At 42.1% G+C, this 72,089-nt stretch overlaps 1 protein-coding gene across 1 annotated transcript; it reads left to right on the top strand.

The window, feature by feature from the left end:
* Positions 1 to 24,042: 24,042 nt before the first annotated feature.
* On the top strand, positions 24,043 to 65,632 carry LOC134351218 (deleted in malignant brain tumors 1 protein-like). Its single transcript, XM_063057325.1, has 14 exons — positions 24,043 to 24,103; positions 31,638 to 31,670; positions 32,459 to 32,773; positions 34,293 to 34,604; positions 39,036 to 39,413; positions 40,626 to 40,940; positions 49,552 to 49,866; positions 52,318 to 52,635; positions 52,723 to 52,785; positions 52,878 to 53,195; positions 56,600 to 56,704; positions 57,130 to 57,237; positions 60,403 to 60,510; positions 65,502 to 65,632. The coding sequence occupies exons 1-14, from the start codon at positions 24,043 to 24,045 to the stop codon at positions 65,630 to 65,632; spliced, it is 2,880 nt and encodes a 959-aa protein (XP_062913395.1).
* Positions 65,633 to 72,089: the final 6,457 nt, after the last annotated feature.

Genomic DNA, 72,089 nt, shown 5'->3' with positions numbered 1-72,089 from the left:
GATTAGTTCAAAGTCTTACTTCATAGGAAAGCAGCCAGTGAGTGAGTGGACCAGTGAAGGAGTGGAGCTTTGAGACTTTGACTTGAGAGATTTTGGCAGTTTTGGCAGTTGGACTACGTAATCAAGTCAATAAAGATTTGAATAGCTCAGCAGAAAGCAGTTCATTCGACAATCAAGAGTTGAATAGCTGAGACTCAGCAAAAAGCAGCTGATTGGGCAATCGAGGTCAGGTGACCAAGCAGTTTGAACAGTTCAAACAAATAAATAGAGCGGTATCTCTGGCGGAGCGACCCATGGAAAGCGGCCAGTGAGTGAGTGGAACATTGAGGCTTTGTCTCTAGAGGCTTCGACGAGAAGAGGCGGAGAACGAGCTTGTTCGCAGTTAGTCATTACAATGCCTCCTCAGACGGTGATGTGTCTCCCATGTGAGATGTGGCAGTCTTGGGGGAACGCCCTTCTCCCGCAGAGTCACATCTGCCAGAAGTGCATGCGGCATGGCGATTTTGAAGACCGTGTAAGGAATATGGAGTAGCAGCTGGATGACCGTCGGCTCGTAAGGCAGAATGAGGCAGTCTTAGATGAGAGCTACAGGGAGGTAGGCACAGGTAGGCTGCAAGATGCAGTTCGTTAGCTGAAACTCAGAGGGGGGAGTGCGAAGGTGAGTAGACAGGTTGTGCAGAGCCTCCTGGTAGCCATTCCCCTGAATAAAAAGAGTATCGTCATTGATACTGTTGGCGAGGCCGACCGACCTGGTGTGAGCCACGGTGGCAGGGCCTCTGACACTGAGTCTGTCCCTGTGGTGCATAAGGCTAGGACGGAGAAGAGGAGAGCTGTCGTCGTTGGAGTCCGATAGTCAGTGGAGCAGACAGGAGATTTTGTGGATGTGAGAAGGGCACCCGCATGGTTTGTTGCCTCCTGGATGCCGGGGCTCGGGATGTCCCTGACCGGGTGCACGACATCCTGGTACGAGAGGGAAAGCGACCAGAAGTCGTGATACATGTTGGCACCAACGATATAAGCAGGAAGAGGGATGAGGTCCTGAAGTTTGAGTTTCGGGAACTAAGCCGAAGGCTGAAGAGCAGGGCCTCAAGGGTGGCGTTCTCAGGATTGCTCCCAGTGCGACGTGATAGTGATGCTAAGAATTGGAGGAGAAGGCAGTTGAATGCGTGGCTGACGAGTTGGTGCATGGACAGGATTTTAGATTATTGGATCATTGGCATCTCTTCTGGGGAAGGTGTGACCTGCACATATTGGATGGGTTGAACCTGAACTCGAGGGAGAACAATCTCCGTGCAGGTAAGTTAGCTAGCATGGTCGGGAGGGTTTAAACTAATTTGCAAAGGGGATTGGATCCGGAGCGATAGAGCAGTGAAAGAAGTGCATGGAGTAAAGCCATATCTAACATATAGAGAGGATTTGAGGAACGAGAAACCAGATAAAAGGTGTAAAGGTAGAAGGTAGAAGGGCTAATGTGCGTGTACTTCAATGCAAGAAGCATCAGGAACAAAGGTGATTAACTGAGAGCTAGGACACATGCGTGGAATTGTGATGTAGTGGCCATTACACAGACATGGCTTGCACAAGGGCAGAAATGGATTCGCGATATTCCTGGATTTCAGTGCATTAAAAGGGATAGAAATAGTGAAAGAATGGTAGGAGGGGTGGCATTACTGGTCAGGGATACTATTTCAGCAACAGAAAGGGTGTGTAATGTAGCAGGATCCTCTTTTGAGTCAGTATGGGTGGTCGTCAGGAACAGGAAGGGTGCAGTTACGCTATTGGGAGTATTGTATAGACCCCCCGGTAGCATCAGAGATACCAAGGAGCAGATTGGGAAGCAGATTTTGGAAAGGTGCAAAAATAAAAGTTGTTATCATGGGTGACTTTAACTTCCCCAATATTGATTGGCAACTGATTAGTTCGAAGGGATTGGACGGGGAAGAGTTTGTTAAGAATGTCCACGACGGATCCTATCACAGTATTTTGACAGGCCGACTGGGGGAATGCCAAACTAGATCTTGTGTTAGGTAACGATCCGAGTCAGGTCAAAGATCTCTCAGTTGTTGAGCATCTGGGGGTCGGTGACCACCATTCCCTGGCCTTTGGCATTATCATGGAAATGAATGGAATGAGAAAGGACAGGAACATTTTTAATTGGGTAAGGGCAAATTATGAGGCTATAAGGATGGAATTTGCGGGTGTGAATTGGGATGTACTATGGACATGTGGTCGATGTTTAGAGATCTCTTGCAGGATGTTAAGGATAAATTTGTCCCTTGTGAGGAAGATAAAGAATGGTAGGGTGAAGGAACCATGGGTGACATGTGAGGTGGAAAATCTAGTCAGGTGGAAGAACGCAGGATACATGAGGTTTAGGAAGCAAGGATCATATGGGTCTATTGAGGAATGTAGGGTAGCAAGAAATGAGCTTACGAACGGGCTGAGAAGAGCAAGAAGGGGGCATGAGAAGGTCTTGGCGAGTCGGGTAAAGGAAAAGCCCAAGGCATTCCTCAATTATGTGAAGAACAAAAGTTTCACAGGAGTGAAGGTAGGACCGATTAGAATTAAAAATGGGATGATGTGCCTGGAGGCTGTGGAAGTGGGCGAGGACCTCAGCGAATAAATCTCTTCGGTATTCGCCAATGAGAGGGAACTTGATGAAGGGTGAAGACAGTATGAATGAGGTTGATGTTCTGGAGCATGTTGATATTGAGGCAAAGGATGTGTTGGAGTTATTAAAGTACATTAGGACAGATTACTCCCTGGGGCCTGACGGAATATTCTCCAGGCTGCGCCACGAGGCGAGGGTAGAGATTGCTGAGCCTCCGGCTAGGATTTTTATGTCCTCGTTGACTACGGGAACGGTACCGGAGGATTGGCGGGAGGCGAAAGTTGTCCCCTTGTTCGAAAAGGATAGTCGGGTAATTATCCACAGTGATCCTTACGTCTATGGTGGGAAAGCTGTTCGAAAAGATTCTTAGAGATAGGATCTATGGGCATGAAGAGAATCGTGGTCTGATCAGGGACAGTCAAGGCATGGCTTTGTGAAGGGCAGATCGTGTCGAACAAGCCCGATAGAGTTCTTTGAGTAGGTGACCAGGCATATAGATGAGGGCAGTGCATTGGATGTGATCTATATCGATTTTAGTAAGGTATTTGAGAAGGTTCCCCACGGTTGGCTTATTCAGAAAGCCGGAAGGCATGGGATACAGTGATGTTTGGCCAGGTGTATTCAGAATTGGCTTTCCTGCAGAAGGCAGAGGATCATGGTGGAGGGATTACATTCGGATTGGAGGGTTGTGAATCGTAGTGTTCCAGAAGGATCGGTTCTGGGACCACTACTTTTCGTGATATTTTTAAAGACCTGCATGGCGGGGTGGAAGTGTGGGTTTGCAAGTTTGCAGACGATACAAAGTTTGGTGGTGTTGTAGATAGTGTAGAGGATTGTCGAAGTTTGCAGACAGACAATGATAGCATGCAGAAGTGGGCTGAGATATGGCAGATTGAGTTCAACCCAGAAAAGTGTGAGGTGGTACACTTTTGAAGGACAAACTCCAAGGCAAAGTAAATGGTAGGATGGGGTTACATGACCACAGATCCCTGAAAGTTGACTCACAGGTAGATTGGGTCGTTAAGAAAGCTTATGGGGTGTTAGCTTTCATAAGGCGAGGGATAGAGTTTAAGAGTCGTGAGGTAATAATGCAGCTCTATAAAACACTGGTTAGGGCACATTTGGAGTACTATGTCCTGCTCTGGTCGCCTCACCATAGGAAGGATCTGGAATCATTGGAAAGGGTACAAAGGACATTTACCACGATGCTACCTGATTTCGAGGGTAAGGATTATGATCAGAGATTAAGGAAGCTAGGGCTTTACTCTTTGGAGAGAAGGAGGACGTGTGGAGCTATGATAGAGGCATACAAGATATTAAGAGGAATAGGTAGAGTGGATAGCCAGCGCCTTTGCCCCAGGACTCCTCTGCTCAATACAAGGGGACATGGCTTTTAGGTAAGGGGTGGAGAGTTCAAGGGGGATATTACAGGACGTTTTTTTTTAACTCAGAGTGGTTGGTGCGTGGAATGCACTGCCTGAGGCAGATATACTAGTGAAACTTAAGAGACAACTGGGAAGGTGTATTGAGGGATTTAAGGTGAGGGTTATATGGGAAGCAGTATTTGAGGGTCGGCTCAACAATGTGGGCCGCAGGGCCTGTACTGTGCTGTACTAATCTATGTCCTATGTTCTATGTATTTTAATTTGAGAAAATGATGCCGTAAAATGTGAAAGTAGTCCTGAGGCCTAAATAGTTTTCCAGGGCACTAAATTTCAATGTGGAAGCAATGTTCTATCCTGACAGTAAGATAAACTGTGAAGTCGGTACGATCTGATAGTGCAAAAAGAAATGCTGGATATTAAGCAATAATCTTGAAGTTGCTAAAATATATATTCAAGGGAAGAATTGGTAATAAAAATAGAGAAATATACTGGGAAAACTTGAGCCTGTATAAACAAATACATGAGAACAAGAGCGAAATTGGAACATTCTAAGTTGCTGAAATAAGCAAGGACAATGATGAAATTGTAACTGTGGGGGGGGGGGGGAAGCAAATAGAGTTAAAATAAAAAAAAACATTATCAAGTAAAATAAATGTATCTCTCTGGAATGTCCAGGGAACTGCCATCAGTTGACAGTAATAAGAAATTTGAATGGATGCTTTCTAAATGTATGTATTTATATATTGAGATACAACCTAGTTTTTAGAGCCTCGCCGCACAGCAATCCCCAGACTTAACCCTCTACTAACCGCGGGTCAATTTTCAATCACCAATTGGCTACAGACCTTTTACGTAGCTGGACTGTGGAAGGACAACGGAGCAAACGAGTTGTCAAGGGCAGAACCTGCAAGCTCCTTACAGACAGTGGCAGAAAATGGACTTGTTTTGCTAGTACTGTAAACGTTGTGCTAACCGCGTCGCTTTTCTACAACACTGCACAACCAGCACCCATGGTAAATGTGTAAGTAAAACTATGGTGCTTCCCAAATAATAATTGGGAAGCTATCAGGCTGAACATACAATATTATGGTTTATTTTTAACATTGAGGGGTAGTGCAATCATCATCCCTGATAAACAACTGTTCACCGTCACGGTCCACAATTATGGCTTCAGAGAGGAAAGTCGAAGTGAAAACATGAAAATGAAATTTCAAAGTGAATTATTGTGGAGGTATATATTATAATGATTACAATCCTGAGATTAATTTTCTTGCGGATCTTCACAGTAAATACAACAAAAAGAACAACAACGACAACAACAACAACAACAAAAATATAATAACAATAATGATAATAACAATAATGAAATAAGCAAGACATGTCATGTGATTGTGCCTTATGTCGTCCTTAACGGTGAGATGGGCTTTACGTATGATGGACTGCGCTGTATCAATTAATTTTTGTGGTGTGGGAATGTAAATGTGTTAACTTGCAAAGGGTTTAATGGAAACTACATACCGGCTACATAGAGATAAACACATTGCCTGTGGAATATGATGCTGAAAACTGAAATTTCCCGCTTAAATAGAAAGAAAACATATATTGAAGATTATGAAATATCGAAGCAACAATTCGGTCTATTTTACTATATAAAATGCATGGAAGGTCCTGTTCTCGTCACATGCATGACCCAATATTTGAAGCAATGGTCCTTATCTTGCTAATCCTTTCAACAGAACCAGGTTGAAGATGGGATATAAATACATTTTTTAAATATATGCATTGGAAGCACATGATCTCGACCCAACCAGATAAAGAAACTGGCTGCATTGTACTATTCACAGTGTTACTTTTCGTTACTTTTATTGAACATAAACAAATATATGAAACAATTTCTTCCATTTAACAGCTTCCTCCATTTTGATGTTGAGAGAAAGTGACTATCTTCAATTATTACGGAAAGTGGGAAGTATGGAGAATGACTATTTGGTGGAATGAACAGGTGTTCTGGGCAGTTGGAAGCTCAACACGATGACCAGTAGGGGACATATTTTGATAAGTACTTCATTTTGGAAAATACTGGTGTGATTTGTGAACAACTGAAGTGTGGTGCAGTAAATGCATTTTCCAGATGTGTGTAGAGGTCTTTGTGGAAGGAGAAATACCGTTGTCTGGGGAACAAGTCGTTATTAGGTGCGTGCCCATTTTCCGCATGGAGTCAAATGAGCTTTACACATGGGAATGCCGCCGATGTCATCTGCTCTGGTCAGTTACACATGATGTGGAACGGTAAGTGTGGCGATGACTTACAGCGGATCGAAATACTTGAGGAAATGGACATTAAGAAAGAGGATGTGCTGGAGCTTTTGAAAAGCATTATGTTAAATAAGTCACCAGGACCGGGTGAGATATATCCCAGACTAAAGTGGAAAGCGACGGAAAAGATTGCTGAGTCTCTTGCGATGATTTTTGCGTTATTAATATACATGGGAGAAGTACGGGAGCACTGGAGGTTTGCAAATATTGTTCACTTGTTCAAGAAAGAGAGTAGCGATAACATAGGAAATTATAGACCAGTGAGTCCAACTTCAGTGTGGGCAAGTTGTCGGAGAAGATCCTCACAGGTAGGGTTTATGAGAATTTGGAGTGACATGACCTGGTTAGGGATAGTCTGTCACGGTCCTGATCGGCTATTCCCTGGTTCCATTTAAAATTCCCTAGTTTGTGTCACGATCGGGACCGTTGACTGTTCGTGTTCATTTAATGCCCTGTTTTCCCGTGTCTCTCGGGCTCCGTGATTAAAGGCAATTGATGCGCGGCTGAACCGGCAGTATTTAATCTCCGGCTAACAACCATTCAGTCCTAGAGCGTCACCGAAGCAAGTGCGAGCCAAGTCTACTCGCGGGAGTGAGTCCCTCATATCAACTCGCCTGAGTGAGCCAAAGTTAGCGCTCTCGAGCACGTCTGTCAAAGTTACCCCGCCGGAAGGAATCAAGAGAGAGCCGCTGTCTATAGTTCCTGGGCCGAGTCGAGAGCGCACCGTTACTTGGAGCCATTTCCTGTCAAGTTAAATAACTGTCTATCGTTGCGTGGTGTTGTCTCTTCGTGTCCTCGCCTCCGCCGGGTAGGTCCGGTCATTTGCCACTACCCTGAGTTGTGATCTGTCTCTGTGCCCGGTGTCCTAGAGAGGTCCCGGCCCGGTGTCCTGCAGGGGTCCCGGCCCACGTCCGGGTCCCAGGGTTCCAAGTCCATCTCCGGAGTCCAAGTCCAGCCACGCTTATTCCCGCTTCTGCTTTGGTCGGTCTTTGATATCTCTCTGAAGTATTCTTGTTTTCCGGCTTTCCTTGTAACTGTTAATAAACTCTATTTTGTTAACTCCTCAAAACGTGTTTGTGTTCTGCATTTGGGTCCACCCATGCTCCGTACTTCTGACATATCAAGGGCATGACGTGCCTTACGAGTCTGACTGAATTTTTTTGAGGATGTACCAACACACTTTGATGAAGGTAGAGCAGTGGATGTAGTGCATATGGATTTCTGTAAGGAATTTGATGAGGTTCCTTCAGAAAGTAAGAAGGCATGGGATCCAAGGAGACTTTGGTTTTTGGATTCAGAATTGGCTTTCACACAGAAGGCAAAGGGTTGGTGTAGAAGGTTCGTATTCTGCATAGAGGTCGGTGACCAGTGGCGTTCCGCAGGGATCTGTTCAGGGACCCCTCCTGTTTGTGATTTTTATAACTGACCTGGAGGAAGAAGTAGAAGGGTGGATTAGTAAGTTTGCTGATCACAAAAAGGTTGGAGATATTTTCAGGAGGATAGTCTGGAGGGTTGTCAGAGGTTACACCGGGACATTCATAGAATGCAGAACTGGGCTGAGAAGTGACAGATGGACTTCAACCGAGATAATTGTGAAGTAGTTCATTTTGTTCAGGACAATTTCAAGACAGAATATAATATAAATGGTAAGATTCTTGACAGTGTGGTGGATCTGAGAGATCTTGGGGTCCGTGTCGATAGGGCACTCAAAGCTTCTGCGCAGGTTGCAGTGTTTTTCAGAAGGCGAACGGTATGTTGGCATTTATCAACCGTGCTATTTAGTGTCAGACCCATGTGGTAATGTTACAGCTACATAAGACCTTGGTCAGACCCCACTAGGAGTACTGTTCAGTTTTGGCCACCTCACTTCAGGAAGGATATGGATACCATAGAGAGTGTAGAGGAGATGTACAAGAATGTTGCCTGGATTGGAGGGCGTATCTTACGAGAATAGGTTGAGTGTGCTTGGCTTTTCCTCCTTGGAGTGACGGAGGGTGAGGGGCGACCTGATGAATGTGTATAAGATGAGGAAGGGCATTGATCGTGTGAAAATCGAGAGTTTTTTTTTTCGCCCAGGGCTCACATGGCTAAAACGAGGGGGCATAGTTTTAAGGTGCTCGGCAATAGGTAGTGAGGTGTGAACCCACAGAGTGGTGGGTGCATCGAATGCACTGCCGACGCCGGTGGTAAAAGCAGACCTAATAGGGTGTTTCAGGAGCCTCTTCGATAGGGACATGGAGCAAAGAAAAGTAGAGGGCTATGCGCTACGGAAACCCTAGGCAGTCTCTAGGATAGGTTCCATATTCGGCACAACATTGTGGGCCGAAGGGCATGTAATGTGCTGTAAATTTTACGTTCTTTGAAATTAACTGTTCTTCGGTCATGGGGATATTCAGAACAGTGACATTGTAAACATTTGAACGATTCTGTTTAGTGGCATTCGTGTGTGATTGTGATTCAGAAGGAGAACAGCTGCCGTTCCTTCGTTTCCCAATGGTAGGCCATGTGCCTATGTTCGTTATATTATAGGTAGATACAAATTGAGTATAGAGTGAATAATTCTGACGATCGGAGAGTAATTGTACACAAGAATGTGGCATAATTACAATTGATGTAGCAGGATTATAGTTTTGGACGCGATGTGGAAACTTGCAAATATAGAGATTTAGTATTTGCACAGTGACGACACATATTGTTGATTTTATTGAAGGGGTGATGAGAGACGATATGAAATGAAGAGCCTTCTTTTAAATTGGGTGAACATGAACAGAGTACAGTATCTTTACCTTTACATTCATGTTAAAGACCGCTGATTTGGGATCAAAAGGGTTATTATTCAACTTTTAATTGGAAGTTTGTCAGCATTTACATCCTACCATTCTGTTCACAAAACCATGCATTTTAGCAACGGCTTCCTGTGTTCAGTATCTGGACCAGCAAATGGAACCATAAACATTTTATTTTGAGACAGAATAAAACATGCTACCAAATATAGATTAGGCATTTCAATATTTCAGATAGAAGAGAAATAAATCCCCCATAGCAGGTGTTTCCTGCTAGCTCAAGAGATAAGCCGTTTTGCAGAGCCGTTGCTGTGCTGCTGCAGAATGCTGCAGGAGTCTCTGTTTACAGCAAATGAAGTGAAAAAAAAGACCAATGCTCAATTATTACTGCCTCAATAATTCCTTGCAAATAGTTGGTAAGGAAAACAATACTCAGCTATCTTATATTGAAAACATTTTAATACTGTAAAGGAAGATTGTGGGACATTGCATTTCCTAAATTCCTTAGGGAAATGACCATAAGTGCACAAAATAAGCACTTTTGTCTTGCTTTGAAGCAGTTCCGTGAGTCAACTTTCTGGCAAAATCAATTAGTTTGGGAAGTTTTTGAAATGCAATAACCTCTGCTCAGAGCGGAGGTGAATAAACTCGAGTATAAAATCTGACAAAGAAACATACAGCTCATTCCAAATGGATAACTTTTACAAGATAGTCCAAATTGTTATATTAAATTAGCAGAAAAGATCAGATTCATATTGATGATGTGAAAATTGATACAAAAAGTGATCAGGCATGATCTTGAGATTTAATTTATTTTGTTGAAATTTGGTGCACTGAATTTTGTAACAAGTAATTTCTGTTCTGTTTGTCATCGCTCATCTGTCTTTCATTTTGAATCTGCACATTTCCATTCCTTCACTGGGAGCCTGTCAGGCGTTTTTATTAATTCAGCATTGAGTTCAGGAAATTTAGGTTGTATACACAGCTCAACTTTTAAAAATGATCAAAGATTATGTTATTGCTTTTGTAGGTTGTGATTTGTGCTCCACATTCCAGAACGCTTCTTCACTCTTCCCTCTACACCTCGCCTTTTCATTAGAGCACTCACTTGTAACCTTTCATAATCATGACACTTGTGACAGAGAATACAAATCTGCCTGAGTGGTGCCACAAGAACATCTTTCCAATGTCAGCAGAATTATTGATTTCAAGAGGAGGAAACAGGAGGTCCATGAGCAAGTCCACATCGGGGGATCTGAGGTTGAGAGGACTAGCAACTTTAAATTCCTCAGTGTCATAATTTCAGAGGATTATGTCCTGGGCCTAGCATATAAGAGCTATTATGATGAAGCACAGCAGCATCTATATTTCAGAAAAATCGGCATGATATCGAAAGCTTTGACTATCTTCTACATATGTTCAGAGAGGAGTATATTGACTGTTTTTATCACGGCCTGGTATGGAATATCCAGCATCACATACTCGATACGGCCCAGTCCGTATTGGAACCGATACTGCTAAAGCTCTCACCATCACTGAGCACCTTCTTCCATTATCATGGACATCCACCGTCCAGGCCATGCTCGCCTCCCGTTAGTGCCATTAGGAAATACGCTGCAGGAGCCTCAGGGCACATATCATCAGGTTCAGGAACATTTTGTTTTTTCCATTATCCATCATCCTCTTGGATCAGAGTGGATAACATCACTCAGCCTCACTCGTCCAATCATTGAACTGCTCGCACAGCCTAGGAACTCATTTTAACAATGACTGATCAAGGGTTCTTCATTTGATGTTATTAAAATATATTGCTTATTTTTGTCATCGACATTATTATTACCATTTACATTTGCACAGTTGGTTGTCTTTTGCACGCTGATTGTTTTTCTTCCGTCCTATTGGTTGCAGTATTTCATTGCTGGTATTGCGCTGTTTGGATTAGTGTTTGTGTCCCCGAAAACCTCCCACAAATCTTAGGGTTCTGTAAGTAAATATACTTTAAACTTTGAAGAGATTTGCAGGTCCATCGAATATAAAAGGGTACTGAAGAGGAACAGCCCTTGAGCCAAACATGTCTGTGCGGAACACCACATCAAGTACTACTCCTGGATTCTACTTGACCATAACCCATTTCTCCACCCCTTTCCTGTTCAGGAGCATAGACGAACGTCTCCTAAACGCAACTAACGTTTCTGCTTCCACTGGCAGTCCTGGTAACATTTGTAAGTACCCATTTCCGTTGTCACATGAACATGCCCTAAACACTGCCTTTAAACATTTTCTCCCCTCAGCTTAAAGCTATGCAGCACAGTATCTGACTTTCTAACATGGGAACGTCATTCGCGCTATCTGTCTCGCCTATGTCTCATATAAATGGATGAATTTTATCACGTCCCTCCTCGAAATAATCATAGGTTATCTAAATTGTCCTTACAAGTTAGGCGGTATAAACCCGGCAACATCCTATTAAGAGTCATCTGCACCATGTACAAAACTTCTACGTGTTTCAGAAATCGTTGATGACAATGGAAAGTCGTACCCACGTGCAGCCGAACGTATGTTTTACACAGCTACACCATGTAATCCTGACACTTATACTCGGTGGCCTCAGCAATGTTGTTATGGGTGCAATGTTTTATCCTTTCCATCCACTAAAATTACTTTTGCACTTCAGAAAGGGATGGACTTGAACCCCAAGATCCCTCTTCACAATAGTGCACCTAACCATTTATCATCGTCGGACTACTTTCCCATATGCTTGCCTCACCTGACACTCACCAAACTGGAACTCGATTTGCCATTTTCCGCCGGCAAGTGTTAATGATCCATATCCTGTTGCATCAGTGACGATATTGGTCCATTTTCACACCTCCACCATATTTATATCGTCCTCCAAGTAAAATATAAAAACAGATATATCTGAATCAACAGACAATTTGCAGACACCTGGATACATATATCCAGCCAGATAATCCCTTCCATCACTACAATATGCCATTTATGTGCAACCCGTTTCAGACTGTAAACTATTATGTAACTGTGCTTTCTATGCATGTTAGTCTTCCTGATAAATACAGCAAAATGGATATTTTCCAGTACATTTATATATTCCGTGTGTTCATCATCCAAGCATAACCACCGTCAGTCGACTTTTTCACAATCTACAATCCTCCAAGCAGTTTTTAAAGAGATGACTTCTTCCACAGAAAGACATGATGGTTGCGACTTATACCCTGTGTTTTTCCAAACTCTGACAAATCCTATCATTTAAACTCTACTTCAATAGTTTCAGAGGGTTAATGTGAGAGTGAACAGCTTATAAATTCCCGGATTTTCCCCTACCCCGTCTTAATCAAAGAAACAACATTGACCCTCTTAACTATTTATTTAGTACTTTCTCACATCGTCTAGTTCCACGCACTAATTACCTCTCTTATCCTTGAGCAGTCAATCCTTCCCTCTGTTCAGCCTCTTGTTCTGAATCAATGGTAAAATAGATTGTGATTTTTTTAACTTAACTTGCAAAGTTCATGTTCATACACTACACTGGCATTTCTATATTCCCTATATACCTAAAAGGGGTGTCCAATCTCATTTCCCTCAATTTTATCGATGCTTGGTTTTACTTTCTGCCGAGAGCTAATAAACATAATCCGTCCAGTATGAATTCAATGTTCATCCTTACCTATTTTTGCATCAGTGAATGCTCGTCTGATCTGAGTAGAGCTGTGACATACCTCGATTAGACACAGAACTCACCCATCATTTTACACCAATTTATATAATTTTTGGCTTTCTGAAATCCCGGTGAGCAGTCAGCCCCGTTCCAATCGCAACCACTTATCTCCCATTGAAACACCATCATAGTTTAATACTGTAATCGACACACTAATTCCATCGGCCTTTTCTCTAAGTCTCACTGAGTTGGAATAAACACCATTTTAGTCCCATCATGTCCCTTGAACTCTCCCTGATTGTTTTCTTTTTTCAGACATACTTCTCAGAACATTTACACCTCTATCACTTTCTCTATCTAACGTACAATTTAGATGCCCACCGTCTGTCAATCCGGTTTAACCCCTCCCCCGTATAAATCGTGAACCTTCCTACAAGAGCTTCGGTGTCTTTTCTGTAGTGCAGCATCGCATCTTTCTACATGGGTTGCAGTTGCCCCAGAGGAACACCTAATAACCAAAATCTCTGAAGCCTGCAGACTGCAGCAACTGCTGACACATGCAATGACCTGCTTCTCTTTCAATTATATACCTCAGCAGTATATGTCACAGACAGTAAGCTTCCAATGACAAACCCGGAGTTCATATTTTTTTAACTTCTACCTGAGTCACAAAATTCAGTTTGAAGATCTACAAATTCTTCCGTGCCAAATGATGCACAACCAATTGCTAGACGGCAACTCTGTCAAAATACCCCCTGCCCGGACTTCCGGGGTCGAGTATGGAGTGAATTGGTGCGTGTGAGTGTGGCTCCCAATTTTTATTGAAAATCTACCTGTTTATCTTTGCCGTATGCTCGAGATAACTGGATACTTACCATTGTGAAAAAAACGCGGGACATAGCTGGACATTGAAATGGCAAGTAGAATGTACCTTCGAAGTAAAACTGGGGAAAAAGATAGCGAAGCCTCGAGCAAGAAGGCGGATGTTACAGTAATGGCGCCGTTGCACGCTGCTGGAGCTGGTCCCGGACCTGCCCTACCCGATGACTTGGAGAGGCTTCGTTTAGTACTTATTACTGACATGACGCAAGCGGTGCATTCTGCCCTAAAAAGAGAACTTGGAGATGCTTTATCACCAGTGACTGCTACCATTGAACAAATTATGTCTGCTTACGAGACACACGACGAACGCATTCGTGGGGTTGAAGACGGCCTGAATGATTACAGTGACGGACTGGTGAGCGCCGAAGCCGCCATTGCAGCGTTGCAGAGCGAAAACGCAGTTCTGAAGGGAAAGCTAGATGACCTCGAAAATCGGTCGCGGAGATCCAATTTGAGAGTGGTCGGCATTCCTGAAAATTTGGAAGGTTCGGACTCTGTTAAATTTATGACCGAGTTTTTTGACGAAGTGCTGGGGGCAGATTTTTTCCCAAGTCCTCTCGTACTTTCGCGTGCTCACCGAGTCGGACATAAACCATCCGGTGTCTCTGGAGCCAAGCAAACGAGACCAAGAATGTTCCTGATTTGCTTTCACTCCTTTCAAGATAAGCAACGCATCATCAACAGACGGAAGCAGGAGCTGTATTTCCGCGGACACCGCGTGTTTTTTTTAATGAAGATTTTAGTGCGGAGCTGGGTAAAAAACGAGCAGCTTTCAAGGAGGTGAAATCCCTGCTTTACGGGCAAGGGGTCAGGTTTGGCCTCTTGTATCCTGCCCAGCTCCGGATCATTCCTGAAGGTAAAAAAAATTATTTCGATACACCAGAGGCGGCCAAAGAGTTTTACCATTCGCGCTGGGGAGAAGAAGAACGAGAAGAGCAATGACTTTTTTTTTTGGTTATTCGTGCAGCATTGAAGGGGCCTCATGCCGAAGCAAACTGTTAATTTTCATAATCCACTCCTCTGTTCATTTTTTCCAGTTTAATTTGTGGAACGCGATCGGGTCGAACTGCTATGCTGCCAAAACTGATTAACAAAAACTTTCAACCAGCAAAATGCAAATATTTGGGATTTATATCTCGGGTGTTTAAGTTGCCCAGTGTTTTTTTTTTAATGCTTAGCTTGACCTGTGTTATCTTTAGCCTATATGTTATATTAAAGGTAGTATAAGTGATGGGATAAATTTTAAGGAGGGGAGCCACCCTAGATTAGATTGAAAGTTGGGTTGTATGGGGAACGCCTTGGAAGTTTTTTTGTTCGGTACTGCCTGCGATCTTCCTCAATTGGGGAGGTAGATCTAGGCTTCGGGGGTTAATTGGGTTTTTTTGTTTGTGTAAAGGGGTGGGGGGAGTGTTTTGGGGGATTACCATGGCAGTTTATTCTTTTGTGTGTTACGGATTGATCAGACTTTCTTATCATTGTGCGTTATTGTGTGCAACTTATACCCTCGCACTGTTTTGGATTGTAGGCCCTGTGTGTCTTTTGATATGGTTAACATGAGTACAGCTGATGGAGGCCACCCTGTGAGGTTTATTTCTTGGAATGTAAAGGGGCTCAATGGTCCAGTTAAAAGAGCTAAAGTTTTCTCTCATCTGCAACAATTAAAAGCAGATATACTATTTCTACAAGAGACACATTCAAGAGTGGAGGACCATAATAGACTTCGAAAAGCATGGATTAGTCAGGTTTTTCATTCCAGATTTAATAGTAGGTCCAGGGTGGTGGCAATATTAATCACCAAAAGAATGCAGTTCACACCATCTGATGTAATCAGTGACCCTAATGGTCGCTTTATTATAGTCTCTGGCTCTCTCTTTCAGGTACCTGTTATTTTGGTAAATGTTTATGCTCCTAATTGGGACGATGTCCAATTTGCAAATAGGGTTTTGTCATTAATACCTAACCTGAATACACATAAGCTAATCTTTTCCGGAGATTTGAACTGTGCTATTGACCCACTGCTTCATAGGTTTTGCCCTAGGGGAACATTTTCTGGTATGGCAAAGGCCTTCTCGATGTTTATGCAACAAAATGGTTATATGGATCCTTGGAGATTTTTGAATCCATCAGTTAGGCAATTCTCTTTCTTCTCTCATGTTCACCACTCCTATTCCAGGCTAGACTATTTCTTTATAGATAATTCCTTGATACCTATGATTAGACAAATTGAATACACTGCTATAGTTATATTTGATCACTCACCCGTGAAACTGGACCTATGTTTTTCTTTAAACGTTAGAGAACGGCCTCTGTGGAGACTTAACCCCCTTTTGCTTTCTAATGAGAAATTTTGTAGTTATATATCGGCTAACATTGACACATTCTTCGAGACTAACAAAACTGAGTCGGTATCGTACTCTTTACTTTGGGAAACTTTAAAAGCTTACTTGAGGGGTCAAATAATATCTTATACTTCACATGCCAATAAAGAGCGTAGGAAGGAAATGCAAGTGTTATTGAAATCTATTTGGGAACTGGATAGAAAATACTCTGAGGCACCCACTGCGGAATTATATAAAAGCCGGGTTGATTTGCAGGCGAAGTTTAATCTTCTATCTACAAACCTATCAGAACAATTTATTCTTAAGACACGTGGCCTATATTATGAATATGGTGACAAGGCGAGCAGGCTTATGGCTCATCAGTTGAAACGTCAAGCTGCATCACGACTTATTTCTCAGGTAAGAGACATGCACCAGAACTTGACAAGCAATCCAAAAGAGATTAATAACATCTTTGCCACTTTTTATTGCTCTCTGTATGCCTCAGAGTTCCCCTCAGATAAAACAAATATGGAACGTTTTTTTGACAATTTGGATATACCAACTCTTGAACCAGAGGAAGTGGAGAACCTAGATCGGGCTCTTGGGCAGGAAGAGATTAATAATGATATTATGGCTATGCAGAGTGGTAACTCCCCAGGTCCTGATGGTTATCCAATAGAATTTTATAAGAAATTTAAGGATAAGCTCACACCGGTCCTTCTAGAAGTGTTTCAGGAATTTTTGGAGAATGGCTCCTTACCCCCTTCTCTTTCACAGGCAGCTATTTCACTACTTCTTAAAAAGGACAAGGACCCGACTCAATGTGGATCATATCGCTCCATTTTACTTTTGAATGTGGATGTGAAAATTTTGGCTAAAGTGCTTGCATGTCGTTTAGAACATCCCCTTCCCAAGATAATGTCAGATGATCAAACAGGTTTTATTAAAGATCGCTATTCTTTTTTTTAATATCCGTCGACTGGCTGATGTGGTTTATTCACTGAGTGATTCTCCAAGTCCAGAGGTTGTTATCGCCTTGGACACGGAGAAGGCATTTGGTAGAGTGGAATGGGTATACTTATTTAGTGTTTTGGAGAAATTTGGATTTGGCAGAATATTTATGGCTTGGGTTAAGCTATCATACCACTCGCCTTCAGCGTGTATACAGACAAATTATTTTCGATCTGGCTATTTCCCATTAACACGTGGCACTCGCCAAGGTTGCCCACTGTCCCCTCTTCTTTTTGCAATTGCAATTGAGCCTCTTTCTATTGCAATTAAGTCAACTACATTATTTCAAGGTGTTAGAAGAGGGGACATGGAACACCGTGTTTCCATATATGCTGATGAGCTCTTACTTTATCTTAGCAACCCTATAGGTAGTAGTCCTGCTATTGTGTCATTATTAGGTCAATTTGGAGCCTTCTCTGGCTATAAACTGAACTTTCAAAAGAGCAAATACTTTCCCATTAATAACTTGGCCCTACAGATCCGACAGGAATCCTTGCCCTTTCCTTTATCTAAAGATGGTTTTGTATACCTAGGAATACATATTACTCGCTCTTTTACATCTCAGTTTGAAGCTAACTACAGGCCTCAGGTTAGCCAAATGAAGGCTGATTTCGAGAGATGGCGCAGTTTACCCCTTACTATAGCTGGGAGAATTCAGTCAGTGAAAATGACTATGCTTCCTAGATTTCTCCATTTGTTTCAGTGTTTGCCAGTTTTCTTATCTAAGTTATTTTTTAAATCAGTTGATCAAGCTATAACCTCCTTTATTTGGGAAAATAAGGTCCCAAGGGTTAATAAGCGCATTCTTCAAAGAGGTCGTGACATAGGTGGAATGGGTCTTCCCAGCTTTATTCATTATTACTGGGCATCGAACATTCAAAAAGTATTATTTTGGCTTCACCGGCCAGATATAATCTGGTTCCTGTTTGAGTCACGGTCTTGCCACTCCTCGTCTCTCCCAGCTTTGGTGTATTCTTCCTTACCATTGAAATGCTCTCAATTCACATCTCACCCGGTCGGGCTCTCTACCCTCAAAATTTTTAATCAATTTCACTGCCACTATAAGTTCATATCAGCTTCTGTTTTGTGCCCCATTCATAAAAAAACATTTATTTACTCCCTCCACATTCGATTCAGCTTTTAGACAATGGGGTTTGAACGGTCTTATGCGCATTAAGAATTTGTATACTGATAACATATTTGATAGTTTTGATAACCTGCGCGGTAAGTATGGCCTTCCGCATAATCATTTTGTTAAATACCTGCAGATTCGCCACTTTGTCAAGGAAAAATTTCCCTCTTTTCCTGTTCTACCACCTGCTATGTTATGGGAAAATTTCACTCTTAGCTTTAACAATAAGGGGCTGATTTCTGAACTATACTCTCAGCTGATGTCTTTGGGAGTTCAAGATCTAAACAAAACTAAGAGTAGGTGGGAGGACGACCTCATATGGACGTTGTGGAAGAATATTGGGCAAAAGTATTGAATAGGGTTCATTTCTCATCATCATGTGCTAGACTGGGGCTCATACAATTCAAAGTTTTACACAGGGTACATTTAAGTAAAGCCAGACTGGCAGACATTTACCCTGGGACAGACGCTGGGTGTGACAGGTGTTCCTTCTCTCCGGCTGGTTTAATACATGCATTTTGGTCATGCCCTCGGCTTGATGACTATTGGGCACTGGTTTTTAAAATTATCAGTGAGGTTTTGGGGGTGACACTGAGACCTTGCCCGTTTATAGCTGTATTTGGTGTGGCAGATGATGATTTGGGTTTAAATGCAAGCCAGTCGGATATCATTGCATTTACATCGCTATTGGCCCGTAGGAGAATTTTGCTGGTTTGGAAATCTGCCACTCCCCCAACTGCTGCTGCTTGGTTAGAAGATGTAATGTTTTTTCCTGAAATTAGAAAAGATTAAATTCACTTTGAGGGGGTCTGTGAAAAAGTTCTATTCGTAATGGGGACCTTTCTTATCATATTTTGGGAGTCTTAAGGAATTACCTACTAGTTGAGGGCATTTGAATGTACTTAGGAAGTTGCCTCCCATTTAACACACTTATAATTTACCTCACAGGGTGGTTGATGAATTGTAAATATGAGTGTATTTTGGATCATCTGACACGTTGCAGATGTGTATGAGCTGTCATATTGAAGTAGTGTGGGGGTACGGTTGTGAAATGTCCGTACTTGTATTTGTGAATTGTTGTGTTGTAGATATATTAGCTGCCATGATATGTTCGGGGAGGTTTGTTTTGGGGGTACGATACTAAACCAAAATGGAGGAAAATGTAATCCATTTTATATTCTGTATTGTGTCATTCCTTCAATTAAAAAAAAAATACCCCCTGCCCGCTCATGGCCGTACTCGAGCCTGGGACCAGTGAGGAGACACATTATTCTGCATTCTGTTTTAGGACCACAGAGACAGCTTCCTGTACCTCTTTTTTAAGAGCTTCCTGTCGGCTCAGCACCCTACGATTGAACAGTGGGAGACTGTATTGCTCTTTCAGGCTGCTGCTATTATTTTTCCTGAGCGACCCCGCAACGCAACTCTTAAATGGTACTTTCATATCTGGGTAGCCCCGGGGATTCATTCAATGCTTCTCTTTCGGTTACGCATCTATATGGTGACTGTCTCCGGACAAAAGTCTCTAACTCCTGTATGACGATTAGTGAGCTCAGTACTACTCCAAGCCAATCATTCTTCCTCACAGGAACAGCAACTATACACACCTCTTGCAGACAGAGTCGTGGGGAGCATTAACTGTCCCCTGAATTTCTATAACTGGCAGGAGAACCGCATTCTATTGAATGGTATTACTGCTCAACCAATAATATAAGAAGGCTGGAAATTAACATTGAAACAAAGAACACCGATAACACATACAGGCCATTCGGCCCACAAAACCTTGCCGAACAGGTCTTAAAATAGAAATTATCCAGAGTTACCCATAGCCCTCTACTTTTCTAATTCCATGTACCTATCCAGGAGTCCGGTAATAGACCCTATCGTTTACGCCTCCACCATCGTCGCTGGCAGCCTATTCCACGCACTCAGCACTCTCTGCATAAAAAAAAATACTCCTGACGTCTTTTCTGTATCTACTTCCAAGCACCTTAAAACTATGCCCTCTCTTGTTGGCCGTTTCAACCCCAGGAATAAAATCCTCTGACTATCCACATGATCAATTCCTCTCATCAGCTTGTACATTCTATCAGGTCATCTCGCATCCTCCGATGCTCCAACGAGAAATGGGGGAGTTAACTCAACGTATTCTCATAAGGCAGGCTCCCCAATTCAGGCAATATCCTTGTAAATCTCCACTGAACCCTTTCTATGGTTTCTACATCCTTCCTGTAGTGAGGCGATAAAAATTGAGCACAGTACTGGTACCCCCCGTGGGATATGACCAGGGTCCTATATAGCTGCAACATTACCTCTCGGGTTTTAAACTGAATCTCACGATTAATGAAGGCCAATGCACCGTATGCCTTCTTAACCACGGAGTCAACCTGTGCAGCAGCGTTGCGTGCCCTATGGATTCGGACCCCAAGATTCCTCTGATCCTACGCACTGCCAAAAGTCGTACCATTCATGCTATATTCTTCTGTCATATTTGGCCTACCAGAATGAACAGCTTCGCACTTATGTGGGTTGAAATCCATCTGTCACTTCTCAGCCAATTTTTGCATCCTAGAACTGTTTCTTTGTAACTTCTGACAGACCTCCGCACTACCCACAACATTCGCAAACTTTTTTTTATCAGCACATTTACTAACCGATTCCTTCACTTCCTCATCTAGGTCATTTATATAAAAAAAAAGATACGAAGAGTAAGCGTTCCATAACAGATCCCTGAAACACACTACTGGTCTCTGACCTCCATGCAGAATATGACCCGTCTATAACCACGCTTTTCCTTCTGTGGGCAAGTCATTTCTGGATGCACAAAGCAATGTCCCCTTGGATCCCAGGCCTCCCTACTTTATCAATGAGACTGGCATGGAGTACCTTATCAAATGCCTTGCTAAAATCCATATACACGACATCTACGGCTCTACTATCATCAATGTGTTTAGTCACATCCCCACAAAATTCAATAAGGCTCGTAAGGCAAGACCTGCATTTGATAAAATCCATGCTGACTATTCCCAATCTTATTATGCCTCTCAAAATGTTTCATAAATACTGCCTCTCAGCATCTTCTCCATCAAATTACCAACCACTCAAGTAAGACTCACTGTCTATAATTTCCTGGGCTATCTCTACTCCCTTTCTTGAATAAGGGAACAAGATCCGCAATCCTTCAAACCTCCAGAACCTCTCGCGTCCATATTGGTGATGCAAAGATCATCGCCAGAGGCTCAGTAATCTCCTCACTCGCTTCCCACAGTTGCCTGGGTTAAATTCCTTCTCGTCCCAGTGACCTATCGAACCTGATGCTTTCCAAAAGCTCCAGGACATCTTCTTCCTTAATATGTTCATGCGGAAGGGTTTCAGTCCGCTTTCAGTGATCACTACAACCGCCAATATCCTTTTCCATAGTGAATACCGTGAATATCGCAACAAAGTATTCATTGAGCAGAAGAAAACACGTAACTTAACTTTCGTTTGCATTGTAGTTTTTGCCCTTTTTCTGCAGTTTAATAGATTCAGAGTGCACTGTTTAACCCAGCAGCCGCACAATCACCTCCAAGTCGTCACTATGAACATCGTTGCCGCGATCCTGCGGGTATTTCAAATTTTCACTTTAAACAAGTGCTTACTACGAGCAAGCTTCCCAGCGGTTCAGATTTCCCATCTCGGCTGCATGTTGTCTCTTAGTCGCCATTGTACATTGCATTGAAAGCTCGTTTATCTCCCTCCACCGCAAGCATTTGGAAAATGTTTTTATACGCATTATGTTCTCTGATCGGACACGAAAATGAGAAAAAACGATGCAATCTGTGATCGGTGTGTGTTTTGTGTGTGTGTGTGGCGAGGGGTGGTGGTAGTGTGGCGGGGATGATGGTAAGCTTTCACTGGGCTAAGTGTCAGGATGAGCGAGTGGGAATATCATTGAAATAAATATTCCTGAGAATTAGAGGATCATCAAAAGAAGAGGAGGAATACTGAGAACACACAATAATTTCATTTCAGGCAAAATAAAAGGAAATGATTACTAGGGATACATCAAGAGATAAAACTTTATTTTGTTTTAAGTTTTTAGTCTTTTTTGCTGGAAATAACCTTATAGATTTGTTGTGACAAAGAACGATATCGATCGATAAAACAGAAAAGAAAACGAAATTGATTTGTTCTTTTTGGTGAAGTCGGTGTCGGGACAAGTTCGCTAACCAGATGGCCAAAGTTTCCAACTGCATGATATTGGGAAAAAGGGAGATATGTAATATGCTTTCCGAGAATGCCCACCGAATCAGAAATAGAAACCATAAAAACCATAGAAAAACTACAGCACAGAAACAGGCCTTTTGGCCCTTCTTGGCTGTGCCGAACCATTTTCTGCCTAGTCCCACTGAACTGCACACGGACCATATCCCTCCATACACCTCCTATCTATGTGTATGTCCAATTTATTCTTAAATGTTAAAAAAAAACACGTCTACCACCTCGTCTGGCAGCTCTCTCCATACTCCCATCACTCTCTGTGTGAAGAAGTCCCCGCTAATGTACGATTTAAACTTCTCCCCCCCCCACCCTTAACCCACGTCCTCTGTTTTTTTCCCTCCCTTTGCCTCAGTGGAAAAAGCCTGCTTCCATTTACTCTATCTATGCCCATCATAATTTGGCATACCTCTACCAAATCTCCCCTCATTCTTCAACGCTCCAGGGAATAAAGTCCTAACCTATTCAACCTTTCTCTGTAACTGAGTTTCTCAAGTCCCGACAACATCCTTGTAAACCTTCTCTGCACTTTTTCAAACTTATTAATACCCTTCCTATAATTTAGTGACCAAAACTGAACACAATACTCCAGATATGGCCTCACCAATGCCTTATACAACCTCATCATATCATTCCAGGTCTTTTACTCAATACTTTAATTAGTAAAGGTCAATGTACCAAAAGTTCTCTTTACGACCCTATCTGCCTGTGACGCCACTTTAAGGGAATGTTATATCTGTATTCCCAGATCCCTCTGTTCTGCTGCACTCCTCAGTGCCTTATCATTTACCCTATATGTTCTACCTTGATTTCTCCTTCCAAAGTGCAATACCATTTTTCCAGCTGGTCCAAGTCCGTCTGCAGGCGTTTAAAACCTTCTTCACTGTCCACTACACCTCCAATCTTTGTATCATCAGCAAATTTGCTGATCCAGTTTACCAGATTATCACCAAGGTCATTGATATAGATGAAAAATAACAATGGACCCAGCACTGATCCCTGTGGCACACCACCAGTCACAGGCCTCCATTCTGAGAAACAATTTTCTACTACCACTCTTTGGCTTCTTCCATTGAACGAATGTCTAATCCAATTTACCACCTCTCCATGTATACGTAGCGACTGAATTTTCCTAACTAACTTCCTATGCGGGACCTTGTCAAAGGCCTTACTGAAGTACCTGTAGACAACATCCACTGCCTTCTCTTCATCCACTGTCCTGGTAACCTCCTCGAAAAATTCCAATAGATTGGTCAAACATGACCTACCACGAACAAATCTATGTTTACTCTTCCTAATAAGTCCCTGTCTATCCAAGAAGTCTTTGCAATGGTCGGAATAACATATTGCTGGGCGGTTAGCTTCTATGACTGATTTTTTTTCTTTAGGATGTAGAGACCGCGTCGTTGTATCATTGCCTTTTCAGATTATCTCAGCTCATTGCTTCCTCAGAAGATGAACGCATCAATTCCATTAATGGACAAGTCCTTTCCCATTGGTGCGTTTCAGCAAACTGCAATTCACGCGTGAACTGAGTGAAAAACTATTGGATGCTGTAAAAGAAATATTGAATACTGAAAACCATTCTCAAAGAACTTGCTTTCAGAGCATTTATTCAGTTACTGATGTGTCTATTCGTTCAACATACAGGTCCGATAGCTCGAAATGACGACCGAGAGATTACCGTTGATTATCTTGGCACTGATGGTGTTGAAGATCTGGAATTGTGAGTTATTTAAGAAAATTGAAAATATTAGATGATCTATTGATATGCTCATTATCATTAATGTCCAATGTCGCGTAATTTCATAACACTGTTACAGAAAATTGAGTGACATGGAAAGTAAAACAGTAAATAAAAGTTCCTCTTCCACTTCTAACTTTGTGATACATCAATGTTGATATAGTAGAAAAAAAAAGGAGTGGACAATATCTGTCGCCCTGCAAATTTCCCGACGAAATCAATGTTTCATGTACTTCAAAATTTGCAGCGTACTGGTTGAATAGATCAGGAATAGGCCGAATTGTTTCCAAGATATGACGACGGAAATGCTGCGCTGAAATTTGTTATAGAATTTGCAGTTTTTGTTTCCCTTCTGGAAGCAAATTTTCATTTCTATCATTTGCAGTATAAGCGCTTCTATTAATTAAATGGATTTCCCATTGAGTTTCTGTCAAATACTTTACTACAAAAGTGCAGCGAAAGGTGGATTAATTGTTTCGGCTCGAAAATTCTCGTTTTAGAAAACAGTCCGGTGCTGTCGTCTTATATTCTAAACAAATTAATATTTGATGTTGGAGAGTGGTCGCACTTCGGAAATGGCGAACCAGAATTCACAGTATATAAATTAGTGAATGCGAGCAGCAACCAAAATTACAGCTGCTGCTCTTGTCTTACGCTGAATCTCATTCCTATCGCTGGTAATTATCAGTTCTTTCAAAACACTATTTTGCACAATCAGGTGAACAAGTTAATCTAGTGGAATATAGTCTAGGCATTTGGAAATTATGTTCATATTTTACATCATTGAAATCATTCTGTAATACTATCAGTTTGATTAGTATCTTCAATTAAATGATATTTAGTATTTTGCATTTTTTTGCGGCCGGAGAAAAGCTCCAAGCATTTTCTTGTTACATTGCAAATATGAGAGAATTTGCTGATCTTAACATTTTGAACTCTACATTCCTTTTCTTGTCCAGGTTAAACTTATAGTGCAATTTTTAACGGGAAAATGTTTTCTTTATCTCCTTTTACGTTATGTAAAGCGTTTAATGCGTTACTGCCGTATAACGGAAAGCAAAACAGGAGAAAATCAGGGTGCAGTGAAGGGCAAAGGAAATTAACGAAGTAAAATGTCTCTGATTCTCTTGACGTAGATACATCCTAATCTGCTGCGTGTTCTTGACTTTAATCTGGTTTTCTGAATAACTGTTTGCTATTTATTGAAAAAATGAATGTAATACTAATTTTGTTCAGAATTTCTGAATAAGCTAATAACTATACAAACTGAATATTGATAGATTTTGCATAATTTTCAGTATTCGTTAACATTTAAGTATAGTCTTTCGTCGACACTTTAAATGAAAGCAAATTATTTCATGTTATTTCTCGATGGAAATTATGATGACTTAATTTCTCTCTCGGAAAGTAGGGCTACATAGTTATCCATACACAATCTCTCCCTCCAGACTTCTAGTCTGTGCGGAGTGTGAAACACTAGCTTACAATTGAATCTTATTTTAAGTTTTCCTTCATTCTAAATCTCCACCCATTGATACCCCATATCACCAAAATACCGGGTGGTATGTTGCCTCCCGGGTGCCGGAGTCTGGGATATCTCCGATTGAGTCCTCAGCATTCTTAAGTGTGACGCCGAACAACCACAAGTGGTGGTTCATATAAGTACCAATTACATAGGTAGGACAAGTAACGAGTTTCTACATAGAGATTTCAGTGAGTTAGGTGTTCAGTTAATGGGCAGAACCTCTTGGTTTGTGATCTCTGGGAGGCTATCCGTACCACGTATACGTGAGGTCAGAATTGTGAATATAAAAAAAATATTACGTTGCTATTGAATTTGTGTTGGAAGGAGGGCATGTGATATTTGGATCATGGGACTCTCTTCCAGAGAAAATCGGAACTGTACAGAAGGGACGGCTTACCTTGAACAGGAGGGTGTTAATAACCTATCGGGAAATATTGTTAATGACGCATGGTGGACCTTAAACTAGAATTGCAGTGGGGTGGCAGCCTGAGTATTGGAAGATTTAGTGGAGTTGTTGTGGTGTGATATATTGATATGACCTCAGACAAAATTTGCAATCAAAAAGTTGAATGTGGTGCCACTAGTGTCCTGAGGCACGTTTATTTCAATGCAACGAAATACACACAAAAATCCGATTATAGTACTGATGATGGTTTACAAATAGAAGCAATATGTCGTGAGAAGAAGCTGTTGATAGGGCAAAATTGCAGAACACAGGACGAGTTGGAACTTAAAAGCAGGACAAAATCGGGAAGGGTAAATACAGCACTGAAGGTGTCATATTTGAATGCGGTCAGCATGTAGAATCAGTTCAATGAACTTGCAGCACAATTTCAGTTTGGCAAGTCTGGTATTGTAGGCCTCGCAGAATCATGGATGAATGAAGATTATAACTGGGAGTTAAATGTCCAATATTACATATTGTAAGGATAGGCAGGAGGGCAGAGACGGCGACGTGGCTCTGATGATAAAACAGGAAATCAAGCATTAGAAAGCGCTGATATCGGATCGGAAGATTTTAACTTATTGTGGATAGAGCTAAGGATCTGCAAGGGTGAAATGACCCTGATGACAGCTGCATTGAGATTCGTGATAAGGATGTGACTTACAAATTTTAAGGGGAGGTAGAAAATAGGTGACAAAAAGATAAAGTTAACATGGTCATGGGTTATTTGAATATGCAGGTAGATTGGGAAAATTTCGTTTATGCTGGAATCCAGTAGGGAAGATTTATCTTGTGCCTACGAGAGTGTTTTTTTTTTTCAGAGCAGGTCATAATTGAGCCCACTTAGTGATCAGCTATTCAGGAATGTGTTTTGTGCGAGGAACTGGAGTTTTATCAGACAGCATGAAGAAAAAGAATCCTCGGGGAGAAGTGATCATAATATGGCCGAACTAAACCTGAACTTTGAGAAGGAGGAGTTAAGATCAAACGAATCAGTATTACAGTGGAGTAAAGGGAATTGCAGAAGCATGACAGTAGATGGCCAGATTTAATTGGAAAATAACACTGGCATGGCGGCCGGCAGAGTATAAAGATCTGACATTTCTGGAAGCAATTCAGAAGACAGAGAAGAAATATATCCCGCTGAGGAGGAAAGGAATAAGAAAGAGATGGCTGAAGGGATTGTGGAGGCATTAGGAATGATCATTCAACGATAACGAGACTCTGGCAAGATTCTGGAAGACCGGTCCAATGCAGAAGTCACTCCATGTTTCAAAAAAGGATAGAAGCGGAATATAGGAAACTTTACGGCTCTTAGCTGTTCTCAGTGGTTGGGAAGATGTTCGTTTCCATTATTAAGGTTGACGTTTCAAGGTAATTGAAAACATATAATAAAATAGGCGGCAGTAAGCATAGTTCATCAAGAGAAAATCTTGCCCTACAAACCTATTGGAACTCTTTGTAGAACTAACAAGCTGGATAGATAAAGGAGAAACGTTGATGTTGTGTATTTGGATTTTTAAATGGCCTTTGGCAAGATGCCACACTGGAGGTTGCATACAAATTAGGATTACAAGGATTTACAGGAAATAATTTAGCATGGAGAAAGCAATGGCTGATCGACTTGAGGCAAAGTGTAGAAATAAAGGCAACATTGTATGGCTGGCTGCCCGGGACTTTGGTATTCCACAGGGGATTGTCTTGGGACCGTTTATTTTTACGTTTACTGCCAATGATTTGGATGATGGTATTGATAGTTTTATTGCAGTTTGCAGATGATATGAATAGAGTTGGTGAGGCATGTAGTTTTGAGGAAGTAGAGAGGCTACAGAAGGTCTTCTGGGGATGAGAAGAATGGGCAAAGATATGGCAAATGGAATTATGTATCGGGAAGTGTATAACTCGTGAAATTTGCTAGATGAAATGCAGAGGCTGACTATTTTCTAAATGAAAAGAAAATACGGAAAATAATGGAGGCGCAAAAGGTGAATTTGCAGGCTGAGTATGTGGTGAGGAAGGCAATTGCTATAGTAGCATACATTTCAAGAGGACTAGAATATAAAAGCAACGATCTAATGGTAAGCATTTATATAGTAAAGGCGATGCTTTACTTGGAGTATTGTGAGCATTCCTGGGCTCCTTATCTTCGAAAGGATATGCTGAAACTTCAAAGGTTTCTAAGGAGGTTTAAAAACATTCCGGGATTGAACGGATTTGATGACTCTGAGCGTGTGTTCACTATAATACAGCAGAAAGTGCTCTTACCTAATTGAAAATTGTCAAGTACAGAAAGGCCTTGATGGACTGGATGAACAGAGGATGTTTCCAGTCGTGGGAAAGTCAAAGACCAGACGATACAGCCTCAGAATATAGGGGCGTTCTTTTAAAACGCATATGAAGGGAAATCTATTTTGCCAGAGAATGGGGAATCTATGGAATTCTTTGTCACATGCAGCTGCGGAAGCAAAGTCGTTAGGTATATTAAAGACAAAGCTTATTATATTATTCATTGGTCAGGGCATGAAGAGATGTACGGAAATGGCAAGAGACTGGGGCTAAGAGGAATTTGATGAAATGGAGGAACACACTCGATGGGCCAAATATCCTAATTCTGCTCCTATGTCTTATGGGAGATCCCAGTTAACTTAAACTCTATCAGGGAAGTGGGCAAAGCCCGAGTTTCAAATGGAGTTCATGCTAATCCACACAGGGTGAACTTGAGTTGAGAACTGAACGCCGATTACCTGTGCCTGAGGGCAGTGTCTCTATTAATGCAACATACTGGAAGTCCTCTTTACTTAATAATGCGTCGTGCTGCAACTGTGTACTTGTAGAGACGCGTACTTGTGTCTACCCGACGGTGATAGATGTTTTCTTGTAAGCTCGGCTGTTTCTCCAGGTACTCTGATACCTTCCCACATACGATGGCTTGCTATTTAGTTGTTTAATTGGATACCATAAACAATTGCTTGGTGGAACCCTAAAGATAATGCTCAGGCAGTTGGTGGGATTTCGTGAGATGTAATAAGTGCAGGATGAAGGAAAACAATGAGTAGAAGAACGAAACAGATTTTTCTTCGGAAATGTGCGTCGATTAGAGAGTTTGATAGCTTTCCTATTTTATCATACGCTAAGAAATAAAAAAAAATAAAAAGTTCTCTTCAATACACAGCGATGAGTTTTAAACGACAGGAAAATGCTTCAACTGTTACGAAAAATCAAGAAATGATTTTCTTTACTTAATTGTCACATGTAGTTCAAAACAATCAGTGAGATATGTTGTTTGGGTCAAATCCATTCGGCGTGGCTTGCGCTGGTTTGTGAAAAAAAATATCGCTACGCTCATGGCGGCAACATTGCATGCCGACAACTCACCAACCATGTGCACACGCCTTTGGAATTTGGTAGGAAACTGAAGGAAGCCCACACAATCACAGAGCGAACGTGAAAACTCCTTTGAGTAGGGAAGTGTTCCTAAGCTGGCGCTTTACATCGATGCGCCAGAGGGTAAGTTGCCGCTGAATTGAAAAAAAAACTCGTCATTTATTTCCAGTTCTAGGGCTGAATTAATTTATAGGGATTACGACTTATGAGACATAAAGTTAACATAATAAACGTCAACATTGCGTGATTGACAATATAAGGATGTTGGATCCTCCACTTTCTAATCGGAAAACCACAATCTGTGCGGATTGGCGATGACATCTTCTCCTCGTTGATGATGAACACTGGTGCACTTCAGGAGTGTGTGCTTAGCCCACTGCTCTACTCTCTCTGTACGCATAAATGTGGCTAGGCATAGATAAAATACCATCTAAAATTTGCTAATGCTACGATCAATTTTGGTAGAATCACAGATGGTGTCGAGAGCGCATACAGGAGCGAGACATGCCAACTTGATTAGTGGCGTCGCAGCAACAACATGGCACTCAACGTCAGTAAGACGAAAGAGCTGAATGTGGACTTTAGGCAGGGTAAGATGAAGGAACACACACCAATCCTCATCAAGGGATCAGAAGTGGAGAGTGTGAGCAGTTTCAAGTTCCTGGTTTTCAAGATATCTAAGGACATAACCTGGTCCCAACATATGGATGCAGTTATAAAGAAGGCAGGACAGCGACTATACTTCATTCCGAGTTTGAAGAGATTTGTTCTGACAAACAAAAACACACTCAAACACGTCTATAGATGTAGCGTGGAGAGCATCCTGAGAGGCTGCATCACTGTCTGGTATGGGACTTGGAGAGGGTGAGGAGTGGCTGGTGCACAGGATCGGAAGAAACTACAGAGGGTTCATAATTTAATCGGCTTCATCTTGTGTACTAGCTTACAAAACACCCAGGGCATCTTCCAGAAAGGCAGCGCCCATTGTTAAGGACCTCCAGCTCCCATGGCATGCCATTTTCTCACCGTTACCATCAGCTAAGAGGTACAAAATCCTGAACACACACTCTCAGAAATGTAGGAACGTCTGCTATCCGTTTCCTTAGTGGACATTAACCCCTTTGAAAACCACCTCACTTTTAAAATATATATATATTCTGTTGTTTACATTTTTAATCTAGTCAATATATAGGTATACTGTAATTGATTTATATTATTATTATTATCATCATCATCATCATCACTACTACTACTATTATTATTTTATTTATTTTTCTTCTATATGGAGAACTGCATTGAACTGCTGCTGTTAAGTTAACACATTTCACGACATATCTCGGTGATAATAAACCTGATTCTTATTCTGATATAAGTTGAAGAGTGTGTTTGAACTGGACCAGAGGAAATGGTGTGAAAACCATTCACAAATTATAACGGTGGCCTTGAATTTATGAATATATTCATGCAGATTATACTTGTTAAAATCGATCACATGAACATAGCAATGCGTTAGACAGTTCCTGTTACTTGAGCAGAGTTATTCGGAGCAGTCGGACTGGGGGCACACAGTAACCCACTGTATTAACAAAAAAAAACATTTATCAGCATTAGAATATCATTCTATCAATATCCACAAACGAATTTGAATAGGCAGATTAACTTTTTCGTGCCTAAAAGGAGAGAGTGGAGAGCAGGTTTGTTTTTGGGCAAGTAACCTTATTAATCCGCAATCAGGTTGTTTGTTACGCAGAAGGCAATGTTAAGCAATGAGAGTGTTCGCAGGTTTAGTGGAAGTAATAACAAGCGGTAATTTGTAATATCCGGAAATACATGAGCGGCAGGGAGCGGTGTGATCTACTGCATGAGTTGCCAAAGGCAAAATATCATGTTGTTTTGCTTCTGAATTTAAATTTATTGTGAGAATCGCAGCGGCGTCTTCAGAGCCACAAAAACCAGCAATGCAACGAAACAAAGAGCTCGGAGGTCGGGACTGAGCGTGGGAGGAAGGAGGATGTGTGGGTGGGATCAAGATGGGGGATGCAGGTGTTTTTACCTTTGATCGCATATTAATTTCATATCCCTCTCACCATGACCTGCTAATCCTTAAGTGTACCACCCCTGCAACTCCAAAGAGAAATCTAATCGCATATTTCTCATTTCAGGCCGTCCAGAGCATCCTCAGACCCAGCAGTCAGGTAATGTCGCTTAATTTTCACTGAATGGTGGTCTGGGTTGTTGATACTAACTGTTAAAGAGTATCTGGATGAGAGACGTCTGCTGTTCTCATGGAAAGACGACAAGGACCAAATTCATACAGGGCAGTCAGCAGAGAAAGAGCTTCCGTTGACTTTATTACTTCCTGAAAGTAAAAAAAAAAGCTTCCCATTTTTCATTCCTTTCTTTTAGTACTGAGCTGACGTCACGTGGCGGCTCAGTTCGACTCTTTCTGTAGAAAATTTCTACGCCTCCATTAATGTTTGTGTTCGATTACACGATTGATGAGGGCTAAGTACAGCGGAGGCACGGAAAGAGCAGTCTATCCGAAGAGTAAAAACGATTCAATGTTTCCTATAAGCTCTGTAAGTGCGCTGCCGCGCAGTTAGACTTAGTTGCCGCTGAGCTGGATTTTGTTTTTACATTTAAAAAATTAAATGGTGTACAGTTATAAGGGTGTGTAAAACTTTTCTTATTAGAGCACTGGTAGGTCCGCAAATCTCTAAAACAAATTAGAGGGAACATTGAAGCAGATCATCTTGTTTTCCTTGGAGATACCCATTTCTTCCCGTAGAATGACCGGTTGACACACGGTTATCCAGACGTTACCTAGCTCATTGACTAACTTCGTTATGTTAAGCAGCTTATTCGGGGTTTGCCACAGCCTGAACTCCCTGTTGATCATCACATTGTTCATGAAGAATTTTAATGTTTGAGGAGGCTTAAATTGTCGCTGACTTTTGATATTTTATTTTCTCTTTTTTTTCAGAAAGCCCAACGTTAAGATTGGTGAACGGTGGCAGTCGATGCGCCGGGAGAGTAGAGATTCTCTACAAGGGAAACTGGTGGACTGTGAGAAGTCAGCAGTGGAACGAGCGTGCTACGGCTGTGGCATGTCGGCAGCTGGACTGCGGCGCCGCGCAGAAAACCCTGGGCGATGCTCACTTTGGGCAAGGATCCGGACCCGTTTTACAATCCAATATGAGGTGCGGCGGGAGTGAGGCCACTCTGCGGGAGTGTAGAGTCTATGATTGGTCTTACCATGGCCACCCACATTCATCCGATGTCGGCATTACTTGCACAGGTAAATATCAGGCACTTATATCTGTGGTCCCGCCATTTTGATGCCGTCCCGGATGACTCCGAAAGCAAATAACCGGGACGGACCACTCTTCGCTTGTGATGTAGAACTACATTCAATTTATATCGGGATTATTCCCGTCAGGTTGGAAAACCATTTTCTGTTATCGTATTCCTACTGTGATGTTAATTAAATATCACCAAGTGCATATATAGTCCACTGTCAGCTAAACTACTCGAAAGAGTCGAGTAACATTTGTGGCGTAGGAGAAAATCATGTCGTTAGGCCTGCGCAGATCCACCCCAGAAATTTCGAGCATTTCCTTCCCGCACGGATGTTTATTGTCGCGCTCAGTTCCTCCATAGTTTATTTTAATTTGTTCCAGCATGCAGCATTTCCTACCGTTGATTAATAGCGTAATATGGCACTGAAACAGTCCTGTCCTATCGCCCTCCAAACATTTTCTATACAAGCACCTCGGTAAATGTTCCTTCACCGGTCCTTTAGAAGTATTTGGTAAGTTGATGGAGAAGATCCAGAGAGGCAGTATTTATGAATATTTGGAGAGATATAATATGATTAGGGTGTTGGCGCGTGGCCAAGTGGTTAAGGCGTTCGTCTAGTGATCTGCAGGTCGCTAGGTCTAAATTTGGCGGCGGAGCATGTTTTCCCTTGAGCAAAGCACTTAACCACATATTGCTCTGAGACGACACTGTTGCCAAGCTGTATGGATCTTAATGCCCTTCCCTTGGACAACATAGGTGGCGTGGAGAGGAAAGACTTGCAGTATGGGCAACTGCCGGTCTTCCATACAACCTTGCCCAGGCCTGCGCCCTGGAAACCTTCCAAGGCGCAAATCCATGGTCTCACGAGACTAAGGGATGCCTATTTTTAATATGATTAGGAGTAGTCAGAATGGATTTGTCAAGGGCAGGTCATGCCTTACGGGCCCGATTGAATTTTTTGAAGATTTGACTAAACACATCGATAAAGGAAGAGTAGTAGATGTCGTGTATATGGATTTCAGCAAGGCATTTGATAAGGTACCCCATGCAAGGCTTATTGAGGGTATTGTCGAACGCAAAGGACCGTGTTTAATGCTCGATCAATTATGTGGCCTTAATTAATGAGGAATTAGAGAAATATACATATATATTGGTGCTCTGATATCCCGATGTAAATTTCGATAATGTCGACTGAAAGACGAACATAGAGTATGCACTTGGGATCAAAAGACTGTTTGTTACTGATTTTAGAATATTCATGATCCATTATTATTACCGGCTGTTTTCTTTGCACACGCAATTAGCTTGCAACGTGGGTATGCAAAAGGTTCAGTAAAAACTAGTTCACCAGATCTGAATAAATACGGTGCATTCTGGTGGTGGAAAACCAGGTTAACCCTCGGATAACAGATTGAAACCCAACGATTTCGGACGATGATATATGCTGAATGTAACATGATTTGACTGTACATTGTTATAATTTTCTTTGCCATGTTTGTTCTTCACATCTTTCCCAGGTCACAGAACTGCAAGATTGGTGTCCGGAAATGACGAATGTTCGGGAAGACTGGAAGTGCAGTTTGGTGAAAAATGGGGAACTGTTTGTGATCTGCACTGGGATATGAATAATGCCGACGTGGTGTGCAATCAACTTCAATGCGGAGTCGCTGTTTCTGTGCTAAGGGGAGCTTATTTTGGAGAGGGAAAAGAGCCTGTATGGGACAGAATCCTTGAATGTCATGGTAATGAGTCGAGCCTATGCGACTGCCCGTATTACTCAAAAACTCATTATTGCAACCACAAGAATGATGTCAGTCTGACCTGTTCTGGTGAGTGCTGGGGTTCAGAATTAAATAAATAAATGTTATGCATTCATTGTATTTTGAAGGCAAAATTCACCGATCAATAGTTCTTCCAAATAACGTCTCCTAAGTTGCATTAGTGCAGTATTATTTTCTTTGTGAAATTGACCGACAGTAAAGTGGAGTGGGGGGTGGGGGGGTGGGGTAGAGACAATTGAAGGATTTACAATAAGACAACATTAATGATTGAGTTCAGTGTGGGGTTCTGAAGGAGGAAATTTAGAATATCTATAATTGGAAACTCCAGAATGGATGAAAAAAATAATTCCCTATCAAAACTTGACCAATAGGCTGATAAATTACGATGGCATTGAACAATGAGTTCGCATATTAACAAAGTACGTTGGGATTATTCCAGTGTTGGGCACGTGGCCAAGTGGTTGAGACTAGCCACCTGAAGGTCCTGAGTTCGAGCCCCAGCCAAGGCAACGTGTTGTGTCCTTGAGCAAGGCATTTAATCATACATTGCTCTGCGACGACATTGGTGCCAAGCTGTATGGGTCCCAATGCCCTTCCCTTGAACAACATTGGTGTCGTGGAGAGGGGAGACTTGCAGCATGGGCAACTGTTAGTCTTGCATACAACCTTGCCCAGGTCTGCACCCTAGAGAGTGAAGATTTTCCAGCCGCAGATCCATGGTTTTGCAAGACTAACGGGTGCCTTTAAGGGATTATTCACCGATTTTATTAATGACTGGTGAGCTGTACAAAAAAAAAAGGAGTATTGGACCACGGAAGAGGGAGAATGTCCAGCGGAGCTTATGGACGGACAAAATGGTGGAACACACCACAGGCAGCATAACGTTTAGAAACCAATGCAAGTAAAATGCATGAAGATAAATACTCAAAATTATGTTGTGATTTTATAGGTTTGTAGGGAAGTAGTTTGTTCAGGTAGCATTCTGAAATCGAACGGGAAGCACGTGGCGATAGTTTCAGAAAACATATTCAGTTAAAATCAGAAACCATATCGTAATAGAACATAAACTTAAAAATCTATAGCAATTGCATGCCCTTCGACCTGGAATGTTATGCCGACCATGTTATCGACTCCAGAAGCTGCCTAGAATGTTCCTACCGCATAGCCTTCTATTTTCCTAAGCTCTCTGTACTCATCTGAGAATCTCTTAAAATACCGTATTGTATCTGCCTCTACCACCATCGCAGGCAGTGCTTTCCACTTTATCCAGCACGCTCGATGTGAAAATATCACCTCTGACATCTTCCATTACCACTTCAAAGCACCTTAAGACTATGCCCCCTAGTGCTACCCATTACAACCCTGGGGCAAAAAAAAAAGCCTGGGTATCCACACCATCAATGCCTTTCTTTGTCTTATACACCTCTGTCAGATCACCTCTTATCCTCGGTCGCTTCAAGGAGAAACCGGTAAGTTCACTCAACCTCTTCTCATAAGCCATTCTCTCCAATCCAAGCAGCATCCATGTAAATCTACACTGCACTCTCTCTATTATAGCCACATCCTCCCTGTAGTAATATAGTGTGTATAAGATGATGAGATGCATTGATCATGTAGATAGTCAGAGGATTTTTTTCCCGAGCCGAAATGGCTAACACGAGAGGTCACAGTTTTAAAGTGCTTGGAGGTAGGTACAGAGGAGATGTCAAGGGTAATCTTTTCACGCATGGTGAGTGCATGGAATGGGCTGCCGGCGACCGTGGTGGAGGCGGTTTCGATAGGGTCTTTTAAGAGACTCCTGGATAGGTACATGGAGCTTAGTAAATAGAGGGCTATGGGTACCCTAGGTAATATCTAAAGTAAGGGCATACTCGGCACAGCTTAGTGGGCCGAATGGGCTGTATTGTGCTGTGGGGTTTCTATGTTCTATGTTCAAAGAAGTGACCTGAGATGAACACAGTACTCCAAGTGTTTTCTAACTGTCTTGTATTGCTTTAACATTACTTTCACGGCTACTGAATTCAAATTAGAATAGAAGAAAACAATAAAATAGTTCAAATAAAACTAAATATACTAAATTCTAATAAAATGCTGACAACGGCTTGAAACAGATTGAACACTAAAGTCCAAAGAAGATAACATCTGCAGATTCCTGAAATCAAACGAGTACACGCAAAAACACATGTAGGGTCATGGCCAGAAACGTCGCATGTTTACTCTTTTTTTCCATAGATGCTGGCTGGATCGCAGAGTTCCTCCAGCAATTTGTGTTACTGTTTTGAGACAAAGCCATTTAACAGCTAAACCGTTGTCTTTCATCACTACTGCGACAACGGAATAAAAATAATTTATTTTGGGTAATAGTTAATATTCAGATGGTTGGAGAATGTTGAAGAGGTTACTCCTTTCTTGGAAAACGAACCGCACATGATAGGTTATCCCGAAATATGTCAAAAACTAAAGACATTGTTTATGTTACTTCATTTCCAAGCTTCTATCGACTACCATAGTGCTGAATGCAATTATGTCGAAACACTCTGTGCCATTACCATCGGAGTTTCCTGCTGCAGAACCGAACAGAATACATTTCCGCATTGATCATGCATAGAGGCAAAGGATGAGAAGCCAATAACATAGTCGTTAATCAAAAACAAAATACCTTATGAATTCCCTGCAAATGAAGTTCAAGCCGGAGAATATTGATGGCGTCTTTGTAAAACCATAAGAAAAGACCAGTAGATATAGGAGCCGAAATAGGCCATTCGTTCCATCGTATCTGCTTTCCCATTTCATCATGTCTGATCCATTTTACCTTTTAGCCCTAACCCCCTGCTTCCTCCCGATAACCCTTCATGTTCTCACTAATGGAGAATTTGTTAAGCTCTACCTTAATTACAGCCGAAGAGCTGAACTTCACAGTTGCCTGAAGCAGCGAAGCCCACTCTGTAGCTAAAGAAATTCTCTCTCATCTTCGTTCTAAAAAGACACCACTCTATTCCAAGGCATTGTCCTGTGGTCTTCGGCTATCACACCATAGTAAACATCCTCTCTACACCGACTCTGTCGAGAGCGTTCAATATCGCTTTCACTAGTGTCAGAATTCCAGTGAGCACAGGCCCAGAACCATCAAAAGCTCCCCATATGATAAGGTCTTCAATCTCGAAATAACTTTCCCAGCGGAGGCCATTCTACCTGAGAACCAGAACTGGAGAAGTTACTGGAAGATACTCTAATGACCAGGATCTACCAACTATTCATCAACAGAGTCTGATTTGTAGTCAGAATGGTGTTGTCTATGGAAAATAGCGTTTAACGAAAATTTAAAGGTTTTTTTTTAAGATGAGGGTAGGGCTACGGATTTAGTACACTGGACTTCAGCAAAGCCTTTGATAATGTTTCACATGGCAGCTTGGTCTGAAAGACTCCCTTGACCCTTTGTCCCTCCCTACTCATCTCCCTCCTGGCATTTATCCTTTCAAGTGGAACAAGTACAACACCTGCCCCTATATCTACACACCAATTATCATTTAGGGCCCCAAACAGTATTTCCAGGTGAGGCGACACTTCACCCGTGAGAATGTTGGTGTCATCTACTGTATTCGGTGCTTCCGATGTGGCCTGCTGTTCATCAATAAGACGTGGAATAGATCGGAAGACCATTTCACCGAGCATGTAAAACCCGCTCTTCCAAAAAAAAATGGTCTCCCAGTGGCCGTTAATTTTAATTCTACTCTCTATTCCCATTCTGATATGAGCCTCTTTCTGCTGCCGCGATGAAGCCGCACTCAGGTTGGAGGAGCAACGCCATATATTCCGGCTGGGTAGCCCCAACTTGATGGCATGAATATCGATTTTTCCCAAACTTCTGATAATGCCCCCTCCTTTCCTTCACCATTCGCCATTTGCAATACGATCTCTCCCTTTATCTCCATACACCCCTCGGGTGATTGCCACCCCCTTTTCTTTTCTCTATAACCCTCTGTCCTCGGAAATCAGAGTTCAACTTTCTCTAGCCCTGTGTCCAGTCATTTTTCATGATCTTTACATCAGCCTCCCACCGCACCCCGGTTGCTCCTATCACCTTGTGGTTCATCCGTCCCGCACTTTCTTACTCTGAATCCTCATCTTTTGTTTTCCCTGTCCTAACCTAGAGACTCGGCCCGAAATGTCGAATGTACTCTTTTCCATTGAGCTGCCTGGCCTGCTGAGTTCCTGCGGCATCCTGTGTGTATTGCTTGGATTTCCAGCATCTGAAGATTTTCTCATAATGTATTGGAAACAGTATTTTCTGATTCAATGAGGTGAAGAAGATATCTGCATTGCACTACTCAATGCATTCCATTTCGATGAATCTTCATGTAGAGAAAGAATTGTCAGACAGTCATGTGGAGAAGGTGGAAAATCAAACAATTTCTCCATTTTATTATTTTACTCTTTCTATCGAGAGAACTTAACTACCTTTAATTATATCTAAAACAGGGAAGCATGGACCACGCTTGGTTGATGGGAAGAGCAGATGCTCTGGCCGTGTGGAAGTCCTGCATGGAGACAAGTGGGGGACACTTTGTGATGAATACTTTAGCCTGGCAGATGCTGCCGTGGTCTGTGAACATCTACAGTGCGGGGCAGTAAGTGCAACTCCTAGAAGTGTTAACATTAGCGAAGGAAGAGGGCCATTGTGGAAGGATTACTACCGTTGTCTGGGGAACGAGTCCCGACTAACCGACTGTCCAGTCTCAGCCTGGGGTCAGATTAACTGTTCACATGCGAATGACGCTGGGGTCGCCTGCTCTGGTGAGTCAGGAATAATGTCGGACAGAAACAAACTGCTTTTTGGTCGTAAAAAATTGCACAACGGTAACGTGTTAAGTAATTTAACGAATGGTTTACTGGTGACCATATCTGACTGAGATTAAGAAGATAGTTGACACTTCTTAATTTCGCAGATACATGCCATGAGACCATATTCGTTGTATTATAAATGGACTGCATTTAAGTATATAGAGAATAATTCATCAATTGGAGAATAATTGTGCAAAAGACTGCAGGAGGATGACAATTTATTTATCAGTATAGCTGTCTTTGGCACTATGTAAACTTCTACAAATATAGAAATATAATATCTGTGCAGAGAATAACTGTGGTATATACTTTATTAATGAGTTGTTCAGCGACAATAAGAAATGAAGTGACCCATTTAAATTGGGTGACTAAGAGCAAACCCCGGCATTGTTACTATGAATTTAGAATACTTGTAACTTAGAAAAAGACAATTCATTCTACGTATTATGTATCATAGACTCTTTAACCTCCTCTAATATCAGTCCAATCCTTCCCGACTACACAACCTTCCATTGTTTTAATATCATCCGTGTATTCCTTAAATGTCCCTACTGTATCTGTCTCTTTCGGCAGCAGTAGCAGGCCGTTCCATGTGAACGACTGGGCTCTCTGTGTAAAGAACACAGCTCTGATGTTTTTATTTTTTTACCTATACATTCCTTGATTTACCGTAAAGTGATGCCTGCATGTATTCGCCATTTTGACCGTTGGGAAAAATCTCTGTCTATCCACACTACTTAAGGCTGTTATCATCTTGTACACCTCGATCAATTCCTATGTTGTTCTGCTTCGCTCCAAAGGAAAGAAAATCAGTCGCATTTTTTCTTTGTGTGTGCTTTTCTTTCGCCACTCGCAAAGAGAAGTTGCAACTCTTCTCCTAGGTTGGCTGTACTGAATGTTCAGTAACAAACTAAAGAGATTTACGAAAGAGCCGCCGGCGCCAACAATGTAGATTTGGTTAGGGATCCGAATACGTAACCATTCACTATTTATCAATATGTTCAAAGTTTAAATTGTATGCCTCATAATTCCAGTTTCTGAGATACGGTAAGGATATAGATTTATAGCTCAAAAGGGCTGACAACCTTTACTGGCATTGCTGGCAACCTAAGTAACATGTGGGAAAATAAGTGTATAAAACAAACTCTGCAATAATATCTGAAAAAAAATGTTATGGATACTTGTCCTTGATATTAACTGTTTTATCTATCTTCTTCGGTATCGTAGCTGAAATGTGGTCTTTGAGACTGAGCGATGGGGGAAGCCGATGCGACGGCCGAGTGGAGGTTTATGATAATGGCACCTGGCATAGATTGCAGGATAAAGATTGGAACCTCAATGACGCAAACGTTGTCTGTGGACAATTGCGTTGCGGCTTCGCCATATCCGCCTACAATTCCTCAAGGTCCAGAGAAACTGAACGGTCCGTGTGGGTGACCGAAGTTCAATGCGAAGGAAACGAGTCACATCTCCGAAACTGCAAAACTTCGGTGTTGAAAATGTTTTCTTCTGACATTTCAGGCGCTGGTGTCCTGTGTTCAGGTAAATATTGTCAAAAAGTTGCAATGTGAAATTGTGAACTGGTGTGGTCATCGAGAAATTCAGAGTCAATAAGGCACATAGATAGGTTTATAGCCATATCGGAGAAACAACCTTATTGAAGGATCTCTATTTTATAGTACAATGACACCCCGACCACCCTCCCCTCCCACACACACAACGCCTCCCGAAGCCCCATTCCACAGAGTTTACAACATAGTTGAATATCAGAAGGAATATCAGACTTCACAACCTGGGGAGGTGATTATATTCTAAATACAGAGCAAAACAACCTGTTTCCGGGCAGAATACGCGCAATTCACGCAGAGAGTCGGTATGTAATCTACTTCAATGGATATGTGACGCGCCAGTTGTAATGCTATGAACAGGATTTCGCAGACTCATTCGCCATTGGGCTGTGTGCCGAACCGGAGTGTCTTGTAGAGCGACAATATGGCGGGGGGTGGGGGGGAGTGTGGGGTGGAGAGAGCGGGAGAAGTGCCATTCATCCGTTTGCTTCAATCTAGTCAGGAATTGCAATTAGATTTCTGTTGATTACAAACTGCTAAAATTACTGCCTATGCACGTTTAAACAACAGAGATTGATTCACTTATGTAAGCACAGACCTGGGAGGATGAAAGCTCATTTTGCATGCTGTACAATTACGAAAATGAAGTTTCGGTTCAATATATGTGAAACTCTCAGGGTGAACTCTCAGTTTGCGATCTTTTAATGAGAATGATGGACCATGTTTTCTGCATTTATCAAATATTCCCGAATAGTAAGAATATAGTTTTGTTCAAGGGATTCTTGTTACAGCATTTAAACCACAATCTATGGAAAATATCAATAGGTGGCAGCACATTAGTGGTGCTATAGTCTCTGGAAACTGCATTAGTTTCATCGCTGTGAAACAATCTGTCTTCAATTGTGTCCACGCTACCCCAATGAATAGACGTGTGTTAAGTATCTTAGTAAATAAATGTGTTTTTGACTGCATCTCCTACAACAGTTAATTGAATGAGAAAAAGTTACATCTAGTTCTATGTCAAAGAAAAACATTATATCCAAGAACACTGCTCCTAGAGGGTGTACAAACCTTGGTTGGTCTCGCCAGCTACATCTTCTAACACACGCTCTGCAATTCTCACTGCTGTTGCCTTCGTGAGTTCACCCTTTTGACAGTATCAAGTATGGTTCAACTCATGTGACCTTCTGAATTACATGTTGGAGGAATGCAGAAAATCAGGGAATCAACTTTGACGTTGTGCACGAAGTTGTGTGTGTGTGTGTGTGTGTGTGTGTGTGTGTGTGTGTGTGTGTGTCTGTGTGTGTGTGTGTTTGTAAGGGGTTTCTTTTTTAATAAGTTACTGTGTAGTGTAATTAAAATTGCTTCTTTCTTATGTTATAATTGAAAGGGATTCTTTGTTAAGTTAACTGCTGAATAAGTCCTCCCGCTAGCAGTTTGTTTTGGATTATCTATTGATAAGAGAACGAATGAACCAAATGGGATAGTTGTTATGATTTTGGTGTGCCTGTTAGATATTGTATGCGCAGGGTTTTGGGGGAGAAGGCCAGAGAGAGAGACAGAGGATGGACCAGGTGCTTTGAGTCCGCTAACGGGGTCGGACCCCGAGCGGGGCGTTCGGCGAGGAGAGGAGACGGAGACGGACTCGTGTGTAGCGTCTGGTCGACCACCGTTGCTGGTCCCAGGCGGCCAGTCCAGGTGGTTCGAGGGATCGCAGGGTGAAGAAGAATGGTCCCGAGCTCCAACTGGTTGTGCACGAAGAGATTGAACTTCGATAAGTGTGGCGCCTTTTATTTTCCTTTTATATTTTATTCTCTATCAATTCTATAGTTCCAGTAATATCTATACACTGTAAATTATTTAATGGTATCTGGTGTATTGTCTGTTATTTGGGCGAGGTGGTGTACATCACACAGCACCCACAAAAACCGATTCCGCAGTTTGGCGGGTACGAGGGCTATTTCCCTGGACGACAGCGAACCGAGCGACCCTGAGGCTGGCCAAGGGGCTACAAGTGCATGGGGTGCTGGTGTTGGCGGTAAATGATGTAAGAGATTCACGTGCTAGGTGAAAGATATAAGGGGTTGAGATGAATGAATCCACTATGAATCTGGTTTATGACAGTAGACTATGAAAATAAAAATGACAGAAGACGGGGCATCAACTGGTGATGATAACCGACAAATGAGAAGTTATGAGAGGGGACCGTGAACGGGGAAAAGTAAAAGAAAGAATAGAGAGCGGCTATTGTGGAAATTACCGTAAGTGAGAGTTATTTCCTACAGATTGAGGTGGACGGAATTATGATCGAGTTGACCTGTATGGTGAATGCAGTTTACGGCGTATCTAGTAAAACGTTCAGATATTTCAGTCCCATGCGGTAGGTGCAGGTTTGACGAAGGAAATGGCAACGAGTGAATAAAATTAAGCGGCTGATCTCCAGCCTTATTTCATTTTTCATCATTTATGGTTGATCAAAGTATGAGACAAAAGTGACGCTAAGAATTTTCAGTGTTTATCCGATAATTGCCAGTAGAAACACGAGCGAAATTCTCAGAGAACATATTTTTATTGTGTGTTTTTTTTTTCTGCGCTGCTGCTTTAACATGAAATGATTCATATTATAATTTGCTCATCCGGACAGATGCTCATTGACAGTGCGGCACGGAGTTCTTTTTTTTTTCGTATTTATATTGCACAGATATGAGTTCTATCATAAAATATTTAATGCAATGTGATTTTCCATTCACAAGGTGATGATTGGATGGAGATAGGACAGTGGCTTCCAAAGCGGTGTCCACGGCGTATAAAACGACGAGTTCCCCATAGTTAGGAGCTTTACCTGCTGATAAATACAGTTTTAATCTTTTAAGCCAATTAAATTTTGTTGCATATATATACCACAGATATGTAGTACAGATACAGGTCAAGGAAAGGAAATCTGAACTGTGAATAAATGATGCGTTATAGGAAAAAGAAATCCAGGCAAATATGAATGGCAGAAGTTCCCTCCGTTTTCACACTTTCTGAAAAGCACATTTTGGTTATGACTGGAACAGTTACGTGGAGAAGTATCAAACAAAATGATAATAATCATTTTTTTTTAATTCACCATCTCAAAAATGAAATACAGCTTGTATTGTTGGCGAAGCCTGTCGAGCTGAATTGCAACCATTTTACTTGAATATGCTCTTCTTATTCTCTTTAAGCTCCTTCACCTACATTGGAGCACAAGTCGCCGACAGCAGCTGACCAGTGTCCCCTGTGAATGACTTTGTTGCATTTGATGTTGTGTTTCGGGCTTTCGGTTTTCGCCACATAATTTCATACATCCTCTTAGGAAAGTTCCTTCCTCTCCCAGGGATGATGTCTAAGTAGTTTCTGTTGAAACATTTGTATCACTGTTTTTTACGAAGCTGGGTTTTGGGTTTGTCCATGGCGGAGTCGCGCACGCTCGACAACAGCGAAGACTTGCCCTCATTGAGGACCATGTAGGTAAGCTGCGAATCAAATTCTGAAATTGAAAACGCTACTGATGTTCATCCCAAGTAATCAAATACAGTGGTCAAAATTTCTGTTACTGTGAATAGCTAAGCGAGTAAAAGATGAAATGATTTCCAAAAGGCATAACGTTAAAGACGACACATTCCTTTAATATTTTAAGCAAGGTAAAACTTTTTGTTTTTATATCGATCTCTTACAGTTTCAAAATAACAAAAAGGGAAAGGGCCCGAAGCAAAAATTTGGGCACCCTGCATGGCGGTACTTAGTAACATCCCCTGTGGCAAGTCTCACAGCTGGTAAACGATTTTTGTAGCCAGCAAAGAGTCTTTTAATTCTTGTTTGCGGGATTTCCGCCAATTCTTCCTTGCAAAAGGCTTCTAGTTCTGTGAGATTCATGGGCCGCCTTGCATGCGCTGCTCTTTTGAAGTCTATTCGCAGATTCTCGATGATATTTAGGTCAGTGGACTGTTAGGGCCATGGCAAAACCTTCAGCTTGCGCCTCTTGAGGTAGTCCATTGTGGTTTTGAGGTCTGTTTATGTTTATTATCCTGTTGTAGAGCCATCCCCTTTTCACCTTCAGCTTTTTTACAGACGGTGTGATGTTTGCTTCCAGTATTTGCTGGTATTTAATTGAATCCATTCTTTCCTCGACCAGTAAACTTTCCCCGTGCCATTGGCTGCAACACAAGTCGAAAGCATGATCGATTAACTCCCGTGCTTAACGGTTGGAGAGCGGTTGTGTTCATCAAATTCTGCACCTTTCTTTCTCCAAACACACCTTAGCTTATTGCTGCAAAATGTTCTATTCAAAAGGTTCAAAGGAACATCTAAACAAGCCTGATGCATTTTGGAAACAAGTCATGTGGATTGATGAAGTTAAAATAGAACTTCCACAATGGACTAAGTCAAGAGGCACAAGCTGAAGGCTTTGCCATGTCCCTCATAGTCCCCTGTCCTAAGCATCATCGAGAATCTGTGGATCGACCTCAAAAGGGCAGTGCAGGCAAGACGGCGCAAGAATCTTACAGAACTAAAAGCCTTTTGCAAGGAAGAATGGGCGATAATTCTCCCAAACAAAAATTTGAAGACTCTTAGCTGGAGACAAAAAGGGTTTACATGATGTTTACGTCAGGACTATGAGGGGCATGGCAAAACCTTCAGCTTGCGCCTCTTGAAGTAGTCCATTGTGGAAGTTATATTTTAACTTCATTAGTCCACAAGACTTGTTTCCAAAATGCATCAGGCTTGTTCAGATGTTCCTATGAAACTCTTGAATAGAATTGTTTGGAGGTAATGAGCAAAGATATGTTTGGAGAAAAAAAAGGGTACAGAATTTCAAGAAAAGAACCCCTTTCCGACTGCTAGGCACGGGAATGGATCGATCATGCCTTGCGCTTGTTTCGTAAAAGGTGGTCTTACTCAGTATTGCCATGCAGTGTGTCCAAACTTTTGCTTCGGGTCCTTTTCCATTTTTTGTTATTTTGAAACTGTAAAAGATGGAAATAAAAAAAAGTTTTCTTGCTTTAAAATATTTTTAAAAATGTCATCTTTAACTTTAAGCCTTTTGGATATCAGTTCATCTTTTACTCGCTTAGCTGCTCACAGTAACAGAAATTTTGACTACGGGCGCCCAAACATTTGCATGACACTATTATATATCGATACTAGACAAAGTTCAAACTTTGCAGATGGCGACAGTATCAGTAACCCCACAGAAGTTATTGTCAAATAGGTATAAATCAACAACAACAATATTAAAATTGTGAAAAATTGACATTTTTTCGTCTGGGCTCTCAGCAAAACGGATAGCAGGAGTGGAAGTTAATATTTACACTTAAAACAGATCCTAGCAGTATTTGTCATAAAGATTAATTCTGCATAATACTTTAAGCTCCATTTAATCGAAGTATCGATGCAATTAGCTGGAAAGGCAGAGACATCCTCAGAACGTGACCACAGTTGTGTGCACTCGTCCTTTGGAAGGAGATATTGCCTAACAGCAGTTCTGGCAGAAAAAAAAAAATGTTTTGAATCAGAGGAAGAGGCAGACAAAATAGTAAGCAATATCTTTATTCATCAAAGAGCAACAATTATTTCCCAGCCCTTTTCTCCAGAAATATGAACACCTGCCTTGGCTAATGAATATCCTACGTATATATTCCAACCCTCATTATCCATAATGGTCTTTGCTGTTTTTGTTTTTGATATGAATTATTTTTATTGGCAAAGTCCATTATTTATTATTCAAGGGATTGTTTGTTTGTACATTAGAGCTTTGTTTGTACGATTAAAGAAACAGACACCTATCTTCGTTAAAAATACAGACAACAATGATGTATCACTACCTAAAAAATGACATAGTTCAATTTTAGACTTTATTAAACTCCTGTATCTGTGAAGACATCAGATTTAGTAAGAAACGAGGGCGTGGACATCAGTTCCTTATCAATTCCTGGTAAAATGGGGCTGATTGGATCATAGAAACATGGAAGCATAGAAAATAGGTGCAGGAGCAGGCCATTCGGCCCTTCGATCCTGCACCGCCATTAAGTACGATCATGGCTGATCATCCAACTCAGAACCCTATACCTGCCTTCTCTCCATACCCCCTAATCCCTTTAGCCACAAGGGTCTTATATAACTCCCTCTTAAATATAGCCAACGAACTGGCCTCAACTGTTTCCTGTGGCAGAGAATTCCACAGATTCACCACTCTCTATGTGAAGAGGTTTTTCCTCACCTTGGTCTTAAAAGGCTTCCCCTTTATCCTCAAACTGTGACCCCTTGTTCTGGACTTCCCCAACATCCGGAACAATCTTCCTGCATCTCGCCTGTCCAATCCCTTTCGAAGTGTATACGTTTCTCTCAGATCGTCCCTCAATCGTCTAAATTCCAGAGAGTCTAAGCCTAATCGATCCAGTATTCCATTATATGAAAGTACTGCCATACCAAGAATCAATCTGTTGATCTTCTTTGTACCCCTTCTGTGGCAAGAATGTCTTTTCTCAGATTAGGGGACCAAAACTGCATGCAATACTCTAGATGTTGGCTCACCAAGGCCTTGTACAACTGCAGTAGTACCTCCCTGCTCTTGTACTGGAATCCTCTTGTTATGAATGCCAGCATACCGTTTGCCCTTTTCACCGCCTGCTGTACCTGCATGCCCACTTTCAATGACTGGTGTACAATGACACCCAGCTCTCGTTGCACCTCCCCTTTTCCTAATCGGCCACCATTCAGATAATAATCTGTTTTCCTGTTCTTGCCACCAAAGTTGATAACCTCACATTTATCCACATTAAATTGCATCTGCCATGATTTTGTCCGCTGACCTAACCTATCCAAGTCACCCTGCATCCCTTTAGCATCCTCCTCACAGCTAACAGTGCCGCCGAGTTTCGTGTCATCCACAACCTTGAAGATGCTGCATTTAATTCCCTCGTCTAAATCATTAATATATATTGTAAACAACTGGGGTCCCAGCACTAAGCCTTGCGGTACCACACTAGTCATTGCCTGCCATTCTGAAAAGGTCCCGTTTATTCCCACTCTTTTCTTCCTGTCTGCCAACCAATTCTCTATCCACGTCAATACCTTACCCCCAATACCGTGTGCTTTAAGTTTGCACACTAATCTCCTGTGTGGGACCTTGTCAAAAACCTTTTGAATATCCAAATATACCACATCCACTGGTTCTCCCCGATCCACTTACTATTTATATCCTTAAACAATTCTATGAGATTCGTCAGACATAATTTTCCTTTCACAAATCCATGCTGACTTTGTCCGCTGATTTCACCACTTTCCAAATGTGCTGTTATGACGTCTTTGATACCTGACTCTAGCATTTTCCCCCCACCGCGGATGTCAGGCTTACCCGTCTATAATTTCCCGCTTTCTCTCTCCCTCCTTTTTAAAAAAAGCGGGGTTACATTAGCCACCCTGCAATCCTCAGGAACTGATCCAGAATCTAAAGAGTTTTGAAAAAATCACCTCTTATGCATCCACTATTTCTTGGGCTACTCCCTTAAGCACTCTGGGATGCAGACCATCTAACCCTGAGGATTTATCTGACCTTTATCCCTTCAATTGACCTAACACCACTTCCCCTACTGTCATGTATTTCCCTCAGTTCCTGCATCTAACTAGATCCTCGATCCCCTACCATTTCCGGAAGTTCATTTATGTCCACCTTAGTGAAGTCAGAACCAAAGTAGATATTCAATTGTTCGCCATGTCATTGTTCCCCATGATCAATTCACCTGTTTCTGAATGTAAGGGATCTACATTTGTCTTAACCTATCTTCTTCTTTTCAGATATCTATATAAGCTTTAACAGTCAGTTTTTTATGTTCCCTGCCAGCTTTCTCTCATAACCTTTTTTTTTCCCCTTTCCTAATTAAGCCCTTTGTACTCCTCTGCTGGACTCGGAATTTCTCCTCGTCCTCAGGTTTGCCGCTTTTTTCTGGCTAATTTGTAAGTTTCTTCACCATACTCGCCATTGTGATTGTACAACCGGAGAAACTGGATAAGAGGTACAGTGGAAAGATGCTCACTTGCCAACGATATGGTCCAATGCTCTTTCCGCTGCCTTGGGAGAGGACGACATCCTTCTAATTATGGATCACTGCTCTGGTGTCGACCATGCTCCAGGCAGTGAAAACCCGATTAAAAGAAATGCCAAGCCCCGCACAGTAATGTAGCCAATGTTTGCCACCATGATTGATGTATGGTTCTTCATACAGTACCTTGTCCAAAGAAAAACCGCACCTGGGATATCCAACGCCCAACTTTCTACGTAGGGTACTAATTTTGGGTGTTGCAACTTGGTTCAGAAATAAACCAGCGACTGAATGCGCAGCTCCGTGGAAAGCTCAAACCCGCGCTGGGTATCTTACTGAATTCTGACAGCCTTTTCACTTTTGAGTTTTTGCTTCAGCACTTTCAACTCCCAGTATTCTATGGCATCATTGCACAATTACTTTCAAAGATTAATTTCAGAGGAATTTTCAGAAATGAGAATGAGGTGATGAAATCAATTTTTAACGGAATGGGTAAACTCGTATGTTTCTTTTCAACAGACCACTTGCAGTTAAGGCTATTTGGCAGTGAAGATGGGTGCGCTGGAAGACTGGAGATTTATTACCATGGATCCTGGGGAACAGTCTGCGATGACTCCTGGGATCTAGTTGACGCGAACGTGGTATGCAGGCAACTACGTTGTGGTTATGCTTTGGAGGAAAGCAATTTTCGTATCTGTGGACGAAGCACTGGAGAAATTTGGCTGGATGAAACGATATGTTCAGGTAGTGAAACGTACCTCTGGAAATGTCCTTCAGCCCCGTGGGCCCAACATGACTGCAGCCATAAGGAAGATGTGACAGTGGAATGTTCCGGTAAGCGGATATCCATTATGCTGATTTTCTGCAGCGTGTTATTTCAGTCTTCACTTTGGAGATTTGTGAAACTATTTACGGCACACAATAGGGATATTAAAATATAAATATAGATATCTGCAGCACATTGTAGGCCCTTCGGCCCACAATGTTGTGCCGACCATATAAACTACTCTAGAAACTGCGTACGGTTTCCCTGCTACATAACCCTTTATTTTTCGAAGTTCCATGTACCTAGATCTATCACCGTCACTGGCAGCGCATGCCACGAACCCACCACCATTACACTGACAATAATGGCTAATCTGTATAATGTTTTCGCTCTGCATGTTGAAACTAAAACAATTAACATATTGTACCCGATTAGCTTCAACAAGAGTGTGAAAGCGAAAAGCCGTTCAGTTTTAGCAGCAAATAAGATAGAGAGGTGAATGTGTAACACATTGTCAACACCACTAATTGCAGAAAACGTATCAAGTAATCCAGCATTGAGGGTAACTGGTTCAGAAAACGCCACGTTCTTTTACCAGATCTGTTGCTTAGCGCATTTTTTCTGCTACGGACTGTAGGCCAGAAAACTCTATTTATTTTTACTTTGATGGAGAGAACTATCGAACTTCCCCGACCCAACGAGATGAACAAATAATTGACTTGCTAACCCTTACCTCTTGGAATCCGGAGCACCCAGAGCAAAGCACTATGTCACGTGGGAAGGCATAAGCTCTTTACAGGGAGCGGCGGTATTGATCCCGGAAAAACAAGTGAAAACACTAACAAGTAGAAACATTGGTTCTGTGGCAAATTGGAAATACGCAAACATTAAAATACCTAACTCCAGATATTGATTCTGGAAGATTTCGTGGAACCTAATTATTTCTCAAACTTCTGTTGCATTTGATTGTTGCAGTAAGGCTCTTCAAGGTATGAAAGAAATAATAGGTGTGGAACGTCGTTGTTGAACTATTAGGGGACCAGAGATCATCTGCACGACACAGTTGAACGCAGGAGTTGATCAGGGCGATTAAGCTGTGAAAGGGAGACAGATTGTTACCTTCGCCAATAATACCTGCAAGATGTAAGAATCGAAGGAGTGCAAGAGAATCTTTACGTAAACTGCAAAGATTAAGTTCTCGATAGAGGGAAGACAATAGAGTCGCTTCTCAAACACTTGCATCAGACAGCGTCCTATAATCTAATAGGCGGTTTCTGCAGGTTGGACACGGAGTGAGCATTTCTTTCGAAAGACTGAAGCGTGGGTCATTAGTTATGAAGCTCTGCAGGGACCTTTACCCATCAAAGTTGCTGATGAACGCAGCAGGCCAGGCAGTATCTCTAGAAAGAGGTACAGTCGACGTTTCAGACCGAGGCCCTTCGTCAGGACTAACTGAAGGGAAAGCTAATAAGAGATTTGAACGTGGGAGGGGAAGGAGGAGATCCAAAATGATAGGAGAAGACAGGAGGGGGAGGGATGGAGCCAGGAGCTGGAAAGGTCATTGGCTTCAGGGATATGAGAGGATTATGGGACGGGAGGCACAGGGTGAAGGAAAAGGGGAAGGATGGGGAGAAACCCAGAGGATGGGCAATGGGATGTTCCCATTCCAATCATACAGATCTGTTTTTTGCTAACTGCCGACAGGACATCAACCGTCTCGACTTCACTGCACCTTGTTCCCATTCCAACCTTAGATATACCCCTTGCCCATCCTTTGGGTTTCCCAACCCCCGTCCCCCTTTTCCTTCTCCCTGGGCCTCCTGTCCCATGATCCTCTCATATCTCTTTTGCCAATCACCTGTCCAGCTCTTGGCTCCATCCCTCCCCCTCCTGTCTTCTCCTTTCATCTTGGATCTCCACCTCCCCCTCCCACTTTCAAATTTCTTACTAGCTCTTCCTTCAGTTAGTCCTGACGAAGGGTCTCGGCCTGAAACGTCGACTGTACCTCTTCCTAGAGATGCTGCCTGGCCTGCTCCGTTCACTAGCAACTTTGATGTGTGTTGCTTGAATTTCCAGCATTTGCAGTATTCATCGTGTTTGCAGGGACCTTTACCGTTTATTTCCAATTATTTATTTCTTGCATCTCTGTTCATTTTCGCCATCATGTGCAGAGGCGGAAAACTACTAAAACCTGCTCCTCATTTTCACCCAACCCATCCTCAGATTCAATGCCTGATCCTTCGCACAACCGGTGAAGTGCAATACAATTTCACTAACAGTCCCACGTTTCTATTCCTCCACATTCCGTAATTGAATAGAATATTGCTGTTTGCTGTTCACTAATTTCTTTATCTGTCCACACCTTACTCTCCCTATTCAGTGTTACGCTGGCTTTCAGGTTTTTTTTTGAGGTATTACAAATATCTATCACGTGCCCTTTTTAGTTTTACAAAAACAAGAAGGTTTTCTGTGGTATGAAAGCATTGTTCGGACCTTTGAATTAACTGATTTGTTCTCAGAGCACAAAGAAATGCGCCTGGTGAATGGAAACCACAGCTGTGAAGGGAGAGTGGAAGTGCGGTACAATGGGAGGTGGGGAACAGTTTGTTCCGAGACACTGGATAAAACGGCTGGGAACGTGATTTGCAAGCAAATGAAATGCGGACCCGTAGAATCCATTCAGTATGACTTCCAGAAGTATGGAAAAGGTTCTGATCCAATATGGCTGGATGAAATAGCATGTCACTCGTACGAGTCGACTCTTTGGCAGTGTCATGCAGACCCATGGGGGAAACACGACTGTCAACATAACGAAGATGCAGGTGTTGAATGTAAAGGTAACAAATGGAACTCATAATCTGGCGATTTGCATTATAGACGTTGTTGTTTAAAATAGATAGACAGCATTCTTCTCTTGTCATCAGAAACGGAAATACGGGAGAGGTCCAGTGTAAAAGGTTGCGAGGCATCCTATGTATCTCAAGCAGGTAATCTGCGCTGCAAGTTACAATAGCATTTATCAGTTTAAATTTAGTTTCGGAGCTTTGATTAATGCAAAATAATGTTGTTGTTTTTTCAGCGTCAGAACTACCGTTGCGTCTTTCTGGCAGCAACACTAATTGCTCCGGAAGGTTGGAAATACAGTTCAATAATATCTGGGGCACGATATGCGATGATTCCTGGGATATAGGCGATGCCAATGTAGCGTGCAGGCAGCTGGGCTGTGGCTCAGCCCTTTGGACTCTCGGGTCGGATAAAATTGTCCACGGTGTCGGTGATATTTGGCTGGATGAAGTGAAATGCAAAGGAAGTGAAGCTTTTCTGTCCAGTTGTCTTGCCTCTTCACCCGGTCAACATGATTGTGATCATAAGGAAGATGTCTTTGTTACTTGTTCAGGTAGGTGCCCTTGGTTAAATTCCATGTTTTTTTTTCCAAATGATTTGTAAACGGCGGAATCATATACAACTGAAAAATAAAACCGAAAATAGATGAAGTTATTAATATTTATCCAATAATTCTCTTCACAGCAGATTCCGCATCTCTCACTGGTTCGACCGTTTCAGGTATTTGATATTATGGCATTTTTCCTTTATTCGATCCCGAAAGTAGTATAACAGCAGCACTGATTTTCCTCTGTTACTATTTGTCAATTCAAAGGAATACAGCGATGAACATATTTGCCGATATCCTTATTGTCCAACCAAGTGTTCAGATCAGGATGTTGTAAAATTCTTAAAACTAATATATCCAACTCCAGCCAAATATCTCGTATAGAATAGCTTAGGTGGACATCGGGGTAATTGCCTCATTATTGAGCATCCACAAAGTGCCTTGAAAAGGTGTTCTTATTGAAACGTTGAAGAATTTCCACTGCACATTTGGTAAAAGATTGCTGATCTTTGTGTGAATAGTGACAATTAATTCATAGTATTCGTTGGAACCAATATCATCTGCAATTTGGAGATTAAGTGCAGGCTATTTGATACGTTAATGCGGAGCCGTTTGCTATTTTCTAAGTTCATGCTGAAGTCCTCTAGATGAGTCCCATGCAGTGAATTTTGTATGAGTATTGTAATTGCAAGAAAACCCAACACCACATTCCGGAGATTGGTAGTTAACACCTCCCTAGAATACTATATCCTTGTCTTCTGGCCAGCAGACTCGCAATCGAACTACTGATGTCCCATAACTTAGTGTCCTCTTCCCCTATCGTGCTCGTTGTACTTTCGTTGCTGCAGGGCCAGATACTGCTCGAACTCCATTTACAAGTTTTCTGAAGATACCACCATAAAAAAAATACATATCACGACAACCACGAGTCAGTGAAGGGGATTGGAGGCAAAGCCATATAGGGTGATTAAAAGAACCTTTCCCTCAAGGTCAGCAAAACAAACGAGGTTATCGGTGAATTCAGGGATGAGTTATGTTTACATCAACAATATTGAGGGTAATTGGGTGGAAAGTTTCATGGTACGAGCTGTGAACATTTCCAGTAGGGTATCGTGCTCTAACCATGCAGAGAGTACGGCTCAGAAAGCTCAACAACCCCTCTATTTCATCAGGAAGTTAAAGGCATTTGAACATCCCTATCGGCCCTTACCAATTATTAAGGACGCACTGCAGGAAGTATCCTATCTGGATGGATAAGGGCTTACTATGACCCGCTCCCATGGCATAAGGCAACTACAGATGCTCAGCAGATCATGGAAAACAATATCTCTTCTATAGACTCTGACTTATCTTCTCACTGCCACCGTAAATCATGCGGTATAATGAAAGCTCCCAACCACCGCATGAATTTTTTCATCAATACTTTCCATGACGCAGAAGTTACAAAAGTCTAAAAGAGGATCAAACTTAACTTCCAACACGCTTGTATAAACCTAATAAATAGATGACTAGTACAAAAGTATCTATTCCAATTTACTTCGTTAAGATCTTGCTCTTTATTGTATACCTGCACTACATTTTCTCTGCAGCTGTGCTGCTGTTGACAATTTATACCTTCTGTTATTGTTTTATCTTACCCATCACCAAATTTTAATGTTAGCTGCATGACCAGTATGTAAGACACACTTTTCACTGTATTTCGATACACGTGACAGCAATAAATTAGTTCCAATGCGGATTCCAGAATGTTCACTTTTAGCCAGTTTGTTCCCGAGCCGGAAGAATTGAATAGACGGGGCATATCTTTCCACGGCCTGTGAGATTGTCTGTATGGATCTTCTTTGCAAATTGTGCTGTGAGTCTGGCTGGCTTGGCTGCATATTTTGTATGATGTACTGTACTGCTTTGAGCTGTTGGTTATACGGTATCATTGTTGGTAAATCTGCAGCTTGCAAGTGTCTTCTGCATTTATCGCAATGCAACACGGAGAAGAATGTCACCGTTTCACAGAGGCACCTTGGATCGCATAACTGCAGTGCAGAAGTCAAGGGGGACAAAGAAAAACAACTAGAAATTAAATACTTACAACTCTAAATTTGAATGCTATTCATGTATCCTTATTCCCCTCAAAACTAACGACCCCCTACATATGTGTACGTCTAATTGAGTGGTACATTATCGAGGAGGTCGATTGTGATCGAGCAAGTCATTCAACCTGTTTGGAAGACTTGCTGGTCTCAGGGATATTTCCAAGTGTTTATGGACAATGAGGAGTTAACAATTCAGGAAAACACAGGGATGTTAAAGAACCTTGACGAACATTTTGTTCAAACAGCGTTTATCCTGACAGGCCGAGATTTAGTTTCGCCTGGAAAGAATGTTGATGAGTTTGAGAGATAATTTTGACATTGGAGGATTGATCGAGAGTCATTGTGTTGTCTAATATTATGAGGAAACTAATGCCCTGCAGCGTCGGGTGGCTAGAACAACTTTAGACGTACATTCAACAGGGATTGTTCGCTAACTTGAGTTAACATAGCATCATGTTTAGTAGCAGGTTATCGACCGTCCGATAACCTACTATGTGTGCGGCTGACATTTCAACAGAAGAGAAAAAAAGGGGAAGACCTTCCAACCCGCTTTGTACTGCGGCTTTAATGCTGTAATTCCACTAATTTCATCTCTATAAGTTGCGAGGATCTCCAGTTGCGAAAATTGATGTTTGTGGTTGAAGAGATTTGGAGTCGGTATGAATTATGGAAAACACGATTAACCTTCGAGTAGTGGAAATGCTTGCCAGGACAAATACCATTCGTGCTGCAATAACTTGACCCTTTATTTATTGAAGATGCCCTGCGGACTCCGTGTGTACGTGTTGTTTCTTTTCACAACAGAAATTTCAGCCACAACTCTGTGACCCCTGACAATAAACCATTACCTATTTTGTAACTGCTCATGGCCCTCATGTTTCGGACAGATCATTTTGTCATTTAAACAGATTATCCTGATCGACTCACAATATATTTTCAGAGCTATAGACTTCTACCTGATAGGCATCCACCATTGGATTCTATTTTTTTTAATCTCCATAATTCTCTCATCGTAGCATTTGCTTCATTTGCCTTTTCCATTTTCAACACCGATGACGTATTTTCTAATGTTTATCGGGTTTTGTTCCATCTTGTCCTTTTGCAAGCTTGCTTTTTCTTTTCTAACATCATAACCCGGAATTATCACTTCCTTTATTTTACCACACATATCTGATATCTTTCCTTAAATCTTACTCTACGAGCAATTCCGCATTATGCAGTTTTTCTTCGCTAATTAAAAATAAGCATTTCTCTTTGTGAATGTCTAAACCTTAAAGTTATAATATCTGTTTCAATTTATCGAATGAATTTCTGTTTAAGTATCGGAAAACAAGTTCTCCTCCATCTTGTTTGCTGTCTGCGTGACGTTTGGAATCGTTGTCGTGGGCGAACTAGTCACAATGATGGTGATAATGCGGAGAAGAGGTAAGATTCAATCTTTATACTTTATTATTTTTCGGAATAATATTTCAATTTTTGTTAAGAGTATTGGATGCTGATTTTTTATAGACAGTCGGGTCGTATTACTGTTCGGTACAATACGGCTGGTACCCACACATGTCATAACCACAGTCTCATCATTTGCAATGTAGTTTACTAATACGGTGGAACAACAGTTGGCAAATGTGTTTTATGTTTCTAGGTGCAGCCTGCATTCAGTCTTTCTACTGTTACTGTAATTAACTCTTATTTACAGATTATATGAATGATGATGACGCAATTTTCAAAGTTCTCGTTCGTCAGCAGTCATATATGATTATTTTCCCATTTTAACATTTAATACCGAGAGGTTAACTCTTCAATTTGTATATTGTAAATTAACATGGTTTTCCGAATTCTCACTTCAACAGACGCACTGTTCAGAGGCAGAGCTTCACCTGATATCTTCTACCAAGCAATTTATGAAGAAATTGCCAATACTACCCGCATCAACAACTTGAATCATACACACGATTCAGGTACGTCTTGCTTCTTTCACTTACGTTCCAGGAGGTTAGCACAGTCTCCACCCATACCGGCATAAAAAAATCGAGAAATATCACTTAAAGACAACAAAACCTACTTCAGAGTTGAAATGAAAAGAATTAGAGAAATATAGAAATGAAATGTCTGACGACAAGAAGTGTGTTGACTGGTGGAAAATTCAGACTGTGGCTATGGAGTTTATGGCGGAGAAAAGCGAAGGCTCCACGTTTTTTTTAAAGAAACAAATCTTCTTCCTTTCTTTATTCTTTCACGACTAGAGCACCGTGGAGCCCAGGTAAATTCGTGCAATGTTCCTACTGCGGGAAAGGGCAAGGCAAGATGACCTTTAGTGTCCGTGGCGACTGCACTTGAAAGATGTGCATCAAAACAGTGTTACGTAACCGGCAACAATGTATATTAATCGAGGCATGTTATATAAAAACAACCAAACATTTATTAAACACGTATAAACGATAAGGGGGGGGGGGGCGGTGGAAACAAAGGAAAGCTTTAACCGGAGGTTAAGCAGGTACATCGCTGTTCACCAAATCCACTCGGCTTTGGTTCTTAAAACGTTAAATGCGACAACAGTTCTTAAAGCGATACAGTTAGATATAGTTCTTAGAGCGATAACTTCGAACGTCCAACAGTCTTACACATTCAATTGGGAGAGACTTCTCTGGAGAAAGATTTCTTCACAGACTCACCTTTACTGCGGGTTCTGTCCACAGGAATACCGATGCCGTTTAAATTGACTGACCTTAAATTCATTTAAATACAGTTTAAATTGACTGACCTTAAATTCATTTAGAGAGAGAGAGCACCTTTTTGCATGAATTCATGGCCCTTTTGCAAGAGTTATGTCGATGCAGCTTCTTTCCAACGAAGACTCAATAAGATCGATTCTTTATTAAACTGCCAAACGATGCCGACTTCTCTCGATCCTTCGATGAATTCTTCACTTTCCCTTTAAATGTCGGAATTGAGTAAGTTGACACTTCCAGGCACAAATTTCCAGTCCAATAATACAAATCTTGTAAGAGAACGCAACTTCCGTTTTAAAAATGAAACTGCGTCACAAAAACAAACACGCAACATTAACGGAGGCACAACACGTTCTACCTGGAAATCTACAAACTCAAAAAAAGCTACTGCGTCACCTGAGTCAACCGTTATAGAGGCACAGGGCACATGTCATCACGTGACCTTACATCGGCGGGAAAATCACATCAGGTGACCTCCAAAGGGCCATTACATCATTAGCACAAAAACAAAACAGATCTCTTTGAGCATGTAACAACAGTGATACGGCTTTGGACACTATTTGGCGGTAATGACCTTTCAGGGGAAAGGCATACTGGCCAGTTCTCTTGCAGTGTGTGTGGCTCTGTGGCTTAGAAAGAAAGGGAGAAGGAGAGGCGTCCTGCATTTCTGGGCGACTCATTTGGTTAAGTAATCGGACAGATGTTTCTGGCTACGTGAACGACATTGTTATTTCCTAGGTGGCAGGGTCACTGACATCTCTGATCAACTCCAAATAATTATTAAGTGGGGAGCTGGAGAGTGAGCAGCTAAAGGCCATGATCAACGTCGCTTTGTAAGGAAGAGTGATCAGGTCCTACAAAGAATGCTTACAAAGTGGTCTTAGGATTGCTACCCATGACACGTGCGAGTAAGACCATTAACATGAAAAGTATACCGAAGCAACAGTTGATAGTGCTGAAAGGTGGTGAGGTGTTGGTGGGGTTGTGGATTAAATTACACTTGTAGGCGGATATGAGCTAGAGCATGAGCTCACCTTTCCTATCAGAAACCCATTTTCTCCAGCACTTAACCTTTCGCACTCACCTGGCTTCATATATCACCCCCAGCTACCCTCCTGCCCCTCGCTTAACATTACAACTCTAGCATTTTCCGCTTTCTTCGGAGCCGTGAAGAAAGATCTTCATTTGAAACGTAAATGATGCCAGACCTGCTGAATTTCTCCTTCATTTTGTATGTTACTTTGGATTTCTAGCATCTGAGGATTTCTCGTGTGCATAGTTGTTAGAGGTTGGAGCAAAGATGAGACCGATGTCAAAGTTATTTTGATACAAAGATGGCTGTCCGTTCGTGAAACGTTCGGCTAGGGGTAGCTGTAGCAGCAGATAGACGAGGCACGTTTCAGAGACTCATAAAAAACATAGATGAAAGTACAATGGAGGACTATGCTGGAAAGAATGGTGGGACATAGCTTATGTAATTTGTTGTACTATTCTATGTTCTTTGCTGGAGATTCTTAAAATCGCAGTGAACTGGAGTGCTGAAGGGAAAACAGTCGCTGCTTGAGCTGCAGTGGATAACTGATAATGTTGCTAGCAGTAGTGCCCTCATCGGTCTTAAAAAAAAAAATCATCATACTCTATCAGTTTTTGTCATTGCTATATCTAGTTCTTCATTCTATTACAGACATTCCTTTCCTGCTCTCGTTAACCAGGCGCATCTAGTCTGGACTATTTCCACCAGCCTTGATTCTCACTTTTCTGACTGCGATCAAACTAGCCTCACACGAAGTGCCCACACTATTCTTACTGAGATGATGAAGGATTTAAGAATTATGTCCTGTAGATTAAATAAATCTATCCAGCAGCTATCTCTTTCGTTGACTTCTAGTCGCTGGTTCCATTGATTCCATCAATCAAATCGAATATTACACCAGTGATGCATTTAAGAGCACCGAGATTAGACCAGGATGTACTGAAATAAACATTAGTGTTCAGGGTTTGTGTATGTTTCTTTGTGATGTTATTTTTTTTTTCTTTATTTATTCGTTCTTATGGCCATTCTTATAAGGCGACCAAGCAAGTTTATTAGGCATTCTGTCTTTAACTAATCAAAGAGCCCAAACTTTTCGTTATTTGATGCGTGTGCCAAAAAGCGTCGCCTGCAGACAGGCGAGAAACTGAATTCGATGCTATTTGTTTGTTCATTTCGTTTTGGGATAATTAGAGAACAATTTTGGGACACAAGAACTTGTTCAAAGTCAGCACACTGATAAAGATCCGTCCTTCATCCGAATGCCGATCTCACGTGGAACAAAAGGAATATCGCTCTTCCAGCAGGGCGCGGTGTACAACATCGATTTTCAGGAATATCGATTTAATTCATGTTTTCCCTAGATCTGATTCCCAGCATATATGATAGCGTTGAGTGCAGAGTCATTGATTCCCCTGATGCTACGATCCCGATATCCGATGTTGCGACCGATGACGACCTAGAAAATGAAGGTAAATTTAGCTTCTTCATATGCGCATGAAGCAAATTTCAGGGTAAAAAAAAACAAAACATAGATCGCCTTATGCTTTTCACGCATTCAATGTTATGTGTATATTTGGATTCTTAAAAATACATGTCCTGGGAACGTAGTTCCCAGCAATCATAAATTTCATCGCGGAGCATTCAAACTTCCAGCCCTATTCGTCCCAAGAGGCGCCGACGGTTCCCTCAGATATTTTACACCTTCACCATGAAGACGGTAGGAAACGATTTACTTTGTATTTGTTCACTGTTTGTGTCCCGTCAGCTGTAATTTATAATATTAATTGAAATTAGTGTTCAAGGAGTTGGTTATTTCCCGGAGGACTTTCCTTCACAGCAAAAAGTATTGTGTAAAGTATATTTTCACAATTTTTAATCCAACTAATTAAATCAGGATTATTATTTTTTTTTGGTTTGTCCTAAAATGTAATGTACTCTATATTAGGTTACTATCCAATCATGAAGTTTTACTGTCGATTCAGGTTGAGGAGACCAATACTTTCAGTGAATTTTCCCTATGCCTTCGAATTTCGTCACTGAGATAAAAAAAAAGACAGACAATATCTCCAACATTGCATTTGCAGTCTTCATTTAACCAGCTTATTTTATCAAAATTGTTTCCTTTCTCAGGTAAATTATTCTGAAGTCCATGAGCCCTTCTTCTCATGCAAATCTTGAAGAGAGTGGAAATATTCCGAATCGACTATCCTTTCATCTCTCCAAAAAGATGAACAAGTAGACCGTCACGTTTTTGGTTTCTCACGCAGTAATACTAGTAGCAGAAAGCCTAACTTATTTTGAGACATTTGTTTTCTCTTTTGCCCTATAACGTGCAAGAAATCATGTTTATTCAGCTGAACGGAAAAAAAAAAGTCTGGCGAAATTAAAATGAAAATCAGTATTTTACTTCTTGAGCCTTTATAGTATGCCTCGTGGTTCTTAAATATATTCCAGGGTGTTCAGAAGAATGGTTTTATAGCTTTATTGTTCTTTATTTTGCTGCGGTTGCTGCCAGTCGTAATTTCATTTTACCGTGTCGGTGAAAGTTTCAAACAAATAAAAAAAAATATCATTTTGTGAATAATGTGATTCTTATTCATGTTATTGTGCCCATATTTTGTCCTAAACTTGTCACAACCACAGACTAGGCAGCGCAGCGGATACCACAATTGCGCTTATTATTTCATTGTAATAGTACTTAACTCCATTCATTCCGTCGGAGTATTTGTCGAGACTTGGACACAGCACTGCAAGGCTTCGTTGCCTGTTTGCATTTGACCTCGCCTGAGAACTTGGACTGTCGAGTGAGCTGACTCTGAACATTAGCGGTATTCGTTTAATATTTAATTATTCATTTCAGCCGCAAAGTAGGATTCGTTATCTATTTAAGAGTTTTAGATGACGGTCCAGTTTGACCGAGCGTTTATTTTCATTTTCCTTTAACGCTGTTGGCATTAAAGTCTGTAAACTATCGACCCGCTGCAGTGTCTCTTAATCTGCACTTGGGAGACATCCGAACCTGGTGACAAAACTCCTGCCACGCCAGCAGCAGGCCGATTGCTGATTACTTCTAATCTGAGCAAGAGATACATACTATTGTAATATTCCTTTTGATGACAATTCAGATGTCGCGGCTACTTACTTTTGGCAGAGCTGTGTGTATAAATTAACAAAGCTGTAATCAGCAGTTTGAGGAAAATATGAGTGAAAGTAAGAACTATGGAAGACGCTAGCGATGGTCATGAGACGCGATCAAGGGAGAGAAAGATTGGTATAAATGTTTCTACGTCGAATCAGGGCAAGAAAATAGTGCAGGTGTTGGTTACTCTTTCGAGGTAATTTCAACCTGCAATTGCGTTAGTGAAGGGTCAATATTCTTCCTTACCTTGACTGTGGACATTATCAGAATCAGAATGTGAATCAAGTTCATTATCACCGGCACGTGTTGTGCTATTTATGAATTTAGGAGCAGGAAGTCAATGCAATACCTAATATAGAAGAAGAAATAATGAGGTTAATAATAATAATAATAATAATAATAATAATAATAGCAACAACAATAATAACAATGAGTAAATCAACTACATTATAGTTATATACAATACATTAAAAATCGTGCCAAACACAGAAATAATATTTTTAAAAGCGAGGTAATATCCCAGGGTTCAATGTCCATTTTGGAAGCGGATGGCAGAGGGGAAGAAGCTATTCTGGATTGCTGAGTGTGTGCCTTCAGGCTTGTGTATCCTTTACCGGATACAGCCCCAGATTTTGTAACTTTTCAATCCGGATCCTGGGAAAGGTAGTTGTAAATGCTAAGCTGTAGTCGATGGACACCTAGACATATGTATTTGTATTGTACAGGTGGTCTTTTGGATTTTCAAAAGGCTTTTGACAAGGTCCCACACAGGAGATTAGTGTGCAAACTTAAAGCACACGGTATTGGGGGTAAGGTATTGGTGTGGGTGGAGAATTGGTTAACAGACAGAAAGCAGAGAGTGGGAATAAACGGGACCTTTTCAGAATGGCAGGCGGTGACTAGTGGGGTACCGCAAGGCTCAGTGCTGGGACCCCAGTTGTTTACAATATATATTAATGACTTGGATGAGGGAATTAAATGCAGTATCTCCAAGTTTGCGGATGACACGAAGCTGGGTGGCAGTGTTAGCAGTAAGGAGGATGGTAAGAGGATGCAGGGTGACTTGGATAGGTTGGGTGAGTGGGCAAACTCATGGCAGATGCAATTTAATGTGGATAAATGTGAAGTTATCCACATTGGTGGCAAAAATAGGAAAACAGATTATTATCTGAATGGTGGCCGATTAGGAAAAGGGGAGGTGCAACGAGATCTAGGTGTCATTATACACCAGTCATTGAAAGTGGGCATGCAGGTACAGCAGGCGGTGAAAAAGGCGAATGGTGTGCTGGCATTTATAGCGAGAGGATTCGAGTACAGGAGCAGGGAGGTACTACTGCAGTTGTACAAGGCCTTGGTGAGACCACACCTGGAGTATTGTGTGCAGTTTTGGTCCCCTAATCTGAGGAAAGACATCTTTGCCATAGAGGGAGTACAAAGAAGGTACACCAGATTGATTCCTGGGATGGCAGGACTTTCATATGAAGAAAGACTGGATGAACTGGGCTTGTACTCGTTGGAATTTAGAAGATTGAGGGGGGATCTGACTGAAACGTATAAGATCCTAAAGGGATTGGACAGGCTAGATGCAGGAAGATTGTTCCCGATGTTGGGGAAGTCCAGAACGAGGGGTCACAGTTTGAGGATAGAGGGGAAGTCTTTTAGGACCAAGATTAGGAAAAACTTCTTCACACAGAGAGTGGTGAATCTGTGGAATTCTCTGCCACAGCAAACTGTTGAGGCCAGTTCATTGGCTATGTTTAAGAGGGAGTTAGATATGGCCCTTGTGGCTACAGGGGTCAGGGGGTATGGAGGGAAGGCTGGGGTGGGGTTCTGAGTTGTATGATCAGCCATGATCATAATAAATGGCGGTGCAGGCTCGAAGGGCCGAATGGCCTACTCCTGCACCTATTTTCTATGTTTCTATGTTTCTATGTCTTAGGCCGTGTGAAGAGCCACTGAGTTTGCATCTACCATTGATCTATTGTGCCTATAGGCAAGTTGTAATGGGTCCAGGTCTTTGCTGAGGCAGCAGTTCAGTCCAGTCATGACCAACATCTGGAACAGTTTCTTCACTGTAGATGTGAGGGCTACTAGACGATAGCCATCAGGGCAGCTCACAATATTATTTTTAAGCACTGGCATAATTGTTGCCTTATTGAAGCAAGCGGGAACTTTCGCCCTTAGCTGTGAGAGGTTGAAATGTTCTTGAATACTCCTGCCAGTTGGTTGGCGCAGGTTTTCAGGGCCTCGCGCCTTGGGAGGGTTTACCCTCTTTAAAGACAGATTAACATCGGCCTCTGAGACAGAGATCACAGGGTCATCGTATGCAGCAGGTATCTTCACAGCCCTAGTTATATTCTCCTACTCAGAGCAGGCAGAAACAGCATTAAGTTTATCTGGTTGTGAAACATCACGCTCATTCATGTTTTTGCGTTTTGCTTTGACCCAAGACCCAAGAGTGGTGAACTTTGCTTCAATTCATGATTGTTCCTGTTCATAGAAACATAGAAAGCCTACAGCACAATATAGGCCCTTCGGACCACAAAGCTGTGCCGAACACGTCCTTACTTTAGAAATTGCACAGGTTTAAACATAGCCCTTTATTTTTCTGAGCTCCATATACCTATCCAGGAGTTTCTTAAAAGGCCCTATCGTATCCGCCTCCACAACCATCGCCGACACCCTATTCAACGCACTCACAACTCTTTACGTAACAAAACTTACCCCTGACAACTCCTCTGTTCCTACTTCCAAGCACTTGAAAACTGTGCCTTCTTGTGTTAGTCATTTCAGCCATGGAAAAAAAAACCTTTGACAATCCAAGCGATCAATGCCTCTCATCATCGTATATACTTCAAGCTGCTCACCTCTCATTCTCCGTCACTCCAAGGAGAAAAGGCCGAGGTCGCTGAACCTATCCTCATAAGACATGTTCCCCAATCCAGGCAAATCTGCTCCGCACACTTTCTATGGTTTCAATATCCTCCTGTAGTGAGGCGACCAGAACTGAGCACAGTATTGCAAGTGGGGTCTGACCAGGGTCCAATATATTTCTGGGCTCCTGAACTCAATCGCAAGATTGATGAAGGCCAATGCACCATATTTCTTCGGAACCACAGAGCCTCCAGGCGTAGCAGTTTTGATTGTCCGATGGACACGGACTCCAAGATCCCTCTGATCCTCCACACAGTCAAGAGTCTTACCATTAATTTTATTATTATGAAGAAAAAAGCCCTTAGCTCCGAGTGGAGTCATCGGGACGCCGTCATGACGGCGTTTTTTTTTTTTTTTTTTTTTTGCTGGCTTTCTTATTTTTATGAGACCGATTTGCCAGCTGGACGCTCAACCTAGCACGGAAGGAAAGCGTGCAAGGAAGTCGGCTAGATTCCAACTCGGGAGCCTTCGCTCCGAAGTCCAGCGCTGACGCCACTGCCCCATTAGCCGGCGGATGAATATTATACTTCCATCATATTGGACCTTCCAAAATGAGCCAGCTCACAATTATCTTGGTTGATCTCCATCTGCCATCCTTTCGATGACCCGCTGTAACCTCTGACAGCCCACAAAACAATCAAAAACATCCCCTGCCTATGTATCTTCAGCAAGTTTGTAAACCCATCCCTACATTTCACTAACCAAGCATTTATAGAAAATCACGAAGAGTAGGGGACACAGAACAGCTCCCTGAAGCACACCGGTGGTCAACGACCGCCATGCAGAATATGTCCCGTCTACAACCACACTTTGTCTTCTGTGGGCAAGCCAGTTCTGGATCTACAAAACAATTTTCCTTGGATCCCATGTCTCCTTACATTCTCAATAAGCCTTGCATGGGGTACCTTATTAAATTCCATGATAAAATCCATATACACTACCGCTATGCTTAACCTTCATCAATGTGTTTAGTCACATCCACGAAATAATTCAATCAAGCTCGTAAGGCACCATCTGCCTTTGACAAAGCCATGCTGACTATTCCTAATCATATTATGCCTCTCCAAATGCTCATGAATCCTGACTCTCGGGATCTTTCCCATCAACTTAACAACCACTGAAGTAAGACTCATTGGTTTATAATTTTCTGGGCTAACTGTACTCCCTTTCTTGAATATGGGAACAATATCGTTAACCCTCCAATAGTCCGGAATTCCCTCGTCCCTAGCAATCTCCTCCCCAGCCTCCCACAGTAGCCTGGGGTACATCTTGTCTGGTCCCGGTGATTTATCCAACCTGATGCTTTCCAAAATCTCCAGCACATCATCTTCCTTAATATCTATATGCTCAAGCTGTTCAGTCCGCTGTAAGTTATCCGTACAATTACGAAGATCTTTTCCTGTATTGAATACTAAAGCAAAGTACCTCTGGTGTCTCATCCAGTTCCATATAAATTTTTCCACTGTCACACTTGACTGATCCTATTCTCTCACGTTTTGTCGTCTTGCTCTTCACATACTTGTAGAATTTCCTGGGGTTCTGCTTAATCTTGTCCGCCAAGGCCTTCTCTTGGACCCTTCCGGCTCTCCCAGATTCATCATTAAGCTTTTTTCTGCTAGCCTTATCATCTTCAAGTCTCTATCATTACCGAGTTTATTAATCCTTTCGCAAGCTTTTCATTTCCTCTTGACTAAATTTACAACAGCCTTTGTGTATCACGGTTCCTGTATCCTACCATCTATTCCAGTCTAATTGGAACGTACCTATGAGGAACTCCAGTCAAATATCCCTTATACATTTGCCACTTTACTGCCGTGCATTTCCCTGAGAACTTCTGTTCCCAGTTTATGCTCTCAGGTTGCTGCCTGATAGCCTCATATTTTCCGTTACTCCAATGAAACGCTCTCCTAACTTGCCTGTTCCTATCGCTCTCCAATGCTCTAGTCAAGGAGATAGAATTGTGATCCCTATCTCTAAAATGCTCTCCCACTGAGAGCTTTGACACCGGACCACGTTAATGTCTTAATACCAGATCAAGGACAGCCTGTCCTCTTGTAGGCTCATCTATATATTGTGTCAAATATCCTTTCTGAACAAACCTAACAAACTCTACGCCATCTAAACCCCTCGCTCGAGAGAGATGCCAATCGATATTTGGGAAATTAAAATCTCCCAACACGACAACACCGTTATTAACACACCTTTCAAGAATCTTTCTCCCTATACGCTCCTCGATGTCCCTGTTACGATTCGTCGTCTACAAAAAACACCCAATGTAGTTATTGACCCCTTTCTATTCTTAACTTCTACCTACAGAGACTCCATAGACAATCGCATCAAGTCTTTCTCCTTTTTTGTAGCTGTGACGCTATCTCTGATCACCAGTGCCTCGCCCCCAACTCTTTTGCCTCCCTCCCTGTCCTTACGGAAACATCTAAAGCCTGGCACTCTAAGTAAACATATCTGCCACTAAGCCATCCGAGTCTCTGTAAAGGCCCCGACATTATAGTTCTGAGTACTGATCCAAGCTCTAAGCTCATCCGCTTTGTTCATAATTCTCCTTGCATTAAAGGAGACACATCTCAAATCATCGGTCTGAGCGCATCTCTTTTCTTTCACCTGCCTATCCTCCCTCTCGCACTGTCTACAAGCTTTCACTATTTGTGAGCCCACCGCCCCTACCCGCGTCACTTCAGTTCGGTTTCCCACCCCCAGCTATTCTGGATTAAAGTCTCCCCAGTAGCCTTTGCAAAACTCCCCGCCAAGTATTCGGATTCAGTTGCAACCTATCCTTTTTGTACAGATCACACCTGTCGCAAACGAGGTCCCAATGACCCAGAAATCTGAATCACTGCCCCCGCTCCAACTCCTCAGCCACGCATTTATGCTTCACCTCATCATATCCCTATATTCACTGTCATGTGGTACAGGCAGTAATCCCTAGATTGCGACCTTTGAGGTCCTGCTTCTCAACTTCCTTCCTATCTCCCTGTAGTCTGTTTTCAGGACCTCCTCCCTCTTCTTACCTATATCGTTGGTGCCAATATGTACCACGACTTCTGGCTGTTCTCCTTCCCACTGCAGAATTTCTTGGTCACGATGTGAAACATCCAGGACCCTGGCACCTGGGGGTCCAACTACCATCCGTGTTTCCTTCTCGCGTCCACAGAATCGGCTGTCTGACCCTCCCCCACGTAACTATAGAGACCCCTATCACTGCTGCCATACTTTTCCTTTCTCTTTCCATATCCCTTGGAGCCACAGATGCAGACTTTGTGCCAGAGGAACGGCCACTGTTGCTTCCCTGAAGTAGACGGTCCCCCCGCCCCCGCAACAGTACTCAAGAAGAAGTATTTATTGGGAAAGGGGCAGCCACGGGGGTAATCACTAGTATATAACTCTTGCTTTTTAATCTCCTGACTGTTACCCACATCCCAGCATTTCCCGAGGCCCTGGTGTGACGACTTGCATGTAGCTCCTATCTATAACCTCCTCACTCTCCCTGACCAGATGAAGGGCATGGAGCTGCATCTTCAGTTCCCGAACCCGGTCTCTGAGTAGCTGCAGCTCGACACATCTGGTGCAGATGTGCCCGACCAGCAGGCTGGGAGTCTCCAGGACTTCGCACATCTGACATCCAGCACAGAACACAGGCCGCACATACTCCCTGTCTCTATTCTTCAGAAATAATTGACTTCGCTTCGAAACGTTAACGCCTAAGGCCTTTTAAGGCAAAACCCTCCTACCCTGTCTACCTCTCCTGCGACGCCCGCTCTATAAAGCTGTCTTCTTTTTAAAACTCTTCCCGGTGTGGAAACTGGCTGACGTCCACGCGCTTGCGCAGTCGTGCCTCGATCAACAAAAGAAATAGGAACTAATGTCTTGTAAACCCTGCCAGAGTTGTCATACGTCCGATGTCGGCTACAATCGCGTTCGAAATTGCTTCTTCGCCTTGAATTAGCCCTCCGCAAAGCATACCTGATTTTCTGGTACAGAACTGAGTGGCCAAACTTGAATGCCAGAGATCTGGCCTCCCGCAGACGACGTAACCTTTTGTTCATCCACGGCTTTTGGTTTGGAAATGCTGTATACAGTAAGTCTTTGCAGGCACATATTCACTCACACAGGTTTTAATGAAGTGAGTAATAACAGCGGCATAGTCTAAGATGATCTAATTCTAAGATGAATCCATGAATACAGCCCAGTCCACCAATTCAATGCAGTCCTGTAGGCACTCCTGTGCTTCCATTGCCCATACCTTCCTGGTCCTAACTACTGGTGACGCAGTCTTAGGTCTCTGCCTATCCTCAGGGAGTATGCCGGTATACAGCCAGGTGATCAGACTTCCCGAAGTGAGGGCGTGGAATAGCACTGTTGACGTTCTTGATGGTGGTGTAGGAATAGTCCAGTGTGTTGTTTCCTCTAGTATTATAGAAACATAGAAAATAGGTGCAGGAGTAGGCCATTCGACCCTTCGAGCCTGCACCGCCATTTATTATGATCATGGCTGATCATCCAACTCAGAACCCAGCCTTCCCTCCATACCCCCTGACCCCTGTAGCCACAAGGGCCATATCTAACTTCCTTTTAAACATAGCTAATGAACTGGCCTCAACAGTTTGCTGTGGCAGAGAATTCCACAGATTCACCACTCTCTGTGTGAAGAAGTTTTTCCTAATCTCGGTCCTAAAAGGCTTCCCCTCTATCCTCAAACTGTGACTCCTCGTTCTGGACCTCCCCAACATCGGGAACAATCTTCCCGCATCTAGCCTGTCCAATCCCTTTAGGATCTTATACGTTTCAATCAGATCCCCCCTTAATCTTCTAAATTCCAACGAGTACAAGCCCAGTTCATCCAGTCTTTCTTCATATGAAAGACCTGCCATCCCAGGAATCAATCTGGTGAACCTTCTTTGTACTCCCTCTATGGCAAAGATGTCTTTCCTCAGATTAGGGGACCAAAACTGCACACAATACTCCAGGTGTGGTCTCACCAAGGCCTTGTACAACTGCAGTAGTACCTCCCTGCTCCTGTACTCGAATCCTCTCGCTATAAATGCCAGCATACCGATCGCCTTTTTCACCGCCTGCTGTACCTGCATGCCCACTTTCAATGACTGGTGTATAATGACACCCAGGTCTCGTTGCACCTCCCCTTTTCCTAATCGGCCACCATTCAGATAATAATCTGTTTTCCTATTTTTGCCACCAAAGTGGATAACTTCACATTTATCCACATTAAATTGCATCTGCCATGAGTTTGCCCACTCACCCAACCTATCCAAGTCACCCTGCATCCTCTTAGCATCCTCCTCACTGCTAACACTGCCACCCAGCTTTGTGTCATCCGCAAACTTGGAGATGTTGCATTTAATTCCCTCATCCAAGTCATTAATATATATTGTAAACAACTGGGGTCCCAGCACTGAGCCTTGCGGTACCCCACTAGTCACCGCCTGCCATTCTGAAAAGGTCCCGTTTATTCCCACTCTTTGCTTCCTGTCTGCTAACCAATTCTCCACCCACACCAATACCTTACCCCCAATACCGTGTGCTTTAAGTTTGCACACTAATCTCCTGTGTGGGACCTTGTCAAAAGCCTTTTGAAAATCCAAATATACCACATCCACTGGTTCTCCCCTATCCACTCTACTAGTTACATCCTCAAAAAATTCTATGAGATTCGTCAGACATGATTTTCTTTTCACAAATCCATGCTGACTTTGTCCGATCATTTCACCGCTTTCCAAATGTGCTGTTATCACATCTTTGATAACTGACTCCAGCAGTTTCCCCACCACCGACGTTAGGCTAACCGGCCTATAATTCCCCGGTTTCTCTCTCCCTCCTTTTTTAAAAAGTGGGGTTACATTAGCCACCCTCCAATCCTCAGGAACTAGTACAGAATCTAACGAGTTTTGAAAAATTATCACTAATGCGTCCACTATTTCTTGGGCCACTTCCTTAAGCACTCTAGGATGCAGACCATCTGGCCCTGGGGATTTATCTGCCTTCAATCCCTTCAATTTACCTAACACCACTTCCCTACTAACATGTATTTCGCTCAGTTCCTCCATCTCACTAGACCCTCTGTCCCTTACTATTTCTGGAAGATTATTTATGTCCTCCTTAGTGAAGACAGAACCAAAGTAATTATTCAATTGGTCTGCCATGTCCTTGCTCCCCATAATCAATTCACCTGTTTCTGTTTGCAGGGGACCTACATTTGTCTTTATCAGTCTTTTCCTTTTTACATATCTATAAAAGCTTTTACAGTCCATTTTTATGTTCTCTGCCAGTTTTCTCTCATAATCTTTTTTCCCCTTCCTAATTAAGCCCTTTGTCCTCCTGTGCTGAACTCTGAATTTCTCCCAGTCCTCAGGTGAGCCACTTTCTCTGGCTAATTTGTATGCTACTTCTTTGGAATTGATACTATCCCTAATTTCTCTTGTTAGCCACGGGTGCACTACCTTCCTTGATTTATTCTTTTGCAAGTGATTTTGTTGTTGGTAATTCTTTAGTGATTCTTTCAAACTAGCTTTGTTAAAACCCCCACAACGACGATGAAGCCGTTAGGGTGCGCTGTTTCGTGCATGCTGATCCCATTGCTCAAATTATCTACAGTGTGATTGATATTAACCAGAGGTGGAATTATACCGCTACCAAAATGCTCCCTGAAATCTTCCGTGTTAGGTAAAATGGACGGCGTTTAACTGCTAGATACTCCAGGTCTAGTGAACAGAATTGGGAGTGCACTGATATATTTGTGCACCGAGGAGGGTTGATTATGATGTATACTGCTTTAGAGAGACTCTATAGGTCTGTCCTGACGGTGTATAGTGAACCCGTCGGTCAGAATCTCTGAATCTACCACAGAAGTGTTTAACAAGGATTTCCTGTAACAAAGGACACGCACGGTCCTAATGCCCCTCTGATTCAGCACCCTAGCTGTAAGTCATCGATTTTATTCACGAG

This window comes from Mobula hypostoma, chromosome 8, assembly GCF_963921235.1.
Source record: "Mobula hypostoma chromosome 8, sMobHyp1.1, whole genome shotgun sequence".
NCBI classification, from domain to species: Eukaryota; Metazoa; Chordata; class Chondrichthyes; order Myliobatiformes; family Myliobatidae; genus Mobula; species Mobula hypostoma.
The sequence above is the reverse complement of the archived record's forward strand: the minus strand, read 5'-3'. Positions and strand labels throughout refer to the sequence as shown.

Coding starts and splice junctions, on each gene's coding strand:
- LOC134351218 (XM_063057325.1), top strand. CDS start 24,043: ATGACGACCGAGAGATTACCGTTGATTATCTTGGCACTGATGGTGTTG. Junction 32,774..34,292: donor TGTCGGCATTACTTGCACAG/GTAAATATCAGG, acceptor CATCTTTCCCAG/GTCACAGAACTGCAAGATTG. Junction 34,605..39,035: donor TGTCAGTCTGACCTGTTCTG/GTGAGTGCTGGG, acceptor TATCTAAAACAG/GGAAGCATGGACCACGCTTG.